Source organism: Homarus americanus, unplaced genomic scaffold, assembly GCF_018991925.1.
Source record: "Homarus americanus isolate GMGI-L3 unplaced genomic scaffold, GMGI_Hamer_2.0 scaffold29478, whole genome shotgun sequence".
In the NCBI taxonomy this organism is placed as follows: domain Eukaryota; kingdom Metazoa; phylum Arthropoda; class Malacostraca; order Decapoda; family Nephropidae; genus Homarus; species Homarus americanus.
Genome location: NW_024747997.1, coordinates 1837589 through 1909677, shown reverse-complemented (window position 1 = coordinate 1909677; position 72089 = coordinate 1837589). Strand labels below are relative to the sequence as shown.

The window sequence follows — 72089 nt, the reverse complement described above, 5'->3', positions numbered from 1 at the left end:
AGTAGTAGTAGTAATAGACTCGTTATAGTAGTAGTAGTAATAGACTTGTAGTGGTAACAGTAGTAGTCATAATAGGACCAGTAGTAGTAGTAGTACCGGTATTCAGTCAGACGTAAACAAACAACATTGCCGCCAACTGACTTTTAACTTTTTGGCGGGAAGGTTCGTTACGTCACACCCTTCCTGCTGGAGTCACTGGTTTATATTTGTTTTAGTTTCTCTTATGTTTTATTATTGGTTTAATTACGTAGATGTGAAGGAGTGGGGGTTGTTTGTTAAGTCAGTTTGTGTGTTTGAAGTTGTTTGTGTGTTTTGTTTGTGTGTATTGGTGTATAATTATTCTTTTTTTCACAAACTCTGGTGCTCGTATCCTCATCAACTCTTAATTATGTATGGATGGATGTACTGTAATGTATGTAATGTGTATGTATGTATATGTTTGTAATGTGTGTATGTATGTATGTGTGTGTGTTTGTATGGATGGATGGATGTATGTATGTATACTGTATATGTGTGGTCTGGGAGAGTATTATTTTGATACATCAGTCGCGCCCACCACGCCTCTTTCCTCCCAAGTGGCGTGTGCGTCTCTACCACGTGCGTGTGTTGATCTCGTGGTGACTGACAGCGTGGGGGAGGGATGGAGGGGGTAGGGTAGCTGGTTAACTCTTCCACCTCCACTACCCTCAGCTCCCCTCCACTCCTCCGCTACCCTCCGCCCCCCTCCACCTCCCCTCCACTACCCACCACCCTCCACTACCTCCGCCCTCTCCACCACCCCCTCTCCCCCTCCACACTCTCCCCCTCCACTACCCCCCTCCCTTATCTTATCATCATCACCCACTAAACACACACACACACACTCCACTACTCCCTCCTTTCCCTTTGCTTTCCCACGACTACCACCATCAACCACCACCACCACCCAGTACCACAATTCTTATCACTAGTATGACCACTACCACCATTTCTCCCCACTATCGTCACCCATCCTATCCTCACCTTCACACACCCTCCACCTCGTCACCACCATCCCCCAACCACCATCCTCCTTCCTCCAACTACCACCACTACCACCCTTCCCAGTATCCCCCTCCCTTTCCCACTACTACTACTACCATCACACCACCACTCACCCTTCTACTATCAGCCCCCCAACTACCAGCACCAGCAACCTTCTTCAACACCTATCGCTATTAGCATCACCCCCCACTACCAGTATCACTTCCCCACAGCATCACTCCCCCCTACTAGCATCACTCCCCCACCCCCCACTCAATAGCATCCCTGACAACACACTGGCCTTTCTCAGTCTTTTCAGTAACGTCAGATGTTAGTGGGCGGCGCTGGTAATGAGCCAGTGTGTTACGCGTTGTTACTAACTGGGGTGGTGGAGGGGTAGAGAGAGGGAGGGCGTGGTGGAGGGGCGGTGGAGGGTAGAGAGTGGAGGGTGGTGGAGGGTAGAGAGAGGGAGGGGCGTGGTGGGAGGGTAGAGAGAGGGGAGGGCGTGGGGAGGGGAGAGTGGGAGGGGTGTGGTGGGAGGGGTAGAGAGAGTGGGAGGGGTGGTGGAGGGTAGAGAGAGGAGGGGTGGGGGAGGGTAGAGAGAGGGGAGGGGCGTGGTGGAGGGTAGAGAGAGAGGGAGGGCGTGGTGGAGGGTAGAGAGAGGGAGGGGCGTGGGGAGGGAGAGAGAGAGTGGGAGGGGCGTGGTGGAGGGTAGAGAGAGGGAGGGGCGGGTGGAGGGTAGAGGAGAGGGAGGGCGTGGTGGAGGGTAGAGAGAGTGGAGGGGCGTGGTGGAGGGTAGAGAGAGTGGAGGGGCGTGGTGGAGGGTAGAGAAAGAGTGGAGGGCGTGGTGGAGGGTAGAGAGGAGGGGCGTGGTGGAGGGTAGAGAGAGTGGAGGGGCGTGGTGGAGGGTAGAGAGAGGGAGAGGTGGTGGAGGGAAAAGGCGGGTGGGGAATGGTCATTTTTACCAGTAAGTTGGGTTAGGTTAAGACGAGTTGAGTTAGATTAAGTTATGTTAAGTTAGGTTAGATTAAGTTGGGTTAGGTTAGGAATGAGTATGTATGTGTGTTAGTTTGTGGAGCAGTAGTTAAGGTGTTCGGTTCAACCAATTACCCGGAGCGAGAGGAAATTGGCAATTAACGGGGATGAATGAGCCTGGTGTTTGGGAGAGAGTAATGAATCGGAATGGGAGGAGAGGGGTGGACGTGAGGAGAGGAGTGGGGAGAGGATGGGAGGAGAGGTGAAAGTGAGGAGGAGGTGTATCCGTGTCAGCTGAGACCCTGAATTCTTAACGCTTCTCTCTCACCCCCTACACCCTCACTTTTCCTCATTCTCCTTCTCCTCCTCCTCACCCCTCCCCACTACCTCCCATCCCCACCCCCCTTCCTTTCCACTTTCACCTCCTCCACCTCACCTTCCCAACTTTACCCTCTTCCCTCCCTCTCCACCCCCTCCCGGGAATTAAAGAGCTGACTTGTATAACATTTGAATTTGAAATCAAGACAGTTCAGGCATCACTGTACACACTTCCCAGGCCGTCAGCACAGTAGTACAGTACGGTAGTCTCTGCTGTGCTGCCATGCCCACCCCTGCCTGTGCTGTGTCTGTAGTGATGAGATATTTTATTTATTTTTTATTTTCTGTTTATCATGTTGCAGATTTTTTTTTTAGATTTTTTTATTGTTGCTTTTTAATTATTTTATGCTTCTGGTTTTTTAGATTGCTGATTTTTTATTGTTTTTCTCATGATTTCTTGTTATTTTTTGTTCTTATTCACTGTGTTTTTGCTCTTGTTCACACTTTTTGTTTATCTTATGTATTTTTGTTCACTTTGTGTTCATCTTGTTCTTGTTCTCGTCTTTGTGTTCATCTTGATGTTGTTGTTCTCGTCTTTGTGTTCATCTTGTTCTTGTTCACTGTATTTTCATCTTGTCCTTGTTATTATTCATCTTGCCTGTTATTATTCATCTTGTCCTTGTTATTATTCATCTTGTTCTGTCTTGTTCATTTTGTTCTTGTCTTGTTCATCTTGTTTTGTCTTCTCACAACAACAAATAATCCTAACCCCTTCCAGTTTATGTTTGTTTATGTATGTGTTTGTTTTGTATGTACCGTATGTGTTTGTGTATGTGTGTATGTGTTTTTCTGTATATGTGTGCGCGTGTTTGTGATTATTGTGCACATGTGTTTGTTTCTGTATGTATGGTTATTGCGCATGTATTTGTGTGTGCGCGCTCGGATATGTACGTACAATACATACACGTATGGTGATTAAGTTAGGTCAGGTTAGATTAAGTTAGGTCAGGTTAGATGAGGTTAGGTCAGGTTAGATTAAGTTAGGTCAGGTTAATATATTCATTTTACTCATAACGAAATTATAAATAAATAAATATCACCGTAACGGGTCACTATAATCTCCTCTTTCAGTATTAATTAACTATCGATCTCGCTATTGGTGAACGAGACCCCAGCGAGACGTTATATTACCTACATGATTATTATTCTCACGCACACACACACACACACACACACACACACACACACACACACACACACACACACACACACACACACACACACACACACACACACACACCAAAAAAAAACCCACTCAATATTATAAAGCATGTAACCTAAGCTGACGTCTGTTAAAGAGAAATCATTAAATATTGATCATTGTGCTTGTTGCTGTGAGGGTGAGATAAGGGGTGGTATAGTAATGTTTTGGCGCCATTTATTGATTCACGTTTGCTTTTGGTGGCGTCTTCCTGGTTTAAATTTTCCCGCCTAACCTTTTCCTCCTCATTCTCCTCTTGATCCTCTAATCACCCCTTCCTGCTGCCCTCACTGCCCCACCACCCTCCGCACCCCGTGACTCTTGTGCTTATGGCGGGAAATGCCTTCAGGTGAGGATTTGGCGGAAAGTTGTATGATGGCGGTGTGGAGGAAAAGATAAATAAAGGGAGGGATGATGGAGGGAATAAGAGGTGTGGAGAGAATAAGTGAGTTAATGGATAAACAAGAAGAGGAAGAAATTATTGTATCCGTGTGTTTCTGTGTCTGTTTTAACTTACACAAATACTAAGATGTTGCAATTGTTTATATTCGGAGGTTTAAAGTTGGTTTTGACAGTATGTAAGTTAGTAGCCTCACTTAAAAGTACCTTCACACACGTCACCATCCCATCTATTGTTGGATAATAAACAACAACTGATTTATGTACTGTACAGCCCTGTAAATGTATTCAACGCATATCATTATGTCTAAATCAAATGTAAGTGTATATTTTCAGCCACTGACTGCAACTACATTAATAAACCGTTTGTTATTATTATCACACACACACACACACACACACACACACACACGTACGTCAGAAAGTGCCTTGCCAACACATGTTATGTTCCCATTAATTAAAACGACTATTTCTATGTATATTACGGCACTGATGCTTGTATGTATATCCATGTATGACTGTGTATTACTTTATTAATGTTTGTGTGTGTGCGTGTGCGTATTCTTTTTCTTGCACTACTTACATAGACATTACTCTCGTATGTGTGTGTGTAAATTATTCTTGTGTGTACAGTATTCATTTGTGTGTGTACATTACTGACGTGTGTACATCATCTCAGGTGAGTCGACAGGCAGGTGTTGGAGCAGAGGACTAGCCTGGGTGAGTGTTAAACTTTTCCTTCATTATAGAAGACTTACTAACTTCCGATAGGCCAGATAAACCACTCCCACATCCTCTCCTGTAATTGGCTAAGGTAACACAGATCGACCAATAAGCATCATTTGAACACACAGTCAAAAATCGACCAATAAGCGACACAATCACACAAGGTCACGAGTTTTGTTGTTGAGATTAAATAATTGTCTTTCATGCCATAATGAAATACTAATTGAATGTAACGCTAAATATCTTCACGTAATAGTTAAGTTAGCGCCGTCACCAGGAGGCAGTAGAGGAGTGTTTGGCTGTCTCACTCAGTATTAAATGACAATAATTCTCTCTATAATTTGTAGTGTAAGAAAAGTGTATTAACGCCAAAGATTAATTACGATAAATATGCCTCATGGCTCACTAGACGAGAATTGTAAATATTGGTAACACTGATTTTGACCAAATTTGAAGATATTGGTAACACTGACTATTACGAACGTGTGTGTGTGTGTGTGTGTGTGTGTGTGTGTGTGTGTACTTATGCACACACAAACATACAGCAGAATATATTCAAATAACTTTAAAGGATATTGTGTTATGTTTTAAAGTTGACTTGTGTTTAGTGTTGAAAATTATATATTCTTTTGTGTTTAATAATTACCCATGTTTAGTGTTTTGAAGATCTTAGCTATGTATAGAAACGAGTTAATGTATGAATAATGTATAATAATGTATACAATGTTAATGGGAAGGTGATTAGTGGATATATAAATACAATGTAATAATACAGTATTTTGTATAAATTATTTTGTGTCGAATATTTTATGAAGATTTGTATATTTAATGATGTTATATTTGAATACTCTGTATAACGAACTATGTAGTGATGGAAGTCCGTTATACCGAGGGTCTGTTAGATATGAACTCCATTAACGGATTATATGGAAGAAGTCCGTTATAAGGAGGTCTAGAAAATTAACAGGTGTTTAATAGAATACAATGAAAGTCTTAATTACAGGTGAGTAGTAGGTTTATCTGTTAATTAATGTAGACAGGTGTAATTGTGAGATATACTGTAATAGGTGTTATTTAAGGAAGAGGTGAGCTAGTGTGTGTGTGTGTGTCTGTCTGTCTGTGTGTGTGTGTGTGTGTGTGTGTGTGTGTGTGTGTGTACTGTTTGTGTTTTTGAATATGACTGTGCGTGCTTATGTACTGTATGTGCAGTAGTAGGTACACGGTTGCAGGTAAACTGTACTACCTGCGGTTAATTACACACACCTTCCTGTACCTACCTGTTAACCACTAATTAGTCTTGTTGTGAGTGGTAATTACTGTATCACTCTTATTGATTACTAAACTATCTTAATTACTAAACCACTCAATTACTTACTAAACTATTTCAATTACCAAACCATAATTACTAAACCCATAATTAATTACTAAACCATTACACTATAAATGCTCTCTAGTGCGGAACATTTCATTAGTGTTATTGTAGGAAGGTTGACTGAGGCGTTTGTGTATTTTATTAATTTAGTTTGCTTTGGGGGAGGGGGAGGAGTGAGGGGGTGGGGAGGGTAGGTAGTTTGATGTGACGGCTAGATGTTTGTTGTATGTGTTTGTTGATGGTATTTATTCTTGTGGTATTTTATTTTGTTTGTTTAATTGCTATTTTTTTTTTTTTTTGAGATTGAGAATAGGAAGGAGATGAGAGGAGAGAGAGTCACTACAGAGGTGGCACTGTTAAGCATCCTGATGTTGTGGGGTAGTAACACGTGGCCTCTCTCCCCCTTCTCCTCCCCCTTCTCCTCCCCCTTCTCCCCACCCCCCATGCACAGTGCCACATACTGTGCTCTGTCTGTCGCTCAGTGTCATATACTCATTTTTGCTCCACCACAACACAGCAACAATAATCACAACAACATCAACAACCATCACCACACAGCAACGCACAACCACAGCACAACCACCACCCAACCACAGCACAACCACCACCCAACCACAGCACAACCTCACACAAAACCACCACAACACAACCCCCACCACCACAACACAACCCCACCACAACCCCACCACAAATCCCCACTACAACCACCACAACACACCACTCACACCACCACAACACCATGACACATACAGTACAGCCTTATACACACATAACAGGTGAGGGACGGAGGTGTAAACAGCTGACTTTGTCTTAATCAGCTGTTAGACGTGTTGGGGGGTTAGGTTAGTTTAGGTGTGGTGGGTTAAGGTTAGGTGTGGCTGGGTTAGTATTAGGTGTGGTTAGGTGTATGGGTTAGTATTAGGTGTGGTTAGGTGTGGCTGGGTTAGTATTAGGTGTGGCTGGGTTAGGTTAGTTGTGGTAAGGGACTTGTCTTTAGCTCCCGTATAGCTGTGGTGCTTGTTAGCCTTGAGAGAGGACACAATGATGGGGGGGTGTTTACAGTACTTCAAGGGTATTAGATTGTGTTGTATTAAACCTTTGAAGACGATGGTTTAACCTTTTGTTGATGGTTTAACCCCTTTGAAGACGATGGTTTAACCCCTTTGAAGACGATGGTTTAACCTTTTAGACTATGGTTTAACCTTTGTTGATGGTTTAACCCTTTGAAGACGATGTTTAACCCCTTTGAAGACGATGGTTTAACCCTTTGAAGACGATGTTTAACCCTTTTGAAGACGATGGTTTAACCCTTTTGTTGATGGTTTAACCCTTTGAGGACGATGGTTTAACCCTTTTGTTAGTTTAACCCTTTGAAGACGATGGTTTAAATCGTCCTCAAAAAGGTTAAACTCTTCCCCAAAGGCTCTAATGACTGTGTTTAAAGAGTTACACCACCATCAAAGGTTCAACAGCATCTTTGAAAGGCATAATCATCGTCCTTAAAGGGTAAAACCATCGTCTTCAAAATGGTAAAACATAATCATCAAAGGGGTTAAACCATCGTCTTCAAGGTTAAACCATCGTCTTCAAGAGGGTTAAACCATCATCCTCAAGGTTAAACCATCGTCCTCAAGGGGTTAAACCACCATCCCCAGGCAGGTTAAACCATCGTCCTCAAGGGGTTAACCATCGTCCCCAAGGGGTTAAACCATCGTCTCCTGCGGGTTAAACCATCGTCTTCAAAATGGTTAAAACATAATCATCAAGGGTTAAAACATCCTCAAAGGGTTAAACCATCGTCTTCAAAGGGGTTAAACCATCATCCTCAAGGTTAAACCATCGTCCTCAAGGGTTAAACCATCGTCTCAAGGGTTAAACCACCATCCTCAAGGGTTAAACCATCGTCCTCAGGCGTTAAACCATCGTCCTCAAGGGGTTAAACCATCGTCCTCAAGCGAGTTAAACCATCGTCCTCAAGGGGTTAAACCATCGTCTCAAGGGCTAAACCATCGTCCTCGGCGTTAAACCATCGTCCTCAAGGGTTAAACCATCGTCCTCAAGGATTAAACCATCGTCCTCAAGGGGTTAAACCATCGTCCTCAAGGGTTTAACCATCGTCCTGGGGTTAAACCATCGTCCTCAAGGGGTTTAACCATCGTCCTCGGGTCTACATAAAACCCTTATCTGTGTAAAACTTCCCGTTGTACCTTCCGGGTTTACATAAGAGTGACGTCACGAGGGTGAGAGAGACGGAAGTACTGCACCTCACTATAGGACGCCTGTATAATGCACCTGTCCTACCTGTGAAGAATTAATTAGTTGTACCTGTGAAGAATTAATTAGGATAAAGGTGTAATTAATTAGTACAGGTGTTAAACAGTGATGGGTGTCAGGTAGTAGTGGTGGTGTCAGGTAGTAGTAGGTGTCAGTAGTAGTGGTGGTGGTGGTGTCAGGTAGTAGCGGTGGTGGTGTCAGGCAGTAGTGGTGATGGTGTCAGGCAGTAGTGGTGGTGTCAGGTAGTAGTGGTGATGGTGTCAGGTAGTAGTAGTGGTGGTGTCAGGTAGTAGTGATGGTATCAGGTAGTAGTGGTGGTGTCAGGTAGTAGTGGTGGTGTCAGGTAGTGGTGGTGTGTCAGGTAGTAGGTGGTGTCAGGTAGTAGTGGTGCAGGTAGTGGTATCAGGTAGTAGTGGTGGTGTCAGGTAGTAGTAGTGGTGGGGCAGTAGTAGTGGTGGTGTTGTAGTGGTGGTGGTGCGGTAGTAGTGATGGTATCAGGTAGTAGTGGTGGTGCGGTAGTAGTGGTGTCAGGTAGTGGGGTGGTGGTGTCAGGTAGTAGTGGTGGTGTCAGGTGGTAGTGGTATCAGGTGTAGTGGTGCTGTGTGCAGTGGTGGTGTCAGGTAGTAGTAGTGGTGTCAGGTAGTAGTGGTGTCAGGTAGTAGTGGTGGTGGTGTCTGTAGTAGTGGTGGTGGTGTCAGGCAGTAGTGGTGTCAGGCAGTAGTGGTGGTGGTGTCAGGTAGTAGTGTGTGGTGTCAGGTAGTAGTGGTGATGGTGTCAGGTAGTAGTAGTGGTGGTGTCAGGTAGTAGTGATGGTATCAGGTAGTAGTGGTGTCGTGTAGTAGTGGTGGTGGTGCTAGTGTGGTGGTGGTGTCAGGTAGTAGTGGTGGTGGTGTCAGGTAGTAGTGGTGGTGGGTGTCAGGTAGTAGTGTGGTGGTGTCAGGTAGTAGTGGTGGTGGTGTCAGGTAGTAGTGGTGGTGGTGTCAGTGGTGATGGTGTCAGTAGTAGTGGTGGTGGTGTCAGGTAGTAGTGGTGGTGTCAGGTAGTGGTGGTGTGTGTAGTGGTGGTGTCAGGTGGTAGTGGTATCAGGTAGTAGTGGTGGTGTCAGGTAGTAGTGGTGGTGTCAGGTAGTAGTAGTGGTGGCTGTGTAGTAGTGGTGTCAGGTAGTAGTGGTTGGTGTCAGGTAGTAGTGGTGTGGTGTCAGGCAGTAGTTGGTGTCAGGTAGTGGTGGTGGTGTCAGGTAGTAGTGGTGGTGGTGTCAGGTAGTAGTGGTGATGGTGTCAGGTAGTAGTAGTGGTGGTGTAGTAGTGATGGTATCAGGTAGTGTGTCAGGTAGTGGTGGTGGTGTCAGTAGGGTGTCAGGTAGTAGTGTGGTGGTGTCAGTAGTAGTGGTGGTGTCAGGTAGTAGTGGTGGTGGTGCTGTGTGGTGGTGTCAGGTAGTAGTGGTGGTGTCAGGTAGTGGTGGTGTGCAGGTAGTAGTGTGGTGTCAGGTAGTGGTGATGGTGTCAGGTAGTAGTGGTGGTGGTGTCAGGTAGTGGTGGGTGTCAGGTAGTAGTGGTGGGTGTCAGGTAGTAGTAGTGGTTGTCAGGTAGTAGTGATGGTATCAGGTGTGGTGGTATCAGGTAGTAGTGGTGGTGTCAGGTAGTAGTGGTGATGGTGTCAGGTAGTAGTGGTGGGCACAGGTAGTGGTGGTGGTATCAGGTAGTAGTGGTGGTATCAGGTAGTAGTGGTGGTGTCAGGTAGTAGTGGTGATGGTGTCAGGTAGTAGTGGGGTGGGGTGTCAGGTAGTAGTGGTGGTGGTGTCAGGTAGTAGTGGTAGTATCTGGCCAACACGGAAGCTGGTCGGAGACTGTCTCACACAGCACTCACTTCCTTGTGTATATGTCCGTGTGTGACTACTGTGTGTTGTGTGTGTGTGTGTTTAGTGAAGGCATGTAGGTATTTGTGTGTGTGTCTCTTCTCCCTGCGCCAATACACACCTGTAATTAAGGTGAGAGGTGTAGAAAGGTGTATAGGACAATGGGTGAACCCGGAAGATAGTGATGATGATGATGATGACCCGGTAGTGCCAAGAGTCAGTGCCTCCAACAGTGCCTGACTACTTCCTCATACTCCTGTTATCTCCACACTCCTCCCTTACCTCCCCCTCACCCCTCACCTCCTGACCTTGGGGGACCCTCGATTGTTATCTCCCCCATGTCATTAACTATCGCTCACTCCCACTGGTTATCGTTCACTTAGTGTTGGTTGAGGCACTGGGGCAGGTGAAGCAGTAGGGAGGGAGCGAACACGGTGACACAAAGCTGGTTTCCTCTTCCTGGGATTTAAGGCCAGTTAGTCTCGTGTTTTGGTGGGGAAGGGGAAAGGGGAAGGGGAGGTAGGAAGGGGGTAATTCATGCTCTGCTGCAGGTGGTTGGAGGCTGGAGTGAGTTGAGGAAGGGGGAGGAGGAGGAGGAGGAGGAAGGGTTAAAGAGGATAGTAATGGCAGGATAGTTTAGGTCTGTATATGTTTTAATTCTCCTACGTCTGGCATCATCCTCTGGTGATTCCTACCCCTTCCCCCCTCCCTACCCTCCTCCCACTCCCCCATCTATCCCGCTATCCCCCCACTCTATCCACTCACGTTGTGTTTAATAGCTGACTCTAAATATAGACAGGTAATTGAAGGTGAAACAGCATAGGTTGTTTATCCTGTGTGTTGGTTCGGGTCTGGCAGTGTGGTGGCGGCGGTGGTGGTGGTGTTGTCGTACTGTAGATTCTGAGCTTGATTACACACACACACGTACATACATACATCCACCTATACACACCCACACACACCTATACACACACCTATACACACACATAAACACCTATACATAAACAGAAACAATGAAATAAATTGAGACAGAGACAGTACAGGTATAGAAAATTAATTTGTTTGTTTTGGTGATGTTGAATGTAGTGTTGAGGCCGCCTGAGGGAGAGGTTGTTGATGGTGACCAGAGTATCATGTTATCCTGGTGTAGGTCCTGGTGTATGTCCTGGTGTATGTCCTGGTGTAGGTCCTGGTGTATCCTGGTGTATCCTGCAGGAGTAGGAGGAAGAGGTGGTAGAGAGAGGAGGTTAGGAGGAGCGATACTTCCTGTTCCTGGTCTTGTTTGTTATTCCTTCCTTCCTTCCTTCCTTCCCTCCCCCAATCCCTCCTTCCAGACATAGATTGATAGATAGATGACAGATAGACAACAGACAGACAGACAGGTGTTGGTATAATGTTCCATGTTTTACAGAGTCATTCAAGGCTTTTGTGCCTTACGACACCTATAGTGATGTCTTTTATCTGTTCATTTTGTTCTCGTATCTGTTCATTTTGTTCTCGTGTCTGTTCATTTTTTCTGGTTTTTGTTGTTGGTGTTCTTGTTGATCGTCTTGTTCTTCCTCCTCCGTTTTCTTTCGTCGTTTCCTCTTCCTTCTCCATTGGTATTGTCTCTCTCCCTTTACAACTCTTGTGTGTACCTGTTAGAGTGTGGAGGCGGGCGTGCGGGCGGGCGTGGGTGGTTGGTTGTGGTGTGGGTGGCAGTGTTCCAGTGCCAACATTAAGGTTATTGTCATCTTCCTGTTGGCGGCTACTGGCACTGACACACACACACACACACACACACACACACACACGGCAACCTTTTAGTGAGTATAAACTCAACCTATCCTATCTTAACCTATCCTATCCTATTCTAACCTAACCTATCCTATTCTAACCTAACCTAACCTATCCTATTCTAACCTAACCTAACCTATCCTATCCTATGCTAACCTGACCTAACCTATAACAATTATATGACTTACATTATATATGACACCTGTAATTATAAGAGCTAAGGTAATTATGTAAACAAAGCAATTAAGTGAATTTTACCTGGATTTGTACCTTGTGATAAGTGTTTTTATTTGTACTATTCAACCATTGTCCTCAAGGGTTAAACCATCGTCATCAAGGCTAAATCATCGTCATCAGCGTTAAATCATCGTCATCAAGGTTAAATCATCAAGGGTTAAATCATCGTCCTCGGGTTAAATCATCGTCCTCAAGGGAGAAATCATCGTCATCAAGGGTTAAATCATCGTCCTAAGGGTTAAATCATCGTCCCTAAGTTAAATCATCGTCATCAAAGGGTTAAATCATCGTCATCAGGTTAAATCATCGTCATCAAGGGTTAAATCATCGTCATCAAAGGTTAAATCATCGTCCTCGCGTTAAATCATCGTCATCAAAGGTTAAATCATCGTCATCAAGGGGTTAAATCATCGTCATCAAAGGTTAAATCATCGTCATCAAAGGGTTAAATCATCGTCATCAAGGTTAAATCATCGTCCTCAAAGGGTTAAAAGGTGGGTGTTTTAGAAGACATTTAAATACAAACCTGATTACTTGTGTGTGTGTGTGTGTGTGTGGTGTGTGTGTGTGTGTGTTTTTATGTAAGTCGCCCAAAACGTGTCTGGATTGACGTGAGGGGTGAGGAAAAGGTAGAGATGGGTAGGGGTTAGAAGGGGAGGGTTGGGGAAGGGGGGAAGGCGGTGAGGGGGGGAGCTGAAAATCCTGAAACACAGGTATTTTCACTATGATGTAAGTCTAGTTAACGACGTCACACCTGTACCTCCAGACCTGTCTTGACACACACACACACACACACACACACCGACACACACACACACACCCACCCCTGACACACACACACCCCACCCCTGACACACACACACACACACACACACCCCTGGACACACACACACACACACACCCCCTGACACACACACACACACACACCCCTGACACACACACACACACACACACCCCTGACACACACACACACACACACACACCCACCCTGACACACACACACACACCCACCCTGACACACACACACCTGACACACACACACACACACACACCCCTGGACACACACCCTGACACACACACACACACACCCTGACACACACACACACACACACACCCCACACACACACACACACACACCCACCCCTGACACACACACCGACACACCGACACACACACCGACACACGACACACACACCGACACACCGACACACACACCGACACACACACACACACCGACACACACACCGACACACACACACCGACACACACACACACGACACACACACACCGACACACACACACACCCCGACACACACCGACACACACACACACCCCGACACACACACACACCCCTGACACACACACCCGACACACCGACACACACACACAACAGACACACACACACACACACACACGGTAGGGTGAGTATAAGATAACACTAAAGACGTTCAAATAATATCCTGCTTGGTTACCTTACGACACACGTCACCCGGATCACAGGAGGTCACCTTACTTTCCTACTTGTGTCTTGACCTTACAACACGTCACTACCTCCGTGTCTTGACCTTACAACACACGTCACCCGGACTGCAGGAGGTCACCTTACTTTCCTACTTGTGTCTTGACCTTACAACACGTCACTACCTCCGTGTCTTGACCCATGACACGTCACTACCTCCGTGTCCACCACCACTGTGTCTTGACCTTACGACACACCACTACCCCCTTGTCTTGACCTTACGACACACCACACTCCCCTTGTCTTGACTTTTACCTCCACACCACTACCCCTTGTTTTGACCTTACCCCACACCACTACCACTGAAGATTAACCTCAGCTTATTTCATTTAAAGATTAACCTAACCTAACCTAAGGTACTCATTAGGGTGATTAAGCTTGAACCTGATTGCTTTATAGGAGAGGAGTTAATTTGGGGTGAGCACACGACACCGCACCGTAGTATCTGGCCTTGACTACTGTTATTGTGGAGTGTCTTGGGGTTACAACACAACACGTAGTATTTCTCTGACCTCTCACCCATGGATTGTGTGTGTGTGGGGTGTGTGTGTGTGTGTGTGTGTGTGTGTGTGTGTGTGTGTGTGTGTGTGTGTGTGTGTAGTGTGTGTGTGTGTGTGTGTGTGTGTGTGTAGTGTGTGTGTGTAGTGTGTGTAGTGTGTGTGTGTGTGTGTGTGTGTGTGTGTGTGTGTGTGTGTGTGTGTGATTCTCGCCTCACTTGACACAGTTTCTGGCACCAGCTTGTACGTGATGTGAGGAGGGCGTTGTTGTCCAGTGTGTGATCATTACCCAGCGTGGCAGGTTATATCCGGGTACAGTACTGGGGTGTGTATGTATGTATGATGTATGTTTACCTGTATATGTACGCAAGCGAGTGGACCCAGGTTCGATCCCCGGCAGGGTGAAGCTATGGGCAAGTTTCTTTACGCCATTTGCCTCTGTCTACCCAGCAGTAATTGGGAACCGGATGTTAATTGATTTATGTTCCGGGGTAATGGTTAGCCAGTGCAGTTGGTGAGTTGTCCGGTCTTCTCGACTATTCCTTTAACATTGGGTCATGCAGCTCGTTAACTCAGGGTGTGGTTAAAGCTGACAGCTTACTACCTTCAAAAAATACGCCTTGTGGCCCTCGCCGTCCATCCCCGATTTCGAGGGCAAACCATTATGTATGTATGTATGTATGTATGTATGTATGTATGTATGTATGTATGTATGTATGTATGTATCGCCTTGTGAGCACCGACTTAACCTGTTGAATGAACAATAATAATCTGCAAAACACTCAACATTATATATGAATTTAACTGCATAACGTAAATACGTCCAGGTGTGTTGTGGTTGTGACGTCATAGAGGGCCTGCCACCATCGTGTTTAGATTCCTACAATAATACACTAACTGGCAACTGAAATACTTGTTTGAATGGTGGTAGTGGTGGTTGTTTGGTATTGATTGATTGATTGATTTTTTGTTTATAAGTAGCATGGTGTAACGAATAAATCACGTGAATTAAATATCTATCCTTAAATCACGGAATAAAATAATTGTTCTTTAAATCACGTGAAATAAGTACCTGGTATAACGCTTAAATATCACGTACTGTATACAAATGATCATGTGAGTAAAGGTAAATAGGGGAAGGGCCAGTAACCTAACCTAACCACCTCCCCTCTCCCCCACCTTATATTCCCCCTCCCTCCTCCCTCCCTCCTCCCCCCTGTCCGCCTTTCTCTTTCCTCACCCTCCCCCCCACACCAACCCTCCTGTTGACGCCACGCTTGAATAACGTCTCAACCCCCCCCACCACCACCACAACACTTCCTTCCCACCACTACTCCCCCACCACTACACTCCCCACCACTACCCCCACCACTACACCCCCCACGCCTCCTCACCACTACACCCCCTCCCACACCCTACTCCTCCCACCACCACACAACACCTCCTCCCCACCACCAACACTTCCTTCCCACCACTACACTCCCATCCCCCGCCACACCACCTCCCCCACCACGCCCCCTCCCCACCCACCTCCCTCACCACACCCTCTGTTCAACACGTGGTCCACATATAATAAAAAATATAATTTAACAATGATTTTGTTCACTGAAAGTCATCACCACTAATATGGTCTCCCAGCTAGTGTGGTGAAAAATATCTCTTAGCTGGTTAGGTAAATATTGTCTCCTAGCAAATGGTTATGACTCCTAGCTGGTGAGGTAACTTGGTCTCCCAGCTAGTGGTAATGAGTCCTAGCTTGTAGCAAATAAGGTTCTGTGATTGTTATTGTTGCTATTATTGTGTGTGTGTGTGTGTTACGTTTCCGAGGAAGATTGTCTCGAGAACAGTCATGGCGCCGTGTGTGTATACGTACGTGTGTGTGTGCACGTACGTACCGTGTGTGTGTGCATACGTACGTGTGTGTACATCCTGCGGCCACCGTCTCCACACTACCAGAGATGTGCCACACTGCCTTTCCTCCTTCCCCCCTCCCTCCTGCTTTCCTCTCCTCCGGTATCAAGTGACTCTTCTTCCGTTTGACCTCTTCTATAAGGTTAGGTTTATTATAGAGAATCAATTTGGCTCTCATTACACGCCACCGCCGCTCAATGACTTATCGACGCATGCGCAATACGGAGTGTTTGTTTACATGCGAGAATTGGCGGGAAAGTCATTTTTTTTTCTGACACGTTTAAATTTTTCGCTGTTTTATTCTATTAAATTAATGTCAAGTCTGTTGTTATAGTGAGATGTTTACAACGAACGAGACTAAATAATTTAAATAACGCCTTAAAAATATTGCAGAAGAACGTATGTCAGTTTTGGCGGGAAAGCTGAAGGGCGGCGTAAGTGTGTGTGTGTGGGATGACGTCAGGACCACGTGGGTGTTAGTGTTCCCCGCCGTACGCAGTAGGAGAGTGGGGGGGAGGAGGAAGCCATGTGCTTTTGGTGGAAACGTAAATAGATGGAGAGAGAGAGGAGCTGATGGTTGGTCACTAATAGAGCTGTAACAGTTTATATTGGTTCATATTATTATACGCAGTTAGGCGCTAACCAGGGATCAGTTAGGGTAGGTCAGGTCAGGTTAGGTTAGGTTAGGAGGTTGGGTGTGTGGGGTGATAGGATGCATGTGTGTGTGTGGAGGGAGGAAGCCAGTTCAGAAGGTGAGGAGAACGCCTATTACATAACTCACCTGGGCTAACTTACATACATACATACATACATACATACATGTGTATTAAATGGCATTCAGTGACTGTTTTAACTATTTGTTAGTTCGGAGTTGGTAATCAAATGAGTTCATATACTCTCACGTACTCATAATTTGGATAATACATCTCAAATACTCATAAATATACTCACAAACACTCGGTCAATACCTCAGACTAGCATACACAACTAATGCACTACAAACTCACATACCTCGATTAATACACTCAAGCTCTCATACACTCGGTCAAAACACTCAAAACTCACATACAATCGATTAATACACTCACAAACTCAAAACTCAGCTAATACACTCACAAACTCACATACACTCGTAATACACTCACAAACACTATTAATGACCTGTGAAGGTGGGACGTGGAGACGGAGTTTATCTACAGTGGAAGGAGCAGTTGTGAAGTGGCATTTCCTGTTGACCTTTAGTGTAGACTCTTTGGAGTGTTGTGGACCTGACCTGTGGCATATAGTGGGGGAGAAGGATAAGAGGGAGAGGGGGGAGGGAGGGAGAGGTAGGGGAGGGGTGAGAAAGGACAGATAATTGAGAAAGCGAGGGAGAGAGAGGAGGAGAGAACAAAAAGGTGAGGGAGAGGAGGAAGGAGGAAGGTAAAGAAAGAAAAATGGGGGAAAAGGAGCACTGGAGGAGAGGGAGGAAGGGGATGGAGATAAGAGAGAGAATGGGGAGGACGAGGAGAAAGAAGGGAATAAACAGAAGGAGAGGGAGAGGATGGGATATCTTTCCTTGTGTATATATTGCGTCCTGGTGTGTGTGTGTGTGTGTGTGTGTGTGTGTGTGTGTGGGTGGGTCGATATGTATGTTGGGAGGAAAGTCTACCTAACACTATCCCTCTTCCTCCTCCTCTCCTCCTCCTCCTCCCTTCCTCCTCCCCTCCTCCTCCTCCTCCTCCTCTGTCTACTTTGTTATTGTCCGTGTGTTTGTTGTATATGTTTCTATGGTCTAATGTGTTTGTGTTTTTGTTCATGTTTGTGATTAATGTTGAAATTGTACACACATACAGCACACACACACACACATGTACATTATATATACACACACACACACGTACATACATATTAACCCCCGCATCACTGGACCTCCGTGGAATTCCTTTGTCTGTCAGCGTCAGAGTCACTTGAATATTCCAGGTTTGTCTGTCTGTCTGTCTGTCACAACCCTTGAATCTCTCTCTCTCTCTCTCTCTCTCTCTCCTGTAGTGACTTGTAAATCCTAGTAATTATGTAACTATTAGATGGAGGAGTTTAGAATTACCTCCCCTTCCCACCTCCCTCCCCACCTCCCTCCCCCCCCCTCCCCGTCATTCACAGAGGTAAATACGTGATGCGTCATAACCTCTCAGGTATATCCTAACTGGCAACTACACACCCTTCCCCAACTACCCCCTTCCTGCTCCAATTCCTCCTCCTTCTCTCCTTCCCTACCTCCCTCCCCTAACCCTCCCCTCCCCACTGTCCCAGTAGTTGTGGTTGTACTGGTTATTGTAATTGTTGCGGTGCCTAGTAGTAGTAGTCGTGGTGAGATTTGTAATGGTGGTGGTAGTTGCGGAAATAGTTGTAGTTTTGGTTATAGTGTTAATTTATACGTCGTGTAGCTTGTCTAACCAAAGAGGAGAGAGAGAGAGAGAGAGAAAGAGGAGTGATAGGTTATCAATCAGCTGTAGAGGTACAGGTGTGTGTGTGTGTGTGTGTCAGTCTGTCTTCTCCCCTTCCTCCTCCCTCCCTTCTCCCTGCCTCCTCCCTCCCTTCCACTGAATTCTAAGTTATTCACGTACAACCTCCCCTATCCACCACCTCCCTTCCTCTCCTCCTCCCCACTCTCTGCGCTTCCCCACCTCCTCCCCCTACGTGACCTTGATTGGGTGTTTTTGACAACACATTTTCAGTTACGTGATTGGTTGATAGGGAGGAGAGGAGGGGAGGACAGGAAGGAAATGACATGGGGGAGGGGAGGAAATAAGACCCTACCCTGTTTTGGGAGGAAATGCTTTACCGTGGGAGGGAGGAGGGGAGGGCGAGGTAGGGAGGGAGGGGTGAGGAGGAGGCGAGGAGGTAGGTAGGTGAGGAGGGAGGTAGGTAGGGAGGGAGGTGGGGGAGGCGAGGTGAGGTAGGGAGGGTGGGGGAGGCGAGGTAGGTAGGGAGGGTGAGGGAGGCGAGGTAGGGCGGGAGGCGCGGGAGGGTGAGGGAGCGTAGGTAGGGGTGGGTGTCAAAGGTTATCATGGTGACTGAAAAAGTGTTGTTGTGGTGATGGTAATTGTTGTTATGTAGTTGTTGTAGTGATGGTGGTTGTAGAAGTGATTGTAAGGTGGTTGTAGTAGTTATTGCATTGAGTGTTGGCTGTGATAATGTTATTGAAGTGTTTGTTATAGATGAATTGTGATTGTTGGTAGTTATTGCACTGATGGTGGTTGTAGATTAACTGATGGTGGTTGTAGTTATTGCACTGATGGGGAGGTTGTTTTTTGGCTGTTGTATTATTGTACCAGGTGTGATGTAAACGTGTACACAGGTCATTAGGGCTTACCTGTACACGGTGTTGACAGTATTATCACCCGCTAGTTTTACTCTTCACTACGCCAACACCTGAAGTAACTATATTAATAATGACCAGATTATTTACGACTCCTGATATCCGGTAAACCAATAACCGAACTAGGGAATTACAAGTTGATATCCGAATCATTAACAGGTAAGGTACGATGACGTCAGATTAAATATAGCCTCTGTAACCCCATATCTTACGAGACTAATGCTGTAACTTTTTATTTACCAAATTAAGAAAATCAACTGTGATTGCCTTCAAAGTAGTTCCTTCTGAGTTGACACACAGCTGCCACAGTTAAAAGACGTTCCGCAGATCATGCTCTGTAAGGCTGTTGAGGAGATCAGTCGTTTCTGCTTTCACCTTTTCTAGCGACAAAATGGTTCTTTGAGCATCAACTTGATCTTGAAGAGGGTATACGTCGCAGGGAGTCAGGTCTGGCGAATAGGGTGGGTGGTCAGGCACAGTGATGTTTTTATTGCCAAAACTGCTTCAGGACAAAGCGTTTTGGCTGGTGCGTTGTTCATCTGACAGCATTTTTGGAACCATTTTCACACAAACCTTTGCCATGTTCAATTCTTCCGTTAGAATGCGTCGAACACTTTTCCTGCCTTTTGAAAATCGTTTGTGCCATTCAAAAACGCTGCACTAGGCATGCAATCTTTCACCGTAAGCCCGGGTCTATTTGAAAAGTTTCCGTCGCGGATTTTTTTAATTTAACGAAACTTGATGCGTGTTTTGCATTCCGACATGTTCCGACCGAGCGTAGAACACTTCAACACGCGTCCACCTGTGGAGTGAAGCGAACCTGTCACATGTACCAAGTTAGAACGTGTTCGTCCCTCCCTTGTTCCGAGTTATAGGGCTCAGTCTCGTTATTTTTGTCTCGGTCCTCCCCACCACGGTTATATCATGAGGTGATTGATATATGGTGATTTATGTAACCTCGGGTATAAGGTGATTGATATAGGTGATTGATATGAGGTGATTGAAATGTGGTGATTGAAATGAGGGATTGATATGAGGTGATTGGTAAGTAGGTGATTGAAATGAGGTGATTGAAATGAGGTGATTGATATGAGGTGATTGATATGAGGTGATTGATATGGAGGATTGATATGAGATTGATATAACTGATAGATATGAGGTGATTGATATTTCGAGGAGGGAGAACAGGTTATGAACTAGAAATTGTTTTACGGAGAATCTTATCTGTTTTGTCTTTACGTGGAATGTACTTACGTGTGTGTGTGTGTGTGTGTGTGTGTGTGTGTGTGTGTGTGTGTGTGTGTGTTAATCGGATGTCCTTCCATTCATCCATCCAGCCATCATCCATCAACTGTCATCCGCTTTTATAAGACAAAACCAGCTATAGCAGGAGAGAGAGAGAGAGAGAGAGAAAAAAAAAAGACCGACCGACCGACCGACTGACCGACCTTGACCGCCTCTAAACAATTACATCAAAACAAGTGTAAACAAAGAGGAATAATGAGATACAGGAAACAGTTGGGAAAACTTGTTATAATGAAGAGGAAATGTGGCTCAAGAGAGTATGATGACCAAACCCTTGAGTATGATGACTAAACCCTTGAGTAGGATGACTTAAACCCTTGAGGATGACTTAAACCTTGAGTAGGACAAACCCTTGAGTATGATGACTTAAACCCTTGAGTAGGATGACTTAAACCTTGAGTAGGATGACTAAACCCTAGATGATGATAAACCGGTATGATGACAAACCCTGGTAGGTGACTTAAACCCTGAGTATGATGACTTAAAACCCTTGAGTATGATGACTTAAACCCTTGATAGGATGACTTAAACCCTGAGTAGGATGATGACTTAAACCCTTGAGTATGATGACTTAAACCCTTGAGTAGGATGACTTAAACCCGAGGTAGGATGACTTAAACCCTGAGTATGATGACTTAAACCCGATAGGATGACTTAAACCCTGAGAGATGACTTAAACCTTGAGTAGGATGACTTAAACCCTTGAGTAGGATGACTTAAACCCTGAGTATGAGACTTAAACCCTTGAGTATGATGACTTAAACCCTGAGTATGATGAAACCGGGACTTAAACCTTGAGTAGATGACAAACCCGAAAGGGATGATCAAACCTGAGTAGGATGACTAAACCCTTGAGGTGAGACAAACCTGAGGTGATGACTTAAACCCTGAGATGATGACTTAAACCTGGTATGAGAAAACCCTGAGGTGATGACTTAAACCCTTGAGTAGGATGACTAAACCGAGTAGGATGACTTAAACCCAGGTGTGATGACAAACCCTTGAGTATGATGACTTAAACCCTATGATGACTTAAACCCGAGTATGATGACTTAAACCCTTGAGTATGATGACTTAAACCCTTGAGTATGATGACAAACCCTTGAGTGTGATGACTTAAACCATGAGTATGATGACTTAAACCCTTGAGTATGATGACTTAAACCCTTGAGTATGATGACTTAAACCCTTGAGTATGATGACTTAAACCTTGAGTGTGATGACTTAAACCCTTGAGTATGATGACTTAAACCCTTGAGTAGGATGACTTAAACCCTTGGTGTGATGACTTAAACCCTTGAGTATGATGACTTAAACCCTTGAGTATGATGACTTAAACCCTTGAGGTGTGATGACTTAAACCCTTGAGTGTGATGACAAACCCTTGAGTATGATGACTTAAACCCTTGAGTATGATGACTTAAACCCTTGGGTTGATAATGATGACAACCCCAGGTATGATGACTTAAACCCTTGAGTATGATGACTTAAACCCTTGAGTGTGATGACTTAAACCTTGAGTATGATGACTTAAACCCTGCTTGAGTATGATGACTTAAACCCTTGAGTATGATGACTTAAACCCTTGAGTGTGATGACTTAAACCCTTGAGTGTGATGACTAAACCCTTGGTGTGATGACTTAAACCCTTGAGTATGATGACTTAAACCCTTGAGTATGATGACTAAACCCTTGAGTGTGATGACTTAAACCCTTGAGTATGATGACAACCCTTGGTATGATGACTTAAACCCTTGAGTATGATGACTTAAACCCTTAGTAGGATGACTTAAACCCTTAGTAGGATGACTTAAACCCTTGAGTAGGATGACTTAAACCCTTAGTAGGATGACTTAAACCCTTAAGTATGATGACAAACCCTTGAGTATGATGACTCAAAACCCTTAGGTAGGATGACTTAAACCCTTGAGTGGGATGACTTAAACCCTTGAGTATGATGACTTAAACCTTGAGTATGATGACTTAAACCCTAGGTATGATGACTTAAACCCTTGGTATGATGACTTAAACCCTTGAGTATGATGACTTAAACCCTTGAGTATATGACTTAAACCCTTGAGTATGATGACTTAAACCTTGAGTAGGATGACTTAAACCCTTGGTGGGATGACTTAAACCCTTGAGTAGGATGACTTAAACCCTTGAGTAGGATGACTTAAACCCTTGAGTAGGATGACTTAAACCCTTGAGGAGGATGACTTAAACCCTTGAGTAGGATGACTTAAACCCTTGAGTAGGATGACTTAAACCCTTGAGTAGGATGACTTAAACCCTAGTGGGATATTAAACCCTTGAGTAGGATGACTTAAACCCTTGAGTAGGATGACTTAAACCCTTGAGTAGGATGACTTAAACCCTTAGTAGGATGACTTAAACCCTTGAGTGGATGACTTAAACCCTTGAGTGGGATGATTAAACCCTTGAGTAGGATGACTTAAACCCTTGAGTGGATGACTTAAACCCTTGAGTAGGATGACTTAAACCCTTGAGTAGGATGACTTAAACCCTTGAGTAGGATGACTTAAACCCTTGAGTATGATGACTTAAACCCTTGAGTAGGATGACTTAAACCCTTGAGTAGGAGGACTTAAACCCTTGAGTATGATGACTTAAACCCTTGAGTGAGCTTAAACCCTTGAGTATGATGACTTAAACCCTTGAGTAGGATGACTTAAACCCTTGAGTATGAGGACTTAAACCCTTGAGTATGATGACTTAAACCCTTGAGTATGACTTAAACCCTTGAGTATGACTTAAACCCTTGAGTATGATGACTTAAACCCTTGAGTATGATGACTTAACCCCTCTTGAGTTTTATCCACATTAAGTCCTCATTGGCCTTGAGTGCGTCAGATGTTTAGTCACAAGTGCGATTCGGTCTTTGGGTGAGGTAATGTAAAGTGTGTGTGTGTGTGTGAAAGAAAGAGAGAGAGAGGTGTGTGTGTTGTATCGTGGGGCAGGACAAGAGTGGCACTATGTGGGCACGTCTGGTACAGTGCCATGATAAGGGGCGGTATTACTACTGATGAGTCTTTTACCGTGTATGTGTGTGTCTGTTTGTCGGGTGTGTGTGTGTTTGTGGGGTGTCTGTGTGTGTGTGTGGGGGGGGTGTGTATCTGTGTGTGTATCGGGCGGTGTTGTTGGCCTGTAAGTGATAGCAGGTCGTGATAGCAAACTACTGCCCTGTGTTATCTTATCTGACCAAGGCGCCTCGCTCTCTCTCAGAACTACTTATGTGACCCGCCGCACCTCAAGGAACTGTCGTGGGGGGTGTCCTGGAGGTCAGTGTGTGTATGCGACCTGTGGGCGGGGTGAAACTATGGGCAAGTTCTTTTACGCCATTTGCCTCTTGTCTACCCAGCAGTAATTGGGAACCTGGATGTTAATTGATTTGTGTTCCGGGGTAATGGTTAGCCAGTGCAGTTGGCGAGTTGTCCGGTCTTCTCGGACACTGCATGACACTGGGTCATGCAGCTCGTTAACTCAGGGTGTGGTTGTTGTGTTGGTGACAGCTTCTACACTCAAAAAATTCACGCCTTGGTGACCCTTGGGCCGGCCATCCTCGATTTCGAGAGGCTTCCATTATTATTATGCATACGTAAGGGAAAGTGTGTGTGTGTGTGTATGTAGGTGTGTACGTATAGGGAAGTATATATGTATGTGTGTGTTTTTGTTGTCAGAGTGACCTCGGATGGTGGTCAGTTGTTGTGACGAGGTTGACTTACGTTGATTAAAACAGAATCAGTCAAGTTGTTTGTGAGGAGTCTGTGTGTGTGTGTGTGTACAAGTAAGAAAAATGTATATATATATATATATATATATATATATATATATATATATATATATATATATATATATATATATATATATATATATATATATATATATATGTGTGTGTCAGGTGGTAGCGGCGAGTCAGGTGTTCAAGTGAATTAATCTCAGTCACGTGTTATCACAACCACAGGTTCAGTAAGTCACGTGTTGTATGGAGAGCTGTGTGTGTATTTAAATCAACTGGTGTTCCTTCCCTCTCTTGTTTACATAAATCAACTGGTGTTCCTTCCCTCTCTTGTTTACATAAATCAGCTGTTGTTCCCCCTCTTTTGTTTACATAAATCAGCTGCTGTTCCCCCTCTTTTGTTTACATAAATCAGCTGTTGTTCCCCCTCTTTTGTTTACATAAATCAGCTGTTGTTCCCCCTCTTTTGTTTACATAAATCAGCTGTTGTTCCCCCTCTTTTGTTTACATAAATCAGCTGTTGTTCCCCTCTTTTGTTTGCATAAATCAGCTGTTGTTCCCCCTCTTTTGTTTACATAACTCAGCTGTTGTCTCTCGCACGTGCTGTAAAGTCTGGCGGCGAGGTCTCACTGTGTTGCCACTTGTTGTCATAAACATGGGTGTTGTTGTGGGTGTAACACTAGGCTGGGTGTTGTCTTTACACCCAGAGGACCCACCACTACCTTCACGGGTGTATGTGGTGTTAATGGTTGCTGTAATTCCTTCCCTTCGTTACTGTTCGGTAATGTTACATGATCTGATTACTGCTGTTTCCTGGTTTAGATAACTGTACTTGTTTATTACCTGTATTAATCTACCTGTACTTGTTTCTTACCTGTATTTGTTGATCTACCTGTATACCTGTGGCTACCTGCACTTGTTTCTTAACCTGTTCTTGTTAATTTACCTGTACTTGTATCTCTAATTGTAACTTTATAACTACCTGTGCGTGTCGCTACCTGTACTTGTATCTAACCTGTTCCTGTAATTTCACTGTCCGAGTCATGACAATTACAGGAAGTTGCGATAAAACCGTGATTAAGAGCAAGAGTTAATGTTACTTGACGATAAGCTCTTTATCAGCGGCTCTGTGAAGGAACACATTAGTGGAGATGGTAACACTGGCTTAAGGGGTCCCACTGTGTGTGGAGATGGTAACACTGTCTAAGGGTCACCTGTGTGTTGAGATGGTAACACTGTCTTTACCTGTGTTTCAAATTACCACCTGACCTGACGGGTGGATGTTAGATGACGAGTGAGAGATACTACAACTACTACTAATAATAATAATAAACGGTTTATTAATAGAGTTGCAGTCAGTGGCTGAAAATATACAAACTTGCATGTGATTTAGACATAATGATATACGTTGAATACATTTACAGGGCTGTATAGTACATAAATCAGGAGTTGTTTATTATTTTAACAGTAGATGGGATAGTGTGTGTGTGTGTGTGTGTGTGTGGGGTTTATAAGGCATAAGAAAATTCGTGTCTTGTATCTGTGTTTGGAAGATTAATATTTGTAATTTATTTTTATCTATGTGTTCTCTCTCAAAACATGCAAGAAGGACTTGTCCTTCAGGAAGTAAATCACAAATGTTTAGTTCATAATGGGAAACAAATATTGAGCCAGATGTGGCACCACTGTTGAGGACGAGGGGAGATGGGCACCACTGTTGAGACGAGGGGAGATGTGGCACCACTGTTGAGGACGAGGGATGGCACCACTGTTGAGACGAGGGGAGATGTGGCACCACTGTTGAGGACGAGGGGAGATGGGCACCACTGTTGAGGACGAGGGGAGATGTGGCACCACTGTTGAGGACGAGGGGGAGATGTGCACCACTGTTGAGGACGAGGAGGAGTGGCACCACTGTTGAGGACGAGGGGAGATGTGCACCACTGTTGAGGACGAGGGGGATGTGGCACCACTGTTGAGGACGAGGGGAGATGTGGCACCACTGTTGAGGACGAGGGGAGATGTGGCACCACTGTTGAGGACGAGGGGAGATGCACCACTTGAGGACGAGGAGATGTGGCACCACTGTTGAGGACGAGGGAGATGTGGCACCATTATGAATCAACATGGCACCACCGTTTGCCTTAACATTACTATGGCGGAAGTGCCTTGTGTCAGGGGATGTGTCAGGGAAGAGAGGGGGATCAGGATGTGAGGGGAGGAGGGTCAGGATGTGTCCAGGCTGTGATAATTATCTCCCGCTGTCAGGCGAATAAAGAATGTCAGAGATCTGCGTCGCCCGTGTCTGTCTGTCTATTTTAGGTATTAAAGATTGTCTGTGTCTGTCTGTGAATGTTAATATTTATTTAGACCTTGTTAATATGTCTAGTATTGTGAAACGTCTCTCTCAGGTATGATCTAGAAGTATGTGTGTGGGGGAGGAGAAGGAAGAGGACAGCCGCGTCAAACTGAAGTAAGAGGGTGTAACAAGTGATGCTGCAACAGCAGGGGCACAGCAGCAAGAGTAGGGGCACAGCAGGAGTAGAGGCAAGCACAGGAGCAGCAGCAGCAGAGGGGGCACAGCAGCAAGAGTAAGGGCAGCAGCAGAGTAGGGAGGCACAGCAGCAGGAGACAGTGCAGGAGTAGGGGCACAGCAGCAGGAGAGGCAGCAGCAGGAGTAGGGAGGCACAGCAGCAAGAGTAGGGGCACAGCAGGAGTAGGGAGGCACAGCAGCAGGAGTAGGGAGGCACAGCAGCAGGAGAAAGGGCACAGCAGCAGGAGTAGGGGGGCACAGCAGCAAGAGTAGGGCACAGCAGCAGGAGAGTACAGCAGCAGGAGAGGGGCACAGCAGCAGGAGGAGGGGGGCACAGCAGCAAGAGTAGGGGCAGCAGCAGGAGTAGGGAGGCACAGCAGCAGGAGTAGGGCACAACAGCAGGAGTAGGGCACAGCAGGATAGGGAGGCACAGCAGGAGGAGTGGGAGGCACAGCAGCAGGAGTAGGGAGGCACAGCAGGAGGATAAGGGTAACATGTCGTCATATCCGTGGCTGGGGCGGGTGTGGTGTGGCGGCTACTGGTGGTGGGTTGAGAATGGCGCGTTGCTGGGACCTCTGCTGTTCTTCCCCGGCTTGTTGAACAGTGAACAGCCGCTGCAGGAGGGGGGGGCTGTACCAAGGTCACATCCAAGCCCCACTTGCCGTGTTCTCCAGCAAGTCCTGTCTTAGTGCACCAGCAGGCAGTAGTAGGGAATATGGCGGGATTGAGGACAACTGTGGTTACGTCACGGCTCTAAGCTCCGCCCCCCACCACCAGTGCCTCGCCGCCAGTCAGGGCTGCCAACCCTCCTCACTTCCCATGTGGCTCCCGCGAGGTAGTCAAGTCAGCCTCATCCGGGTGTGTGTGTGTGTATATGTATATGTATGAGTTTATGCATGTATGTGGTTAATTATATATCTGCATGAATACGGTGTACATACGAGTGCGTTTGTGTGTATATATATATATATATATATATATATATATATATATATATATATATATATATATATATATATAATATATATATAATGTAGATCCAGGATAATGGGAAAGGGAAATATTGTTTTATTCAAGACATCTTCAGAGGCAACTGAAGATGTCTTGAATAAAGACGAAAGCTAAGGTGCCCCGTTGTTTCCCTTTTCCCGTGTAATTTTATCAAGATATATATTTGTGTGTATGCATTACGATAATTGTCTGTTAGTGTTTGTGTATCTGAGTGTGTGTTTCAGTGAGAGATGAGTGTGTTTGTGTGAAAGTGATTGTGACTGTGTCAGTGTGTATGTGTGGTCACTTTAATTAGCACAGGAGTCAAGAATGTGCACGTAGGTCGATATGAAATGAGGTGTGTGCGTGTGAAAGTGGGTGTGTGTACGTATGTGTACTTAATATAAGTGCATGTATGTATGTATGTAGTGACACAGTAACCAGGTGGATTAAGTTGACCTTCATAAGACCTGGCTTGACCTGGGTTCTTGTTAGTGATTCACATAGAAGAGTGGATAGACAGATATCCTCTGTAGGTATGTTGTCTTCTCAGCATACACGGCCATAATCTGTTACCTTGATGACTTAACACACACACAACATACACGGCCATAATCTGTTACCTTGATGACTTAACACATACAACATACACGGCCATAATCTGTTACCTTGATGACTTAACACATACAACATACACGGCCATAATCTGTTACCTTGATGACTTAACACATACAACATACACGGCCATAATCTGTTACCTTGATGACTTAACACACACACAACATACACGGCCATAATCTGTTACCTTGATGACTTTACACACACACACAACATACACGGCCATAATCTGTTACCTTGATGACTTTACACACATACAACATACACGGCCATAATCTGTTACCTTGATGACTTAACACACATACAACATACAAGGCCATAATCTGTTACCTTGATGACTTTACACACACACAACATACAACGGCCATAATCTGTTACCTTGATGACTTTACACACATACAACATACACGGCCATAATCTGTTACCTTGATGACTTAACACACACACAAATATACACGCCATAATCTGTTACCTGATGACTTAACACATACACACAACATACACGGCCATAATCTGTTACCTTGATGACTTAACACACATACAACATACACGGCCATAATCTGTTACCTTGATGACTTAACACACACACAACATACACGGCCATAATCTGTTACCTTGATGACTTTACACACATACAACATACACGCTAATCTGTTACCTTGATGACTTAACACACACACAACATACACGGCCATAATCTGTTACCTTGATGACTTAACACATACACAACATACACACGGCCATAATCTGTTACCTTATGACTTAACACACATACAACATACACGCCATAATCTGTTACCTTGATGACTTAACACACATACAAATATACACGGCCATAATCTGTTACCTTGATGATTTAACACACACATAACATACACGGCCATAATCTGTTACCTTGATGACTTAACACACACATACAACATACACGGCCATAATCTGTTACCTTGATGACTAACACACATACAACATACACGCCCATAATCTGTTACCTTGATGACTTAACACATACACAACATACACGGTCATAATTCTGTTTTGATGACTTAACACATATACAACATACACGGCCATAATCTGTTATTTGATGACTTAACACACACACAACATACACGGCCATAATCTGTTACCTGATGACTTAACACACATACAACATACACGGCCATAATCTGTTACCTTGATGACTTTACACACACACAAAACATACACGGCCATAATCTGTTACCTTGATGACTTTACACACATATACCACGGCCATAATCTGTTACCTTGATGACTTAACAATACAACATACACGGCCATAATCTGTTACCTGATGACTTTACACGCAACATGCACCACACGCAACATGCACCACACGCAACATGCACCACACGCAACATGCACCACACACAACATGCACCACACACACATGCACCACACACAACATGCACCACACACACATACACCACACACAACACACCACACACACAACATACACCACGCAACATGCGCCCAAACATACACCACATACAACATACACCACATACAACATACACCACATACAACTTAAACCGATTGTTCTTCGCAAATTCAATGCCACACAAGAGCCTATCCTGCTTCTAGTTCCTTGTGTGTGTACAAACATACCTTGACACATACATACATACGTAAATACATACATAAATACATTCATATATATAGATCATCAATAGGAACACACACACACACACACACACACACACACACACACACACACACACACACACGAAACGTTCTTATTAAATTAAATCACCGCGTTTTTTATCATTGTGTATCTTTGTATGTGTGTCTAAATGCATGCATGTATGTATGTATGTATGTATGTATGTATGTACGTAATGAAACAGTTTAGTGTGACGCAGGTCTTGGGGGAGGACAGGGGGGGGGTGGCGGAGGGGGAAGGTGTGGGGTTAGTGTTGGGGGAAGAGGAAGGGAAATTTCTGTTCTCCCTTTTCTCCCTTGTTACGTAAGATATTCTGAGCTATATTTACTTCCCATGCTGTTACTACGACTACTACTTTTTTTTAATGGCCTCCAGCCTCCACCAATAGCCACACCTTCGCCATTACCTTAATATCCTAATACATAAGAAGCTCTCCTAACTGTGTTGAGTTAGTTGAGCTGCAGCAATGTCTTCCCGGATGGTAACAGGAAGATGGACGCACGACACACACACGCACACACACACACACACGCACGTAAACACACACGCACGTAACAACACACACACACACTACTTATTACATACATTTGATATATTTTGTTACTTTGTTTTGATCAATATGAGGGGGGGGGGGGAGATGAGGGGAAGGAAAATATTGCACAGTTGATTGTGATTTTCTCGTAGGGGGCCAAGATTGGGAGGCTGGTTGAACTCTCAGACATTTGGGCAGAATTAGGGATTTTGTTGAGAGGGATTGGTAGTAAGAGTGTCAGTGTTTATACATGGTCCGTACCTCAACGCTCGTAATATTATTCATATTAGTGCAAGTCGCTTAGGAATGGATCACGTGGGTTGTGGTTGGTAGCCCTGCAGCGTGACGTCATGACCGAGCCAACCAATGAGTGTTGCGGGGCGGGGCCGAGGGCGTTAGGTTTGTGTATATGTCCAGTGCGATGTGGGAGAAACACTTTTAGTGGGACAACAGCCGCCGAACTGTCCACACGAGAGCACGGTCGTTTAGCGTCAGAATTTAGTCCATGTACAGTGAAATAATGTTAGATTCTGACCTGTACAAGGTACGTCAGTGATCACACCGCCCCCTTGATTACCAACCGCCTGTTCTGTTGAGCTTAGGGTTAAGACTTGGAGTTTGTCAAAGCAACAAGTTGTATCCTCTACGGGCTGAGCTCAACTGCACGTGTTTTGTGATAAGAATTAGTGAAGTTGTGTGGCTATTATAGTGTGTGTGTGTGTGTCTTGACAAGTTTAAATAAATAAACTACCGCCAGAGGGGTGACTCAGGCTACAAGATGTTCCCTGGCATACCCCAAGACGCCAGCCTACTCGAACTACACGCCGACGTAAGATTCTATTACCTGGACTTATTCCTTAGACTGCCTTTCTGTTCTCTTAGTAAGATGTCAGTATTCTGTAGCTGTCATGTCTCCCTCCCTCTTGCTGGTGGAGGCGTCACCCTCATTTTTAACTTTCCGACCATTTTCACTTTCGCGTATCTCTGACAACAACTAAACTTCAACCTACCTCTGTAACGACCCGCGACACATGTATACACCTGTAATATGAACCAGAGCCCTCTTGTGTTACAGTCTGTCACGCTGGTGCTGTTACATACACATACATGCTTGTATCTTACGCCTCTTGTATAACAGTGAGAATCTCCTTGATAGTGGGGTGGGGCGTCCCTAGGGGCATGGGCCCCCTTCAGTAGTGGGCGTCCCTAAAGGTGGTTGTTTGGGCCCCTTCAGTAGGGGCGTCCCAAGGCGGAGTTGTTTGGGCCCCTCAGTGGGGCGTCCCTGTTGTTTGGGCCCCTTCAGTAGTGGGGCGTCCCTAAAGGTTGTTTGGGCCCCTCAGTAGTGGGGTCCCAAAGGCGGGTTGTTCTGGCCCCTTCAGTAGTCCCAAAGGGTTAGTTTTGGCCCCCTTCAGTAGTGGGTTGTTTGGGATGGGGCGTCCCTAAGGCAGGTTGTTTCCCCTTCAGTAGTGGTTGTTTGGGATGGGGCGTCCCAAAGGCGGGTTGTTTGGCCCCCTCCAGTAGTGGGTTGTTTGGGATGGGGCGTCCCTAAAGGCGGGTTGTTTGGGCCCCCTTCAGTAGTTGTTTGGGTTCGCTTGGGCTACATGTTATGGCGAGGGGCCAAGATGTGGTGAGGCGTGACAGACTGTGTACCATTACCTACCTACCTACACTACACCTGACCTGACTCTCAAGGCTTTAATTCATTTATTTTTGGGGTGATTGTGTTCTAATGTCCAACCTTTGTTCACTGTATAACAAGTTCACTGTCTTCAGTTTTGTTCACTGTTCAACTTACTGTGTTCAGCTTTATTCACTGTCCAAATTGTTTCACGGTGTCCAGCTTGTTCATTGTACATGCTTTATTTAATCACTGTGTTCAACTGGTACACTGCACATGCTTTAGTGTTCACAGTGTTCACTCTTTAACGTGTTTACGGTGTTCACCTTGTTCACTGTACTATTTATTCATCGTGTTCAACCTGTTCCCTGTGTTCAACTTGTTCACTTTTCTCAACTTTTAGTCTTGTAGATGTGTGTTCAATTTTTTCACTGGAGTCAACTTTTAGTCTACTGTAGATGTGGTAGTGTTCAAACTTGTTCACTGTAGATGTGATAGTGTTCAAACTTGTTCACTGTAGATGTGGTAGTGTTCAAACTTGTTCACTGTAGATTTGATAGTGTTCAAACTTCACTGTAGATGCGAGTGTTCAATTTGTTCACTATGACTCGTATTAAACGTGACTTGTGTTGAGTGATAAGTACTACCATTGTTGTGTACTGCAGACTGTGTTGCAAAATAGGGTTACTGTAGTACATTGTATTATTATATGTAGACTGAACACTTATAGTCTTTTTCTTGGTGTTCACGTGTGTTGTTCTCGCTACTGTTCTGTTCATTGTGATTTGTTAAGGTAATGGAATGGAAATTTTAATGCACCGATACTGAATGATTTTTAATTTATATAAATCAGTAAATTTTTTTTGACCAGAATTTAATGTGGGTTTTGGTGGTACACTTTACCGATTGATTCGTTTTTTACGCATTTTTGGTATTTGATTGTTGATAGTTTGCTGAATATGTATTTTTGCTTAGTGTTGAGTTGGGTCTGGTTAGTGTAGTGTAGTGTAGGTTAGTGAGGTGTTGGGTTAGTGAGTGTTAGGTTAGTTTAGTGTAGTGTTAGGTTAGAGTTGGGTTAGTGAGTGTTAGGTTAGTTTAGTGTAGTGTTAGGTTAGTGAGGTGTTGGGTTAGTGAGTGTTAGGTTAGTGAGGTGGTGAGTGAGTGTTAGGTTAGTTTAGTGTAGTGTTGTTAGGTTAGTGAGGTGTTGGTTAGTGAGTTAGGGTGTGGGGTTAGTGAGTGTTGGGTTAGTGTAGTGTTGGGTTAGTGTGTAGTGTTAGGTTAGTGAGTGTTGGGTTAGTGAGGTAGGGTTAGTGTAGTGTTGGGTTAGTGTAGTGTTGGGTTAGGTTAGTGAGGTGTTGGGTTAGTGAGGTAGTTAGTGAGTTAGTTTAGTGGTGTTAGGTTAGTGAGGTGTTGGGTTAGTGAGTGTTTAGGTTAGGTTAGTGAGGGGTTAGTGAGGTGTTGGGTTAGTGAGTAGGTTGGTTTAGTAGTGTTAGGTTAGTGAGGTGTGGGTTAGTGAGTGTTGGGTTAGTGAGTGTTAGGTTAGTGGTAGTGTTAGGGTTAGTGGGTGTTGGGTTAGTGAGTGTTAGGTTATTTAGTGTAGTGTTAGTTAGTGGTTGGGTTAGTAGGGTTAGGTTGTTTAGTGTAGTGTTAGGTTAGTGAGGTGTTGTTAGTGTAGAGAGGTTAGTTTAGTGTAGTTAGGTTAGTGAGGTGTTGGGTTAGTGTGAAGTTAGTGAGGTGTTGGGTTAGTGTAGTGTTGGGTTAGTGGTGAGTGTTGGGTTAGTGGTGTTAGGTTAGGTGAGTGTTGAAGAGAGTGTTGGGTTAGTGTAGTGTTGGTTAGTGAGTGTTGGGAGGAGTGTTGTGGTGTTGGGTTAGTGAGTGTTGGGTTAGTGAGTGTTGTTAGTGTAGTGTTAGGTTAGTGAGGTGTTGGGTTAGTGTAGTGTTGGGTTAGTGAGGTGTTGGTTAGTGTAGTGTAGTGTTGGGTTAGGAAGTTAGGTTTAGTTAAGTGATTCATTCCGTGTTGTTTTATTTCTTACTCGTGTGGCTGCCAGTTTGTTATTGTTTATTTTTGGGGATTTGATTTTATCATTCTGTTGTGTGTGTGTGTGTGTGTGTGTGTGTGTGTGTGTGTGTGTGTTTATTTAAGACTGGGTGAAGCAGGTCTGCCACACATGGAGAAAGGGGGTTGTTTGTCTGGGTGACTGTTTTTGTTTCCTGTCTGTCTGTCTGTCTGTCTGTCTGTCTGTCTGGGTGGGTGGTATCCGGCATTGTCTGGTGGTGGCTGCGCGTTGGAGTGGTGGTGGTGGTGGTGTGTCCGTGCACTTGTCTGTCTGTCCTGTTGCTCCTTCCCACACTTGTTCAAATAAACATGGATTACTAACACATTAACGGCCGGCGGCGGGTTGAGAACAGCGTGGTTATGAGCCTTGACGATACTGGAGCTGTGTACCAGTTAAGGGGGTTGACAGTTTATGGGCTTCCAGTTAGGGGTTGATAGTTTTAAGGCCTCCAGTTAGGGGGTTGACAGTTTAGGGTTTATGGGGGTTGAAAGGGGCACTATCGCGTTGTTGTTTAAGAGTTTGAATTAGATTGTTTGTTTACATAATTTAACACACACACAACAGACACACACACACACACACACACACACACACACACACACACCCACACACACACACACACACACACACACACACACACAGAGAGACCGGCCCTGAGCTGGCCTCTTAAACTGTTGGCCACATGTTGCTCCTGTTCCTTGTATCTTGCTGTTCCCTGCTCCTGCTCCCTTCCTGTCTCTTGTTCCTGTTGTTCCTTGTCTATTTTCCTGTTGCCTGTCTTGTGCCTGTTGTTCCCTCTAATTCTCTTGTTGTTCCTGTTGCCTGTCTGCTCCTTGCTCCCCGTGCCCACACACACAGCGCCTCTTGCACCAGGGGAGGGGATTCGAACCCGTGGCCTTGGGAGACGTTAATCACAGGACATGTTGCACCACTGAACAGGAGACCTAATCACCTTAACAGGGTTTTCACCTCTCCCACCTCTCCCTCCCTTCTCCCTCCTCCCTCTCCCTCCCCCTTCCCCTCCTCCCTTCCTCATTCCTTCCTTTCATCCCCCACCCCCCTCTCCCTACCCTCTCCCCCTTGTCCTTGAGTACCGTTCATAAGGAGAGGCTTCAATGGAGGCTTCAGGGCGAGGGAGGCTTCCGTGTGTGTGTGTGTGTGTGTGTGTGTGTGGGGAGGGGGGTTACTTGCTTAACAGTTGTATATCACTGTATTGGTTGTATTTTTTGTATGACTTAGTGTAGTGAGGAGTCTGTTGTATTGTGTATTTGGGTGAGTGTATGATAACATGACCCTGTTGTATCGTGTATGTGGGTGAGTGTATGATAACATGACCCTGTTGTATCGTGTATTTGGGTGAGTGTATGATAACATGACCCTGTTGTATCGTGTATGTGGGTGGTATGATATATCCCTGTTGTATCGTGTATTTGTAAGTGTATGATAACGCCCTGTTGTATCGTGTATTTGGATTAGTGTATGATACATAACCCTGACTGACTGTATTGTGTATGATTGAGTGTATTGACTCAGAGGCTGTATGGTGTATGTTACAGTGTATAAGTTGTATCATCCTTCTGTTGTATAATACGACCTGAAATATCTGTGTAATATTTACAACCTGTGGTAGTACTGTACAATGAAACACCTGTTCAGATGTTGTGTTCCACCTGTTGATTTATTAATGGTACACTCCCTCGAACATCTGTTGTGAAGGAGAGTTTTACTTAACACCTGTTGAGTTAGTGGCAGTGCTCTCAAACACCTGCGATGTGGAACAGTGTTTGGGGGGGGGGTTATACTGTATGGGTGCCTGTAGTGTTGTTATATTGAGTGCCTGTAGTGTTGTTATATTGAGTGCCTGTCGTGTTGTTATATTGAGTGCCTGTAGTGTTGTTATATTGAGTGCCTGTAGTGTTGTTATTAATGGCTGTTGTTTTATATTGAGTGCCTGTAGTGTTGTTATATTGAGTGCCTGTAGTGTTGTTATATTGAGTGCCTGTAGTGTTGTTTATATTGAGTGCCTGTAGTGTTGTTATATTAGTCCTTATTTTATATGTGCCTGTATTTGTTATTTGGGTGCCTGTGGTTTTGTTATATTGGGTGCCTGTAGTGTTGTTATATTGAGTGCCTGTAGTGTTGTTATATTGAGTGCCTGTAGTGTTGTTATATTGAGTGCCTGTAGTGTTGTTATATTGAGTGCCTGTAGTGTTGTTATATTGAGTGCCTGTAGTGTTGTTATATTGAGTGCCTGTAGTGTTGTTATATTAGTGCCTGTAGTATTTGTTATATTGAGTGCCTGTAGTGTTGTTATACTGAGTGCCTGTAGTGTTGTTATACTGAGTGCCTGTAGTGTTGTTATACTGAGTGCCTGTAGTGTTGTTATACTGAGTGCCTGTAGTGTTGTTATACTAGTGCCTGTAGTGTTGTTATACTGAGTGCCTGTAGTGTTGTTATAATGAGTGCCTTAGTGTTGTTATATTGAGTGCCTGTAGTGTTGTTATATTGGGTGCCTGTAGTGTTTTATATTGAGTGCCTGAGTGATGTTATATTGGGTTGTAGTGTTGTTATATTGAGTGCCTGTAGTGTTGTTATATTAGGTGCCTGTAGTGTTGTTATATTGAGTGCCTGTAGTGTTGTTATATTGGGTGCCTGGTGTTGTTATATTGAGTGCCTGTAGTGTTGTTATATTGAGTGCCTGTAGTGTTGTTATATTGAGTGCCTGTAGTGTTGTTATATTGAGTGCCTGTAGTGTTGTTATATTGAGTGCCTGTAGTGTTGTTATATTGAGTGCCTGTAGTGTTGTTATATTGAGTGCCTGTAGTGTTGTTATACTGAGTGCCTGTAGTGTTGTTATACTGAGTGCCTGTAGTGTTGTTATACTGAGTGCCTGTAGTGTTGTTATATTGAGTGCCTTCAGTGTTGTTATATTGAGTGCCTGTAGTGTTATACTGTACTGAGAACAACACACACACGGAACTCGGTCACTACAGCTCGTCTTGTTCATACTGAGAGGAAAATATTAAACGACTATTTATTATTATTATTATTGGTATTATATAATTTTGTTTTGATTTACCAGTTATTATTTTAAGGATTATTAATGTTAGTGTGTGTGTGTGTGTGTGTGTGCGTGAAGAGTGGAGGGGTGGCCGTGGAGGGAGGGAGAGTGACTAAGGCAATTCCCTGTATCATGTTACTCTATTCCCTCCCTCCCTCCCTCCCTCCCTCCCTTCCTCCCTCCCTCCCTTCCATACCTCCTGAGTACAACGACTTTAACTAATAGAGTACGGTAATTTACCCCTTGAGTACAATGCGTTAACCCCTTAGAGTACAGACCGTATCATCATTGTACTTGTTCCATTGTTTCATTAAAAAGAGGACAATTTTATTCTTGCCATTGTTCAGGTGATAAATGAAAGCGTCATATTACCTGTGTGTGTGTGTGTGTGTGTGTGTGTGTGTAGTAGTGATATAGTAATAACAACAAGTGTGGATTAGATGAGCGATTAGCTAAGTAGACTGATTAGTGATTAGATAAGGGTGTAATAGTCTCCAAAGATTATATATATTAGTATAATTTGTAGAACTGATTAGTGTATAATTTGTATAATGGCTGTGGGTGATGGTGGTGAGAATGACTAGTAGCTAAGTGTGTAAATACGTCTTGCACACACACCACACCACACACACACACACACACACCACACACACACCACACACACACACACACACACACCACACACACACACACACACCACACACACACTCTCATATTCTTATTATCAACGACTAACTGATAAAGTAACTTGTGTCCAGTTTGATCGTTAGGCTGTACTTAATTGCCTAGGTCTTTCTGTAATTACCAGCAGGTGACTTCAGTTATCGAGTGACGTAATGCATAGCTAATAAGTTCATCCGTTATTTATCGTTATTTTCCGTTATTTATCGTTATTTTCCGTTATTTTAGTTGTTTTTTAATGATAGGTTATACTTAATTATAGTAAAGTACTTATTATTGTTGTTATTGACTCGTGGTGGTAAACAGTGTGAAAACCGCAAAGGTGATTGGTGGAGCTTTTTGACATGGGAAGAATTTGATTGGTCTACCTGTAAGCCAATCGGGAGTGAAATGATTTGTTTACATTCGGTCGAGGTATTTAATGGTTATTTGAGTTTTTGTTTGTTTTGATTGTTATTGTTTGTGTACCATTATTATTATTGTTGTTTGTTATTGTATTTGAGTCTTGTTTGTTTGTTGTGGTCGTGTTTTATTATTATTATTATAGGTAGGGCAGACAGACGCTCCCTCAATAGCGTTCAGTCTTACCTAAAACCACTTGCCTCCTCCTCCACTCTCACTTCCCTAGACAGAGTGGCCTGGTACCTCACCTACTCCCCCCTCCCTCACCTCCCCTCCCTCTGTATGTGTTTACGTGAGACTGTGCGTGTGTGGGGGACTGCGTGTGACTGTGTATGTGTATATTTATGTGTGTATGTTTGTATACTTGCGTGGAGTGGATCACGTAACACCCCAGAGTGGACTAATTGCCGGGTATGTGGATGAACTACATAACATGGACTACAGAGCCACATAGACTACAGAAATTACAGTACACATACATACAGTGTTATCGAGGTGGAGTACAGTATATGTGGATTTGATTACATATACTAATATGTACTGTGTGTGTGTTTTCTAAAGTATACATAGGTGTATTAAGTGATGTGTGTGTAGGGTGTACCGAGTGTATAGAGAGGTATTTATTGGGTGTAAATTATTATTATTTTTATTGGTAAACAACTTACTCTTGTTTACATACCAGTTGATAAAAGGTTGTTGTTGTTGTTGTTGTTGTTGTGGGTTAATTAAGGTTATGGGGGTGGCAGTTTGTGGTTGTTGTGGTTGAAGATAATTGTGGTGGTGTGAGGAGTGGGATGGGGAGGTGGATGGGGGTTATGGAGGTGTGCGAGGAGGAGGAAGATGGGGGAGGAGGTAAGAGAGAGAGGAGGAAGAGAGAGAGAGAGAGAGAGAGAAGCTTTCTAACCACTGCCCACACATTTTTTTTATTGTCTTCTGGGCTGATGTACCAGCCAGTGCGCGCTCTCTCTCTCTCTCACTGTACGGAATAAGGTTCACATAACTGCTTAAATTATAGACCTTAATTAAATAATAGTCTTCTCTCCCCCTTCTCCCCCTCCCTTTCTCCCCCCTTCCCCCCTCTCCCCCTTCCCTTCCTCCCCCCTCCTCCCCTTCTCCCCAGGGCCTGGCAACATCAGGAAGGCTGTTGTCTGCAACAGCCAGTGTGAAGGTCGTTAGAGGTCGACTGTCGTTAAGTAACCCATTGTGTGTATGTTTGTGTGTGTGTGTGTGTGTTATCCACCACCACCACCAGTCCACTCAGCACTACCAGTCCGCTACCACCATTACCATCACCACCAGCCCACAACCCCACCAGACCACCACCACTACCACAACCCCCACCATCCCACAACCCCACCATCCCACAACCCCACCACTACCACAACCTCCCCACCACTACACAACCCCACCACAACCACAACCCCCACCACTACTACAACCCCCACCACTACCACACAACCCCACCACTACTCCCACCACACTACCACAACCCCCACCACAACTCCCACCATCCCACACAACCTCACCATCCCACAACCACCACCACTACCACAACCACCACCACAGACCACAACCACCACCATCACCACCACAACCACCACCACTCCACTACCACCAATTAGTCCACTCACAAATTAGCTCACTAGTTTAATCCACCACGACTTTCCCCCGGCTGGTGGTCAGTGTCAGACTCTCTCTCTCTCGTGTGTACCATAAATTAACCTGGATTATATTTAGAGAAAGAGAGAGAGAGAGAGAGAGGAAGAGAGAGAGAGAGAGAGAGAGAATGAATGGCAGATTCCTTTACACGACAAAGAACAGTCTGTAATGAAGGTCACCAAGATAAAAGAAAGTTATTTGGTTAATGTCATTGTCGAGAGAGAGACGTATACCATGATTTACCAGGATATGTGAGAGAGAGAGAGAGAGAGAGAGATTTACACTATGATTTACCAGGGGATATGTGGGAGGAGAGAGAGAGACATACCATGATTTACCAGGATATGTGAGAGAGAGAGAGAGAGAGACGTATACCATGATATACCAGGATATGTGAGAGACAGATGGTGTTAACGTGATACTTTGGCTATCATGTGAGAGAGTGAATGTATGGTAGAAAGGGAGAGAGAAACAACATAGAGGGAGAGAGAGAGAGAGAGAGAGAGTTAAGAACCCAGCTCTGTACATAAGCACGCTGGTCACCACTACACTACACTGGCTTGGTGCCCTGATGGTGACTGGTTCTTGGTGATGTGGTCGAGATTACAAGGTGTGGTTGTGGTGGTCTTGGGGATGTGGTCGAGATTACAAGGTGTGGTTGTCTTGGTGATGTGGCCTGATGCTCGTGATCGTCTTGGTGATGTGGTCGAGATTACAAGGTGTGGTTGTCTTGGTGATGTGGCCTGGTGCCTCGTTCATCCTGTATGGTGGGTGGTGAGTCACCATCAGAGGTTCACCATACTCTTGTAAACTCACCATTGTCTTCCTCTCCTCACTGTAAACAATGTCTTGGTGTTGTTTGTCCCCTTTGTTTACTGCCTGTGGTGGTGGTTTGTTTGGTTGTTTGTGGTGGTAGTGGAGAGCCTGTACTTGTTGTGGTGGTGTGGATAGTGGTTGTGGTGGTGGTTGTCATGGTGTGGTAGGTTGGTATTAGTGATTGTGGTTGTCGTGGTGTGGTGTGTGTGGTAGTAGTGGTGGTGTAGTAGTGGTGGTGGTGTGGTTGTCGTGGTGCGGTGTGTGGTAGCAGTGGTGGTGCGGTTGTCATGGTGTGGTGTGTGTGGTGGTGGTGTGGTTGCCTACCGTTGCTTCTGTTCACGTGACCAGATAGTATGTACTAACGTCATCCCTGGCCTTATTATTAAACGTCTGTGTATGTATGTATGTGTATGTATGTATGTATGTATGTATGTGTGTATGTATGTGAGCGAGAGTTAATGACCTAATACTTAATAGTGAAGGGTCATTTCCACACTACGCCCACACATGCATCCTGCCCGTCCGCCCCTGCCGCCCACGTTCACGCCCACACACGCCTTTGTCCTGCACTCCTCTCTCATCCTCAGGGTCACACACACACACACACACACACACACGAACGAGTCTGTATACTATATAATACAGTATACATATGTGTGTGTGTGTGTGTGTGTGTGTGTGTTATCGTGGTTAGGTTGGAGGAATGTGGTGATAACTGGTGGTGGTAGTTGCTGTGTTATCTTGTTATCACTATACCACACAACTGCTGAGCCTGTGATAACAACTCCCCCCCTACCCCTCCCTACCCCTCCTTTCCCCTATCCTTCCCCTCCCTACCACCCCTTCACATGCTCTGTAAGGAGGGGGGGGGCTCGAGGTGGGGAAAGCCAAGGAGTTGAGGCTACGTCCTTCTCCCACCCTCCCCCTCTTATCTCCCCCCACCCCCCTCCCTCCCCCTCCCTCCCCTCCTCACACCCCCTCGTCAGCAACAGGTGAGACGCGTGATTCCTTCCTGGGAACCATTAGGAAGCCCCAGAGACCTTGACACCTGTGCTCAAACCCCTACCCCTACATATTCTCCTCTCCCACCGTCAACCTCACCTCCGTCACCCTCCGTCACCCCTATGGTCTTCCTCCTACCCCCGGATCTCACGAGGCGTACAGTTGTAGAGCAGCAGGTGGGGGTCACCCGTGTTCCCCCCCCCCTCTTATCATTAACTCTCTTAACTCTAAATACTGTTATCGCTTTAATGTTCTTTGTGTGTTTCCTTATAGTGTGTTTGTTTGTTTGTTTTAGTTTGTCTTTGTTTTTCTCGCCATTTTGTTTTGAAAGTGTTTAGTGTTTTGTTTTATTATTATTATCATCGTTAATATTATCACTATATGTATCGTTAATTTACTATAGTTATTATTACCGTGTGTGTGTGTGTGTGTGTGTGTGTGTGTGTGTGTGTGTGTGTGTGTCCTTCTGTGGTAGATAGTGTGTCCCCCCCTCTCCCTCTCTCTCGTCCCAGTGTCAGGTTGCTTGATGTCCTAGTTAATGACGCATTCTATTGTGGTGTCCTATAGATGTCCTTCAAGTGTCACCGTCTTGGGATGGGTGGGGTGGGGGTCCTGAAGGCGTCACGTCACGGTGGCTGCTCTGGTGAATGACACATTTTAATTATGGCGTCCTACTGGCGTCCTACAGGTGTCCTACAGGTGTCCTACAGGTGTCCTACAGGTATTCATTATGGAGCTTTATAGGTGTGAGGAGGGGACAGAAGGGTTTAGGATGCCAGGTAAACAGTGTGTGTGTGTGTGTAGACCCCGTGATCATGTGATATACCTACAGCAGGATACACGGTTTCCTGTAGTCTACACCGAACACACACACACACACACACACACACACACCTAAAGAGCGTTACATTAAGTCACTAATTTACATCCTAAGTAACTTTTCAATGTGTGTGTGCGCGCGCGTGCAGGCCGCCGCCGCTGCTGCGAGAGAAACCTTTAAGAAAGTAGTGCTGCTGGACCCGTTGCTGGTGCTGCTGTGCCCGTTGCTGGTGCTGCTGTACCCGTTGCTGGTGCTGCTGTGCCCGTTGCTGGTGCTGCTGTACCCGTTGCTGGTGCTGCTGTACCCGTTGCTGGTGCTGCTGTGCCCGTTGCTGTTACTAGTGCTGCTGGACCCGTTGCTGGTGCTGCTGTGCCCGTTGCTGGTGCTGCTGTACCCGTTGCTGGTGCTGCTGTGCCCGTTGCTGGTGCTGCTGTACCCGTTGCTGGTGCTGCTGTACCCGTTGCTGGTGCTGCTGTGCCCTGCTGGTGTTGCTGTGCCCGTTGCTGGTGCTGCTGTGCCTGTTGCTGGTGCTGTTGCACCCGTTGCTGGTGCTGCTGTGCCCGTTGCTGGTGTTGCTGCACCCGTTGCTGGTGCTGTTGTGCCTGCTGCTGGTGCTGTTGTACCTGTTGCTGGTGCTGCTATACCTGTTGTTGGTGCTGCTGTACCTCCACCTTGTATTATTTCTACTACACTACTACTTGGCTGCTGTGATTGGTCATTAACTAAAAAAGGTTCTAAGACTCGGTTCAACACAGCGGACGGCAGGTGGTGGCGCAACACCGGAAACACGTGGGTTTGACACACACACACACACACACACACACACACACACACACAGATATATGACATCAATTATTACTGTACACACATACATACATACATATGGTATGTGTTAAGAGTTTAAAAGTTACTTAGGGTATGTATGTATGTATGTATGTTTGGTATAGACTACAGGATACTGGGTATCCTGTGTGAGTGTGTTACATGACCACGGGAGCTACACACACACACACACACACACAGGATGTAGTTTTAAGTGTTGAAAAGTTACTTAGGATGTAAATTTGTGACTTAATACGCCCTAAGTGGCATAGAACATGTGTACAGTACAGCACTTGTGGCGTGAGACAGATTACGTCCACTGTGTGTGTGCGTGTGTGATACAGAAACTTACATCTCTCACTCCACGTTACACAACCTACTGTATGTGTGTACTGTAGTGTTACTGATGTATTATGATAGCGTTAAAAGAATTAATTTTTACATTATTATTATACAGTCGACATATAATCTGGCGCTACATAAACTGGTCCACATTTAATCAGGTCAACGGCTACAAAAACCATCTGTCAGTAAAAATTTAATCACAATGAAAACTGAAATAAAATGTGGATATTGATTGGAACGGCCTTACTGATCCAAGCTCTCCCTCGTTGTGGATAGTGGTAGGTAAGTGACAGGTAGTGGTAGGTGGTGTCTGGTGGAGGCGATTTCTCTTAAGCTTGTGTGTAAGGGAGAGCGAGATGCAACACACACACACACACACACACACACACACACACACACACACTCACTCCTCACACTCTCTCTCTCTCTCTCTCTCTCTCTCAGGGAATGTAATGAATAATTAATAACCTAGGCTCCAGGTAATTAGGGTAGGTAGGCCTAGTGTGACACCTGTTCTGATGGGCCTGCAGTTTTCTGACATCTAACACTGTTGTAGGTTGGGTGCGCGATATGGGCCTAGGATGGTATATAGTAGGCCTATATGGTAACAGATGGGGGGGGGAGGAGGGGTTATGTCCTAGAGGGGAAGTAAGGGGAGGGTTCTGGTCATGTCCTATAGAGGTGGGGTCATGTGTCCTGGAGAAGGTGGGGTCATGTCCTGGAGAGGGGGGGGGGCAGGGGAGAACAATACATGCCCTCACCTTAGACCTGTCACAGCCGGGGGGGTGGTGGTGGATGGGGGGGTTAGGTGTAAGGGTGTGGTTGTTAGCAGAGAGGGAGGGCAATACTCACTGGTTTGCTATACATGTGAGGGGAAGAGAGAGAAACAGTGGTTCTATATAAATGGGGGGTGGGAGTGGCTGCGAGGTGTGTGTGTGTGGGGGGAATCAGTAGTCCATAACTGGCAGGTGAGGGGGGTGAGATAATGGTAAGTAGGAAAGATCTGCATCATAAGTACTGAGAGGAGGAGGGGGGGGGGGCGGTGCACTGGTTCATATAAATGTGTTTTGTCAAGTTTAAGATGATAGTACATTTGTTTGATTGTCTGCCCGTCCGTCTTGTCTGTCTGCCCGTCCGCCCGCCCGCCTGTCTGCCCGTCCGTCCGTCCGTCCGTCCTCTCCATAGAAAGTTTCCATTCATCACCCTGTACTGTCCACGTGATAACTCGAGTTGCATTGGGTAGTTCTTGACCAGAGTTGACCTGTGGGTGACACGCCATCGTTGCCTTGTGCCTATTGAGTGTGGGGGTCATGGAGGTAATTGTGGTTGACCCTTGATGGTGGTGGAGGTAATTGTAGTTGACCCTTGATAGTGGGGGAGGTAATTGTGGTTGACCCTTGATAGTGGTGGGGGTAAGTGCAATTGGTTCGTGATGTTGGTAGTAATTATTGAATTTGAATTGAATTGAAACAGTTTATTTAGCCAGAAAAACCACAGATACTCGTGGTGGTGTTGGTAATTGTGGTTGACCCGTGGTGGTAGTGGTAGCAGCAATTGTGGTTGTGTGGTGGTATGTTGATTATGTGGGTATCACCGACCTTGTGTTCCCGGATGCACACGCCGGGATGAAAGCTGGTGGAGATGCCCCGTAAACCCCCCCCCACCCCTCCCCCACCCCCACTTCTCCCCATTTCCCAACCCCCCTCCCTTCCCTCCACCCCTCCCTCCTCCTCCTCCTCCCTCCTCCCCCACCCCTCCCCCACCCTCCCTCCCCACTGGCTGGCACTTTCCTACCTTCCACCCCAGCCCCTCCCTTGTCTCTCCTATCTCGTACCTCTCTCCCATGTGTGTTTGGGGAGGCACAGCAACACCTTACCTTAACACAGGACTCGTAATCCCTATGTTGCTATACAGGTGTTTGAAGTATTAATTAAGGTTACAGGTGTTTGAAGTATTAATTAAGGTTACAGGTGTTTGAAGTATTTATTAAGGGTACAGGTGTTTGAAGTATTTATTAAGGGTACAGGTGTTTGAAGGGTGGAGACTTGTGGGAATTAAATTAGGTCAGGTATTTACTTATATTTAATAGGATAGGTATTTACTGATGCATTGAAACATTGTAACTGCCGAGAGAGAGAGAGAGGAGGGGGGGGTTGGGTTGTGGGGGCGGGGCAGTAAGGAGGTTGATGGGGTTGCCCCGCGGGGTCAAGAGGTCGGGGCGGGGCGGGATGGACATTAAGGTGGTAGTTGGTTTGTCCGTGTTAGTGGTAAGCAGTGTGTTCCTTTTTTCTTCCTTCTCGCTCTTCTTCTCCCTCTCTCCCTTCCTCCTCTCTTCCTTCCTTCCTCCTCTCCCTTCATTCCTTCCTTCCTCTCCCTTCCTTCCTTCCTCCTCCTCCCTTCCTTCCTTCCTCCTCTCCCTTCATTCCTTCCTTCCTCCTCTCTCCCTTCCTTCCTCCTCTCTCCCTTCCTTCCTCCTCTCTCCCTTCCTTCCTCCTCTCTCCCTTCCTTCCTCCTCTCTCCCTTCCTTCCTTCCTCTTCTCTCCCTTCCTTACCTCCCTCCTCCTCTCTCCCTTCCCTCTTCCTTCCTTCCTTCCTCCTCCTCTCCTTCTCCTTCCTTCCTCCTCTCCTCCCCTTCCTTTATGTTGGAGTCGCGTTTCTTAACTTAACCTAATGTTATATTTGTTTGTTTTTTATCCTATTCTGGCAGAGCAACCCTCATCGACTATGCATTATTTGTGTATATACGTATATTGTTATATATATATATATAAGTAGTGTGGCTGGCATCTATAGCACTCATCCGCCGGGAGGTTAAGTGTTTGTTTGTTTGGCTTTAATAAGTGTTTGTTTTACCTTTGTGTATATTTACCTGGCTGTTGGGGGTTCGACTTCACTCCACCTGGTTTATATTATAGGATCGTGACTACCCGGATATCTCTCTCTCTCTCTCTCTCTCTCTCTCTCTCTCTAAAGCTGGAGCAGGTAGTTAGCTTCATTAGCTTTCTGAACCTGTCCTGCTGTTGACTTACTGGCAGCAGCAGGAACAGCATTAGGGGGAGGCGGCACAGAAGTAGGAGGCACAGCAGCAGCAGGAGGCACAGCAGCAGCAGGAGGCACAGCAGCAGCAGGAGGCACAGCAGCAGCAGGAGGCACAGCAGCAGTAGGAGGCACAGCAGCAGCAGGGCAGTCTTGGGAAAGTTGGACACTCCAGCTCTTCAACTTTCGCTGGGTCACCTGGCGCCACTCTCGCCCCCGACCCCGTGGTCAGGGGGACGGATGTAGCAGGGGTGATTCGGTAGGGGGGGAGGGTCAGGGTGGTTTAATACTGGTGGTGATTGTGGTGGCGGGTGGTTTAATAGTGGTGGTGAGTGTGGTAGCGAACGATGGTGGTAGTGGTGGTGGTGGGTGTCTCGTACTCAAAAGGTATATCTGTGACCATGGTGAGGCCATTATATTCTCTCTCTCTCTCTCTCTCTCTCTCTCTGTCTCAGTCTAGCAACTGTAGCGTGAGGGAGAGAGAAAGTGTAAGGGGGGTTGAATGGAGCGGTACAGGATGGAACAGGGGTGTAAAGGGGGAGGAATGACAACTTAATGGAAGGTCTCTCTCTCTCTCTCTCTCATATGCGTGACAGGTAGGCAAATTCTTGAACGTCACTCAAGGCCGAGGTAACAAGGTAGTTATTGTTGAGGGAGAGAAAGTGTTGGGAGGTGGGAAGGAAGGAGGGAGTGAAGGAAGGAAGGAAGGAAGGTGTTGGTGGTCACTGATACGTAAGGGGCGGCGGAGATAGGAACAGGAAGGTAGTGGATGGTGGTGGTCGTGTGGTCCTAGTGAGTGAGGTGAGGTCGTTGTGTGTGGGTCGTCACGGGGAGAAGGGGAGGTAAGGAGGAAGGAAGGAGTTAATGGGTCGTATTGCCACCCCAATATCCTGCTTGGGGAGAGAGTGTGTGGGAGGGGGAGGAAGAGAGGGAAGTTAGTGTTGGCCTAGTTGTAGGTATGGTAAACATTATCTCACTACCACCATCACATACCACCACCTGCTACCATCACTCCCACGGGCTTCCTGGTATGGTTTTCTCATTACTGGTTTTGATTGGTTAAACCAGTCTCTCTCTCTCTCTCTCTCTCTCTCTCTCTCTCTCTCTCATTAGTGACAGTAGAGTGTGTGAGGAGTAACTTGGTGACTGACTTATGACTCGCCAGCCCTCCCAGTGACTCTCAGGTTACACACGCCAACTACAGCCACCACACCTGCAGTTGTGCCACCCGGCCTTGTGTGTCTGTCAGAGATATAGTGTATCAGTCATTGAATGGTACTGTACTGTGTGTGTATATAGTAAGTGTTGTATACTGTGTGGTGTTGTATAACTAAAGTTGTTGTGTTGTGTTGCAGACTGTGTTGCGTGCCCGGTGGGATGGCCGCGACGTGGACCACAAGGCAGTGGGCGGTCACCTGCCCCTTACCAAGAGGAACTCCACACCAGTCGGAGCCTCCCTGGCCGCCCCGTCAGCCCACGTTCAACTCCTACACGCCCACGCCAAGGCGACTTTGACGCCCATCGAGCCACCCAACATGCACCGTCGACTGGACCGTTCACACTCTGAGCCCGTGAAGGGCGGAGAGGGACGCCAGGCCAACTCATCCCGCTACAAGACGGAGCTCTGCCGACCCTTCGAGGAGAACGGCTTCTGCAAGTACGGTGACAAGTGCCAGTTTGCGCACGGCCACGCTGAGCTGCGCACCCTCTCCCGCCACCCCAAGTACAAGACGGAGCTCTGCCGCACCTTCCACACCATCGGCTTCTGCCCCTACGGTCCCCGCTGTCACTTCATCCATAACGCCGAGGAGAGACGAGGGAACTCAGCTGGCCCTTCCTCTCACCCGCCACTCTCACCTAAGACGTCCCTCAGTGCGGGTCACCCTGCACTCTCTCGGCCACAGATGCTACAGATGGGTGTGGCACCGCTGGGGTCTACTGCTGAGTCTCCTTCACCACCTGCCTCACTCCACGGCTCACCCACCTCCTCCGGTGGATCCTTCTTTGATGACGCCTTCACCCTCTTCCCTGGTGGGTGTGGTCTAGCCGGCGCCAAGGGCTTCCTGGACGGCCTCTCTGTAGGGTTGGGGTCTAGTGGAATGAGCGGAGGCCCCGGGTCTCCTGGCGGGTCATCTTGTGGAGGCCGCGCCCTCAGTGACCTGGACCTGGTCCGGGAGGGAACCCTTCTCTCTCTGGCCGGGCTGGACACTCCGCCCGTCAGTCCCGTCGAGTCCCTGGCAGGAGATCTGGACTCCCTCTCCCTCTCGTCCTCCCACTCCGCCTCTCCCACTCCCGCCACGAGCGCCCTCGACATCTCGCGCTCACTCCGTCTTCCCATCTTCGAGCAGCTGTGTGAGCAAGACTAGACAGTCACCGCTGGCCCTGTGGTCGTTATAGCTCAACTATGGTGGCGGCCACGGGCAGGTCTTGTGGGCGACTGTGTCATGCTGGTGTTCAAGTGGCTCCAGGTGGCCTCTTGACACACTCACCCACGGTTCCCAAGCCCAGGGGCCCCCAGGGATCTGGGCCTAGTCTATTTAAACCGTGGTGAGGTCCTGCACACTGGCCACCGTCAGCCACCCTGGCAGCGAGTAGTAGAGGAAGGTAGCCAAGGCGTGGTGAAGTGACACAGCCGCCCACCGCCCATACCTTGTACAGCGTGGAGTATGTAATGCCCTGAACCCCGCCCCCACCTGCCCACCTCCACCCATGTATTGCTTGTGATATTGGGGTGCCTTTGTGGCGCCCACTACCTTAGAGTTTATTAAGGGCGGGTGTGGCAGGGGGTGGGGGGAGGCGCACCCTCCAACACAGCTCTTGTACAGAACAAAGTACCATTTGAGTATCTTTTTTTTTGTAATTACGAAGGAACTGCTTGTATTTATGTAATTTATTTATTTGAGTGAGGTAGAAAAGAAGTAATTTATGTTTGTACTATACTAAACTACCACTATACCTAGATGCCATATAACAGTTGGTGTTATTATTCAGTTTGCCGCCTCTCATATAATCACCCGATACAGTGAGCGTCGTTAATCCGACACGTCCACTTGTCCGGCCAAAGTAGATCACTCGCAAACTATATATATATATATATATATATATATATATATATATATATATATATATATATATATATATATATATATATATATATATATATATATATATATGTATACATATCTATATATCCAGTTTTATATAAATGTCTATTAACTTATGTGTACCGACTCTATGGTGATGCTTGTAATGGTTGGAGTCCTCGAGGTGCTGCCGGCCGCTGTTGGTGCCGGTCGGATTAACTACGGACCACTGAACCTGTTGCCAACTGTGCTTGTTAAGTCGACCCACACTACCCGCCCGCCCGCCCTCTTGAGTGGCTCTTCACACCCCCGTTGACCCAACCCCATTCTGCTTAGATAATATGACATGCCCAGTTGGCCGGGTCACGTGTGTGTGTGTGGGGAGGGCGAGCGAGGAGTGTGGACAGCTCGGCAGTCACTCACCTAGGAAGCAGCGCTAACTTAACACCCACCAACCAAAGACGGATTTGGTTCCGCCAATGAGAAGAGAGATTGCCTTCATTATTTTTAGTTTTATTTTATGTGAACGAATAGCTATCGGCTTTGAGTTAGAACCGATGCTTTATAATTTCTTAATTAAAAAAAAGTAGCTAAAGTACAGTTACAACTATTCAGTATATTATATAAATATAGTATATAATTTTTTTTTATTTAAAGTATTTTGTTTTTAATTTGTGTGCCAGAGCGGTGTGTACCTAATATAGTTGTGAGGGTAACGATACGGTCTGTCCTCCACACACACAAGACGGCTCTGAGGTCAAGTATTTTCCCACAGTACAGTAGATGGTCTTGTTAAATCTGTCGTGTGTATTACCAGAGATAATATACCTCACTGCTCAATGATTGGCCCGAGAGTCTGCTAATTATTTAATGCTCTAACACTTTTATTATTACTATTACACACCTGAGGTATTGATGTACCTGTTTGTTTTCTTCTTTTTTTTAATAATGACTCACTCACCAGGGCGGTTCTCTCTATATCTATCATTCAATCTATATCACTATCCCCTGGGGGTGTAAGAGAAATCCTTGCATGTTGTCTTGTGGAGGAGACGTAGATGGGTGGGTGGCAGACAGACCGACCGTCATAGACCACACGGCTAAAGGCACCTCTTTTTTTTTTGTCAATTTAGGGGACCGTAAGAAAACCAGGTTGAGAAAGGTCACAACAGCCGAGTAGGTATCCAAAGTGCTTTAGTTTATTCCATTTGTCGTGTACAATGAATGCTCTTTAGTATTTTATTTTTGTATAGTTAATTTAAACAAAAAATACATGATTATTATTTTATTTGTGTGTTGACCTCACTCTTCCTTCTATGATATAAAAGACACTTGCGACGGGAGTGTTGCATGGCCCCTCTTGGTATTATTGTAACTTTCAGAAAAAAATACCCTAAAATATTCCCCAAATACCTTAGAATATCCTCAAAATACCTTAAAATATCCCCAAATACCCTAAAATATTACCCAAATACCCTCAACATTTTGTCTTTTTTTAATATCTTTAAAAAAATGCCAAACTATTTTTTTTTTAATCACTAACCTTAAAAAATTCCAGCTTATTATTATTATTATTATTTGTATAGAGAATTACGAGGGGGATAATGGCCGCCATAGAAGATAAATTCACCATATATAACAGTGGATTGTATGTGTCTTAATGAATAGTTTACCTGTGTGTGTGAATCACCTGATGAGTTAAAAGATACGAGGAATAGTTTTTGGATTGGCAGTTAATAATTTATATCTGTTAATATTAAAGACTTATTAACAGAAAACTGTAATAATGTTGTTAAGTTACCTGTAGTATATGCCGCGGAGTGGATTGATGACGTGTGTGGCCAGAGAGGTTTGTAATATTTATAAACGACTGGTCATCATCCCTACAAGGTGTACGTACCTCTTAACTCTCCTCCCTCACTAGCATTATTTATATTCTAGCTTCTCTTATTTACTTTTCAAGTGCTTTCAAAAGTCTATAAAAAAGTATTATTATTAAGTTTATATTTTATATATTATACAAATTATAGAAAAAAAAATGGTCACGTGGAAAACTTCTTCCCTGTCAATGGGACGCGACAAGTATGGCTGTGAGGGACCTGTCTGTTACAGGCTGTGAGGGACCTGTCTGTTACAGGCTGTGAGGGACCTGTCTGTTACAGGCTGTGAGGGGCCTGTCTGTTACAGGCTGTGAAGGACCTGTCTTGTTACAGGCTGTGAGGGACCTGTCTGTTACAGGCTGTGAGGGACCTGTCCACCTGCCTCAGCCATTACAGAATAACATTTCAAAACCTGACCTGAGTTACCGTGTACATTACAGAGAGAGAGAGAGGGAGAGTTACAGCTATCTACCATCTCCTTTTATTATGTGTAAAACAAAAGAATGTCCATTAAGTTTATATATCAGGAGGTCTCAACATCAATGCCCCCTCCCTTCTCCTCCTCTCATTTTCTTCCTTACTCCTAAAATAATAATAATGTCTATATTTCTAGTTATTTATATTAACAATTTTCACTTTTATTTGCTCTTTGAAGACAATATGTATTTTATTTTTTAAAACCACTTTCAAGAGATACTTTCTGTTGTAAAGGAATATTTATTATTTAATTTGTACTATAGTTTTTTTTTTAATGACCTCGAGTCACCTGTCAACACCTGTCGTTCACCCCACCAGTAGTTCCCACCACCACGACAGATGTGTGTACGCAGCTGTAATAAGCAGAAGATGGGGTTATCTCCAATAGATTATATTAAAACTATTTACTGTAATGCTGCTTTTACCTGCAGTATAAATAAAAAAAAATATTATTATTAATTATTACACGTATTATATGTACCAGAAGAAAACATTAAAAAACTTTTCTAATTTTCTAATGAATATATTATAGTTTTTGTTTTCTGTCCTATGGTGAGTGGTTGTCATGGTGATGGGCTGTGTTTACATGTGGGTGGTAAGATATAAGAATGGTGAAAGTATAAGGGAAAGGCGACAATAGAGGTGATAAGAATGGTGGAAGTATAAGGGAAAGACGACAATAGAGGTGATAAGAAGAAACAGCTGATGAGAATAAACAAAAGAATGATAATGAACAAAGTTGATAAGAATAATCAGAGCTGATAAAAATATGGATACAAATAAGAATGAAGATAAGAATGATGGTAAGAAACAGAGATGAAGAATGATCAAGTAAGGAACAAGAATAAACACAAAGATGACAAAGAAGAAAAATAAAAACATGATTAGAATGATGAATGAGAATAACCAATAATGTTGATGACAAAGAAAACAAGTAAACAAACAAGAGAATGGAAACAGCAAAATAATATTAATAAAAGCAACAAAGTTAAATAATTAAATAAAGATGTCTCAAAAGAAGTAATTAACAGTAAACAAACAATTTAAAGATGAATTATATATAAAAGAAAATATAAGAAACTGAAGAGATGAAAATAACCCAAATAAAGATGAAAACAATGAATTAATAAAATTGTAAACAACCAAGTAAAGGTAAATATATGGACAGGTAAAGTACAGACAGGTGAGGTAAAGAAGTCTGACAGGTAAGGTAGAGAGAGAGTCAGACAGGTGAGGCGGAACAGGTGTGACTAAGGCTGTCCTTGGAGTCTCGTCTAGTGTTGTGTAGCCCTCATGTAACACTCCACTACACACTGTTACATATGTATACCTCCATCTGTATGTGTGTGTACCTCCACCTGTGTGTATGTTTATTTCATGTGTGTGGGTGTGTATACCTCCACCTGTATGAATGCTTATACATCATGTGTGTGTATATCCCCACCTGTGTGTATGCTTAAATATCGTGTGTGTGTGTGTGGATACTTCGTGTGTGTTTACTCCTTGTGTGTATATATACTTAATGTGTTTGTATATCTGTGTACAATATACTCCATGTATGTTCAGAATTAAGAGGGAAAATAAGGAGTCTGCAATAGCCCGGTTGGTCTGTGCATGGCAGCTCCTGTCGAGAGTTACTACCACACTCTATCATCCATGAATCTATCCAGCCTCCTTTTGAAACTTTCCAGTGGAAGGGGGAGGGGTAGGGGTAGGTCAAGACTGTGGAGGGGGGGGCAGGGGTAGGTCAAGACTATGGAGGGGGGGCAGGGGTAGGTCAAGACTATGGAGGGGGGCAGGGGTAGGTCAAGACTGTGGAGGGGGGGCAGGGGTAGGTCAAGACTATGGAGGGGGGAGGTTGTAAGAAATGGCACTGGAGTTTAGATGATGATAATAATGATGATGATGATGTGTGTATACCCCGTATGTGTGTTTATGTATATTTAAACATATATAATCTATGTTTATATGTATATTTATAAAAGATACATTTAATACGTGTTACTGGACCTGATTAAGATATTTTGAAGAACAAGAAGAACGTGAATTTGTTCTGGTATAAAATACAATAATATATATATATAACATTTTAAAGTAACATTTTCAGTAATTTTCGAATGTTTAGTCTAGAATGTTTGATAGTGTTTACACCTACTATATGAACATTTAAGTCTTGTGGTCATAAAAATAAAGGAAAAAGAAAAATAAAGAAAATACAAATAAATATAAAATTAAATAAAAAAGTAAAAATTCAAATTAAAAGCTGAAATAATACAAGGAAATACAACATTAAAATAACCAGTAAAAACAGATAAATAAATAAAATGATAAATGGGGAAAGAAAGAAATAAGAGAATACAGAATAAATTGAATGAACTAATGAAAGCAAAGTAATAACACGGGCGAGGCAGGTGTGTGTGTGTTACTTGGATACACAGGTAATGGGTGTCGTCTGGCCAGGTGTGTGTGAGTAGGATCACCTGAGTTTGGCAGGGTGACGATTCTTCAGGTGGAGCAGGCTGGGGTGACGATTCTTCAGGTGGAGCAGGCTGGGGTGACGATTCTTCAGGTGGAGCAGGCTGGGGTGACGATTCTTCAGGTGGAGCAGGCTGGGGTGACGATTCTTCAGGTGGAGCAGGCTGGGGTGACGATTCTTCAGGTGGAACAGGCTGGGGTGACGATTCTTCAGGTGGAGCAGGCTGGGGTGACGATTCTTCAAGTGGGATTTCTGGGGTGACGATTCTTCAGGTGGAGCAGGCTGGGGTGACGATTCTTCAGGTGGAGCATTTTGGGGTGACGATTCTTCAGGTGGACATTCTGGGGTGACGATTCTTCAGGTGGTCCTTTAAATATAATAAATATCTTGATAAAATTAATAACAATTGCATTTAAACCACAAAATAAATTTACATAAGAAATTAAAAAAAAATCAATATTACTTTAACTTACAATTACTTAGATAAATTAAAAAAACAAAACTACATTACGTTTTTACTTACACAATACTTAACAAATAATAAAGACGTTAATAACTTTACTTAAAATACTTAAGTTAACAAAATATATAAATCACGGTTATATTATTTACTTAAAATTTAATACTATTTTAACTCAGAAATTATACTTATTTCTGAGGAAGATTTACTACGTGTTAATTGGTAAATAAAAAGAATTGTTGACTTGAAAATAAAAGATAATATGGAAAGAATTTAAAGAGAGTTATCTTATTTTGTCACATTTTATTTATCTTTATTTATTTCTCTCTATCTGCTTATCTTTCTATATCAATATATCTATTTTTATAAGTCTATCTCTTTATCTTTCTTTAATTCTCTCTCTCTCTCTCTCTCTCTCTCTCTCTCTCTCTCTCTCTCTCTCTCTCAAAAGACTGTGGGTCACGTGAACATTAACCACTCTGACACCAATTGGAACGATGAGGTCAGGTCAGGTCAGGTCAGGTCGTTAGTTTGGGTTGGGTTAGGAGAGGTTAACTTAGGTTAGGATGGATTTGGTTGGGGTAGGTTAGGTTAAGTTAGGTTAGGTTAAGTTAGGTTAGGATAATTATAATTTAAATATGTATTATTAAATTATTTTTGACAAGTTATACAACATGTGAATTATAGTAAGAAATATGTATGTAAATATTTAATGATGATATAAATGATAAATAAATTATAGGGAAGATATTAATATAATTCAGACATAAAATATTTGAAAAAAAAATTTATTATCTGCGGTGGCCGGCTGGGTGGAGGTGGCTGGCTCCCTGACCGACTGTACCTCCTCCTTCCTCTCCCTTCCCCCTTCTCCCTTCTCCCTCTCCCTCCCTCACTCTCCCTCCCTCACTCTCTCCCTCCCTCCTTACACTCGCCCTAACATATATTATTTTTTGTACTCGTGGTGTTAACAGACTGTGGAAGATGTCCGTAAAATCCCACTTCTTATAACCAAGCACAAGACGCTTAGTTAATGCTCTTACTGTATATACGTAGGTCAGTATTGTGGGGAGGGGACTGTGGGGGTGGGGGGGAGGGCTCTGTGGGGGGGGGGCTGTGAAGTGGGGGCTATCTGTGTGTGGGGGGGGACTCTATGTGCGGGTGGGGAGGGGACTGTGGGGGTGCCGGTGGGGAGGGGACTCTATGTGGGGGTGGGGGCTATCTGTGTGTGGGAGGCTGTGTGTGTGTGTCTCTACGTACATACATACCCACAGTGCTTATAACATACACACATACACCAAACACAAGAGTAGTGGGTGGTGTTTATTAAGGTTTAATGATGCAATATCCTCACCAAGGTCACAATACCCTTTTGGTAACACTGTATAAGAGAACTAATATCGGTAAGTATATTTATGTTTCTCTAAAATATAATGATAATAATACTGTTAATCAAATATATTGTTTTGTGGTATATTTAATGATTTTTTAATTGTCTCAAACACCGTAGTGAGACAAGATATGTAATATAATGTCTCTCACTCTCTATCTCTCTCACTCTCTCACTATATTTTCACTTTCGTAGGTGAGAGAGAATCCGTCTTGGTGAGGCTTGGCAGGAGAGGCCAGACGCGGCAGGAGTGAGTGTAGGACTTGGCACCACCGCTCGACGTGATGTACATTGTAAGTGAAGGATCTTGACTGTCGACTTTTCATCATTAAAATACTATGTTGTTCTTCCTCCTTCCTACCTCCTACTTCACTACCAGGAGGAAGAGGAGTATAGCCACATCTGATGAGTGTTGTAGAGTCGAGGATGAGGTGTTTTGAATTGTGGTAATGGAGATGTTTGAAGAGACAGGAGTTGAAGATTAAGGAAGTGAGGCTGGCGCATGCGCTGTTTGGCTGTGGGTTTGTGGGTTGCTGGTGCGCGAGTCCTTCTCCTCCTGGTTTGGCTTCCTCCTTACTCTTCCTCCTCAATGACCCACCTCACACCACTTGACTCACACACACACACACTCATACACCCACACACACTCACATACACCCACACACACTCATACACCCACACACACTCACATACACCCACACACACTCATACACCCACACACTCACACCCACACACTCACACACTCCCTACAACACAATTATCACCAAACTTGTTCTTGTTCTTCTAACCAAAGTAACAAGATGTGATGTTATTCTGTTCTTTGTTCGTCAGCTTTTTTTTTGTTTACTTTAGAGTTTCTTAACAGTGTTCATATTAATACTTAGTTGTATGTTGTATATCGAGGAAAGTATTATATAGTGTTAAATGGACTGAATCAATGTACGTTTGTATGATGATTTGACTGAATGTGTATGTATGTATGTATGTATGTATAACTATAGGTAAGAGGTGAGGGGATAATGGTAGAGATATTAATGGGTTAAACTAAGGGTAGGAGGGCTAGGGGGTAATGGGAGTGAGGGCATGGTGGTAGCGTGGGCGTGGTGGTGGCAGTGTGGGCATGGTGGCGTGGGCGTGTTATTCTTGCTGAGGGAAGAAAATTGAATGTCTGCGGATATGTTTACATGAGTCAGCTGATTAGGTCAACACGGAGGGCAGGAGGAGACACTCTTTCCCCCTCCACCCCCTCCCCCAGCTTGTTCCACCTGAAGATTAGACACCCCAGCTAGGTGAGGTGTTTAAATTTAGTAAGGAAATGACCTGACCTGACCTCGTGTGTTATCCAGGTGGTGGGAGGTCAGTAATGTAATATATAATGCTAATTAATTACTCTCTCTCTCTCTCTCTCTCTCTCTCTCTAGTGAAAATATACTATGCTGCAACACTTGATAAATACAATTGTTTACGTCAAAGGTAAAAAAAAATTAACCCCAAAACAAAAGTTGGTTTATTTGACTCGGAAAATTAGTATTATTTATTTATTTTTAATTTTATTTTTTATATATTTTTATTTTTTATTTATTTTTATTATTTATTGACTTATTTTTATTTATTTATTTTTTAATATAGTTGTTGAGTGAGTGAGCGTCGGAGCCAGAAGCTGACCAAATGACCATGTAGGAACTAGTTTGACCGTCAAGCATTAAACACAGCATAAGGTAACCAAGCCTCAACTACTTCAGGCTTGTAGGTCAGGTGTGTGTGTGGGGGGTCAAGGTGGGTTTTTTTTAGCAGGTGTGGGTGTAGCAGGAGGGGGGGGAACTATTTTGTGTGTCTACCAGGAATGATATATTTGTCGGTTCAGATGTCACTTTGTCTCCTCCTCACTTTGTTCCTCCTCACTTTGTTCCCTCCTCACATTGTTCCTCTCCTCACTTTGTTCCCCCTCCCTCACTTTGTTCCTCCTCCCTCACTTTGTTCCCTCTCTCATCTTTCCTCCTCACATTGTTCCCTCCCTCACCTGTTCCCTTCACCTGAATGCCACCTCCCTCCCTCCTCCCTCCCTCGCTTCCCACTCCCATCCTCCCATCACTCATCTTTTCCTTCTTACCTTCACCTTCCCTCCCTCTCTCCTCCTCTCACCCCCTCCACCCCCTTCCCTCTCCTCCACCTTTCTTCCTTCTCTGTCCTCACCAACTAATCTCTCCTCCTCCCCCTTTCCTCCCCACCCCTCCCTCCTCCCTCCTACAAGCAACTCCAGGAACCAAACGAGTTCTCGGAAAGACTTAAGATGTCTGGTGTGTGTGTGTGTGTGTGTGTGTGTGATATACAGTACGTTCATGTTTAGATGTCTGTCGGAGATATACTGTCAGATCAGATCCCTTAATACTACCCATTATTCCACTACCACCCACTACCACAATCACCACCACTACCACCATCACTACCACCATCACTATCACCACCACTATCACCACCACTACCACCATCACTATCACCACCATTACCACCACCACTACCACCATCACTACCACCATCACTATCACCACCACGACCACAATCACCACCATTACCACCACCACTACCACGACCACAATCACCACCATTACCACCACCACTACCACCACCACTACCACCATCACTATCACCACCACTATCACCACCACCACCACCATTAACACGTACTCACTTATAACTCCCACAAGAGCCAGGATTAGCGAGAGCCATTAAGTTTAAGTGCTTCTACTTATACATGGCGCCTCACTCACTTATACGAGTGTGTTGGAGCCTTAGTGGGGTAAATTTACTTGGAAGGTTAAAAAGTGTGGTGGGTAAAGTGTGGTGGGTAAAGTGTGGTGGGTAATGTGTGGTGGGTAAAGTGTGGTGGGTAAACTGTGGTGAAGTGTAGGTAAAGTGTGGTGGGTAAAGTGTGTGGTAAGTAATGTGGTAAACTGTGGTGGGTAAAGTGTGGTAGTAATCCTTTCAATATATTAAATAATTATAAATATTTGTAATTTAATTAATCTATCAATTATTTGTTATTTTATTTATATATTTATTTATTGACAAGAAACAAAAGTTTATATTGACTACTGGAGAAATATTTTGGTTATTGCGTCGTGACATTTATTAAACAGTTATTTATCACGTGGCATTTACCATCAGTCTGTACTTATCTTAACTAACATGTACGTGTTTCTTATGTACGTGTCCTTAGTGAGACTCAGGACCGTGTGTAAGAACGGACATAAGAGTTGTTTGTTTGTCATTGATTTTTTCTTCATTTTGTCTTTGTATTTTAGAGTGTTTTTGTTGTTATTGATGCATACACAGAGGTACACATACACAGTGATACACATACACAGAGGTACACATACACAGAGGTACACATACACAGAGGTACACATACACAGAGGTACACATACACAGAGGTACACATACACGTACACTGTTGCCAGAAGGTAGTCATCCATTACAAGTTACATCATAGTTGGAACTGTCTACTCGGTGTCTTTTATTTTAAGGTGACTCATGAAGTGTTATAAAAATAATGCTAATAACGATTCTTTCTCTCCTTTTCTTTTATTTTCCTTCTTATTGTATTTTAATTATAATGAATAAGTTAATTTTATATATATTTTAAGTAGTTTAATATTATGTTTTAGCTTGGGCAGGAAACCAGGAGTGTTACCAACCTCTAACAATAATTATTTATTATATACACACACCATCTTCAGGAATAATAATCCATCAGTAAAATAAGATAATTAAATAAATTTCCTTATGTTTTTATGTTTGTAAATAGTTAAAGAGGCAGAATGGGAAGATGTGGAAATGAACAGACTGTCTGGACGTCTGACTCCTGCAATGGTGGTGTTCAAGGTTATGCGTGTCACTATTCTTATCCTTCTCTTTTATGGCGTTTATTTAACATTGTGGCTACCTCTAAGTTACTACGCCACTAGAGTAAATACTATTACTATTTTCTGACTAATAGTTTGGTAGGTGATAATGATATTAGTGTCTTAGTGAAGGAAATATTCGCTCTAAAGGAAACAGTTCACCGTTAGATAGATATTTTTATTTTTGTTCAATAAAATTTCTTCATTATTTGAATACAAGTTTTATGTAATGGTTGATTTTTTATTAAAGATTGGTTTAAGTTTGTTAATACAATACTAAGTAATGTTTGTTTAACGCTGATTAAACAATAGAAAGTTATGTTACATTTACTTGTGATTAATGTATGTATGTATAGCGAGACATGGATATATAGATAGTTACACAGAGACATATTATTAGTAGTAGTAATTAGCCATAGATAAATTAGTTGATAGATACATACATACATGCAGTACATACATACATACATTAATTCTCAGTCTGTTAGTGAGGATGATACTGAAGGAAAAGAGTTGATGTTATTATGTATTACTATTCAAAAACTAATTCATTGTATTTTAGCTTGATGTTATGATGTATTATTAAGCTTCAACAATAACATATATTTTAGGCACGTATTGCATTTTATGAATTAAGCTTGTATTAAGTAAATTCATTCATTAAATATACAGTTACTATATATATTAAGACTGAATTATTTATATATCTTGCTGGGAATTTCCTCAGATTGAACACTTGATGCTGTGTATCTGGGAAGGCGGGGACCATCTGCCTCACTCCACTCTCTGTAAATAAATCCACCACAAGTAACGTCATTGTCTTTCATCTTTTCTTCAACGTTTACGGAGAATATTGTTATAATAATCGTCTTCTTGGTCGTACTGTAAGGTGTTAGGTCGCCACATGTAATGAGAATATATGGAATTTATACCTATGTGATCAGGATGTGACGTCATTACCCCCATGGCTAACGTCACGAGGCGGGAAATCCTGAAAAAATATCTTTGTTTAATTTTTTTTCAACTCAGAATGTTAAAAGCTTAATTATTTACATCCTCATATGGTAAATGTATTTCTGTTAATTTTAAGTCACTTTGTTGTCAATGTTTGGGTAAGTTGTTTACCAATAACACGGAAAACACTGATTGTGACGTCATGCGAGGTTTACTCTGTTGTGTAATGGTAACCTTACACACACACACACACACACACACACACACACACTCTAAGATTCAAGATGGCGTCGAAAGTGTTCTAAGACTGTACTGTATGAAATGTGTACCTCTCTATCCCGGCTGTAAGGAGGATAGGTTATATATATATATGCCCTTTTGACACTACCAACTTAGTATCGTAAATTAGAAGGTCAGATTTTTATACTTAGGGGAAATTTATACCTTAGGAATCTCTGAGAATATTGCCACTGTGTCGTAACTTAAGTCAAACCAAGTAATTACGGTTTTATTTTTTACACTTAAGAAAAAAAAACTTAACGTTACGAACTTTTCAGTATACAGTGGCAGGTGTTAACGAGTGAGGTTGTCATAACATGGTGGTGGTGTTGCGTCGTTAGATCAGCACACAAGGCTGATGTCTGGTCATAACAAGGTCATGTGAGGTTACCGAGGTCAGTTTGGGTCAAGTGTTAGAATAGGTCAAAATATTTGTATTTTTACCTATCTATCTGTCGATCTATCTATCTATCTTTCTCTATATCTATCTATCTATTCACCCAGCTATTTATCCATCCATCCATCCATCTATCCATCCAGCCATTCATTTGTCTTCACCGTAAATTTGAAGTGTTTAAATTTCACCTAAGTATAAGAAAATACAAAAACAAAAAACAATGATAAAACCCACAGTTTAACAACTTTATTAAACAATAATAAATTTAAAAATAAAAAAAATACAAAAAAATCGGAAAAAGAAAAGCTCAATCGCGGATTTTTTTTCCCGTAAATATTAGTTGAAATTAATTTATGTGATTGGTCGAAATTCTCCCGCGTGTTTTGATGTCGAATTATTGTAATACCACGAGTCATTTTAATCGGCAATTATGTACTTAGGAATTGTAAAAGCGTACTTATTAATGTCTGTTAATTAGTAGAATAATATTTATAAGTAGAAGTTAAACCAATAAGTTTTATAAGTATATTTTCCAAGAGTTAAAAATTCGCCAATGCCTAAAATCTTTTTCGTCGGTGATTCATTGACTTAATAAATATATAAATAACATTATAATCTTTAAAAAAATACAATAAAAGTTTAGTAAAATATTATAATAACTATGATAGTGTATAAATTATAAATGACCATAATCACGTTGTTGTTAATGGTAATAATATTGACCAATCAGAGGACAGTATCGACCTACCCGTGACGTGAGTAAGTAATCCAAGTAAAAATATCGTCGATTTTATCTCATTATCACCACATAACCAAGACCTACGAAGACAATGGTGCCAAGAATGATAAATAAGGTAAGTAAGAATAATTAGAAGTGAATATTATAACAATGAAATGATTATTAGTAAAGGAAAATAGGAAATAATTGGCAGGTGGCAGCGGCGGAGGACTCATGAGGTAATGTTATCAAATAAGAAATATAAGTGGTGGTGGGAATGGTGGTGATAATGGTGGTGATGGTGGTGGTGATGGTGGTAGGTGTTGATGGTGATAATTGTGGTGACGGTGATGGTGGCGGAACTAACCGACACTCGCCGCCATTGACACCCTCACACAATACGTCAATCAACTTCAGTTTCTTTTTTCTTCCTGTTTAGTTATTTTTTTCCTCACTTGTTCATTATTTCTTTTTTTTTCTTTGAGTTGAACGATTAACGTGACGGTAAAAATGTCTCAACAACTGGTAATATTGTATTTAAGTCAGCTGATAGATACATGTTAATTTAGCGAACTAACAAACAATTCATACCAAGAAATTTTTTTTAATCGAAATGAAGTGAAAGTAATGATTTGTAGTTAAATGTTTTGGGGAATTAAATGACAATAATTAAACTTGTTCCGCTCACTCAAGTTGCACCACTGAAGAATGTTAACAATGAAGGGGAGGGGGGGTGAATGCCGGACGGTGGAGGTGTAGCAACATTGGGGGAGGGGGGGACAGGAGGGGGAGACAGGAGGAGGAGGTGATAATGATGAATAGAGAGGAGATAAGACAGAAGAGGTAGAAATGGTGAATGGAGCAGATACTTGATGAAACTGGAGGAGGAAGTGGAGGGGGGAAAAGATGAATGGAGAGGAAATCAGTGGAGGAAACGATGACTGGAAAGAGAGGAGAGGAAATATCAGAAAGAAATGGTGAATGGAGAGAAAGGCAGGAGAAGAGAGGAAACTGAAAAAAAAAATGGTAAATGAACAATATATTAATTATTATAGCTAATGATAGTCGAAATATAACCTAGCAGTCTTAACATAGCCTTAATATACTAACTGCCTTAACATAACTCAATCTGTTTAAGTTAGTCCCCTTTCCTATAAGACCCATATAATATAGCCCTCATAACAGACCACCGCTGTCATATAGAACCTTGTAAGTCTTTGTTCTGAGGCTCTAGATATATATATTATGTCACTCATCTCTATATTATCTCCAGCACTGTACTCGACACCTTCACTCCCTCAACTGTAAAGTCAGGTAGGAACCCGTTTATAGCTGATAAGATTGGTAATACGTCGGGATCGAACCAACGGCATTTAGGAGAGGAACGAGACTTTTCCTCACCGTCTGCCCCCCCCAGTGAAATTTGATATATAGACCTAACAGCCAATAAGAAGCGAGATACATCCACCCTTTCACCCTTCAGCCAATGAGGAGCGAGATTCAGACACTATTGACTTTTTGGCCAAGAGAAAACGAGATATAGACAACCCTTGACCCAACAGCCAATGAGAAGCGAGATTCAGACACCCTTGACCTATCAACCAATGAGAAGCAAGATACAGGCAACCATGAACCAATAACCAATTAAAAAAGAAGCTTGAGGTGACCTAGATCGTCTGACCAATGAAAAACGAGATTCAGGAAGTGAAGATTTAACTTACGTGTTTGTGGAAAGTTTATGTTTGTTTGTTTATTTGTTTTTGTGTTTTTATGATTAATATTCGTATATATTGATTTTTTTTATAATATACTTGTTTTTGTTGTTTTATTTCGTGAGAGAGAGAGAGAGAGAGAGAGAGAGAGAGAGGAGAGAGGAGAGAGAGAGAGAGAGGAGAGAGAGAGAGAGAGAGAGGGAATACTGGCGTGTGAGAGTAAGAGAGAGTTTGAGCCAGGCATCACACAGCCATGGCAGGACAAAGAAACACTCTGTCATTTTGGCGGGAAAGTGGGTCGGTTAGACACCACGTGGTCAACAAGCCCCCTCCTCACACCTCCCTCCTCCCTCACACCCTCCCCTCCTCACACCCCCCTTCATTTTGGAGACAGCGTCAACCTCGCGCTAAGGGTTTTGTCCGCGTTCACCATCCTTCTTGAATACGCAGATTTAACCCGTTGAGTACGATGATGTAACCCTTGAGTACGATGATGTAACCCCTGAGTACGATGATTAACCTTTATACGATGATTAAACCTTGAGTACGATGATGTAACCCTGTACGATTAAGATGTAACCTTGGTGATGATGAACCTGGTACGATGATTAACCTGGTACGATGATTAACGAGAAACGATACGATGATGTAACCTTGAGTACGATGATTAACCCTGGATGCCAGACGAGAAACCTATGTAAGACGATGATTAACCCCTTGAGTACGATGATTAAACCCTTGAGTACGATGATGTAACCCTTTGAGTACGATGATGTAACCCTTGAGTACGATGATGTAACCCTTGAGTACGATGATAAACCCTTGAGTACGATGATGTAACCCTGAGTACAGATAACTGAGAATAACCCTTGAGTACGATGATGTAACCCTTGAGTACGATGATGTAACCCTTGAGTACGATGATGTAACCCTGAGTACGATGATGTAACCCTTGAGCACGATGATAACCCCTGAGTACGATGAGTAACCTTGAGTACGATGATGTAACCCTGAGTACGATGATGTAACCCCTTAGTACGATGATGTAACCTTGAGTACGAGATTAAACCTTGAGTACGATGATGTAACCCTTGAGTACGATGATGTAACCCCTGAGTACGATGATGTAACCCCTGAGTACGATGATAACCCTGAGTACGATGATAACCCTTGAGTACGATGATGTAACCCTGAGTACGATGATTAACCCTTGAGTACGATGATGTAAACCTTTGAGTACGATGATGTAACCCTTGAGTACGATGATGTAACCCTTGAGTACGATGATGTAACCCCTACGATGATGTAACCCTTGAGTAAGATGTAACCCTTTGAGTACGATGATGTAACCCTTTGAGTACGATGATGTAACCCTTGAGTACGATGATGTAAACCTTTGAGTACGATGATGTAACCCCTTGAGTACGATGATGTAACCCTTGAGTACGATGACAACCCTGAGTACGATGATGTAACTTTGAGTACGATGATGTAACCCCTTGAGTACGATGATGTAACCCAGGTACGATGATGTAACCCCTTGAGTACGATAATCTTGACCCCTGGCATACTATAATCTTGACCCTGGCATACTATAATCTTGACCCTGGCACTATAATCTTGACCCCTGGCATACTATAATCTTGACCCCTGGCATACTATAATCTTGACCCTGGCATACTAAATCTACCCCTGGCATACTATAATCTTGACCCCTGGCATACTATAATCTTGACCCTGGCATACTATAATCTTGACCCTGGCATACGATAATCTTGACCCCTGGCATACTATAATCTTTGACCCTAATACTATAATCTTGACCCTGGCATACTATAATCTTGACCTCTGGCATAGTATAATCTTGACCCTGGCATACTATAATCTTGACCCCTGGCATACTATAATCTTGACCCTGGCATACTATAATTCTTGACCCCTGGCATAGTATAATCTTGACCCGCATAGATAATCTTACCCCATAGTATAATCTTGACCCTGGCATAGTATAATCTTGACCCCTGGCATAGTATAATCTTGACCCCTGGCATACTATAATCTTGACCCCTGGCATAGTATAATCTTGACCCCTGGCATACTATAATCTTGACCCTGGTATACTATAATCTTGACCCTGGCATACGATAATCTTGACCCCTGGCATAGTATAATCTTGACCCCTGGCATAGTATAATCTTGACCCCTGGCATAGTATAATCTTGACCCCTGGCATACTATAATCTTGACCCCTGGCATACTATAATCTTGACCCCTGGCATACTATAATCTTGACCCCTGGCATACGATAATGCTTGACCCCTGGCATAGTATAATCTTGACCCCTGGCATAGTATAATCTTGACCCCTGGCATACTATAATCTTGACCCCTGGCATACTATAATCTTGACCCCTGGCATACTATAATCTTGACCCCTGGCATACTGTAATATTGACCCCTGGCATACTGTAATCTTGACCCCTGGCATACTGTAATCTTGACCCCTGGCATAGTATAATCTTGACCCCTGGCATACTATAATCTTGACCCCAGGCATACTATAATCTTGACCCCTGGCATAGTATAATCTTGACGGTAAGAGACGGGGTTAAGAGGGCGGTGTGACGGGCGATGAACGTATCTAGTGAAGGTTGAGTCGCTGTGAAAAAATTACTGTCCAATTTTAAGCACAGTATAGTGAAACCCCCTTATAACGGACACCCCTCTCTCTCTCTATAGTCCGTTAAATGGGGGTTTTCACATCTAACGGACCCTCGATATAACGGATTTTCATATCAATATAGTTAATATGGTGGGATTTTCACATCTAACGGACCCTCGATATAACGGATTTTCATATCAATATAGTTAATATGGTGGGATTTTCACATTTAACGGACCCTCGATATAACGGACTCTCCTCTCCATATAATTCATTAAATAGAGGTTTTCACTGATCGTTGTGTTATCTGTGAGGTATAGTAGTTAAGGTAGTGGGAAGGGATCACCTGTTAATTACCTTTTACCTTGATTATTAATTCACCTGATGGACCGTTTTAGTGTTACCTGGGGGGAGGGTTTGGTTTGGGTGTGGTTACGTTAGGTTGGATTAACTAACCTAAACCTAACCTAACCCCATGGGCCTGACTGACTGCCTATTGGGTACACCACACAGTAAGTCATCTTCCCGTTACACAAGGCACTGTACTAGACCACCTTCACTCCCTCAACTGCAAAGTGAGGTACCAGGGCGCGAACCAACGTCTTTTAGGACAGGATTGCGAGTATTGTATCCGCTCGGCCACTGCAACCCTGAAATAGAGCTAATAGGAGAGAGAGAGAGAGAGAGAGAGAGAAGGGTGATAAAATATACAGTAGGTAGAGAGAGAGAGAGCCCTCCACACTATCATTGACACCATTATCAGAACTGCTAATGGTTCACTGGATAATAACTCCGGGGCTGGCAACTCTCTCTCTCTCTCTCTCAAATACATTTCTCATCCTTATCTATTTCCTCCCCTTCCATTTCCTTTCCGTTGCCCCACAGTCACATAAATGGCTATTATTATCATCATTATTATTATTATTATTATTATTATTATTATTATTATTATTATTATTATCATCATCATCATCATCATCATCATCATCATCATCAATCATATTTATCATTTCCTCCCCGTAACACCACCCTCCTCTCCAGCAAGCAGGTCATCAGGCAGTGGGTAGCGGACAACCCACTTCACCCATCCCTGAGGTAATTGCTCACCACTAACCCCTTCCAGGAAATAGCTGCCGGTACAATCACCTCTATCCTCCCTTCTGTCCTTAAGGGATTATTTCTGGCGATTGTCTTGTGAAGGAAATAAGTGTGTGTGTGTGTGTGTGTGTGTGTGTGTGTGTGTGTGTGTGTGTGTGTGTGTGTGAGTGCACTTGAAGGTTCGACCGGAAGTGACGCTCCCATCTCCCCCCCTCTTCCACCCCCCCCTCCCTCACTTCCGGTCACCACTATCATCATTACAACGTTCTCTGTAGTCTTGTTGACCTCTCTCTGACCTCTGAGACACTGTTGGCATCCCAGTGACCTCTGTTGACATTCCACTGACTTCTGTGACCCTCGACACCTGGTGAGGGAAGGAGGGGTAGGTAGGGTAAGGGAGGGTGGGAGGGTAAGGGAGGGGGGAGGAGGGTAAGGGAGGGGAGGTGAGGGACGGAGGGAGAGGAGAAAAGAGGAGGGTAAGGGAGGGGTGGAGCAGTGAGCTTACCTGATTACTTATATAGTGTGGACAGGTGTGTTGACAGGTATATAGTGTGGACAGGTGTGTTGACAGGTATATAGTGTGGACAGGTGTGTTGACAGGAATATAGTGTGGACAGGTGTGTTGACAGGTATATAGTGTGGACAGGTGTGTTGACAGGTATATAGTGTGGACAGGTGTGTTGACAGGTATATAGTGTGGACAGGTGTATTGACAGGTATACAGTGGACAGGTGTGTTGACAGGTATATAGTGTGGACAGGTGTATTGACAGGTAGTAAGTCTGGACAGGTATACAGTGGACAGGTGTATTGACAGGTATATAGTGGGCAGGTGTATTGACAGGTGTATTGATTTATAGTGTGGACAGGTGTATTGACAGGTATATAGTTGGCAGGTGTATTGACAGGTATACAGTGGACAGATGTATTGACAGGTATACAGTGGACAGGTGTATTTACTTATAGTGTGGACAGGTGTATTGACAGGTATACAGTGGACAGGTGTATTGACAGGTATACAGTGGACAGGTGGCAATTGACAGGTATACAGTGGACGGAATTGTATTGACAGGTATACAGTGGACAGGTGTATTGACAGGTGTGGAGGTAGTACAGACCTTACTGTGTATGTACACCTACCTGTGGCCGTTTCCTGTGTTGGCTGTGGAATGTTGATCGATTCAGCCTTGAACATGTTACTTCGGGGCGTTACTGTGTTACTGGGTGTTACTGGGTGTTACTGGGTGTTATTTGGTGTTACTGGGTGTTATTTGGTGTTATTGGGTGTTATGTGCTGTAACGTGAGGGAATATAATTATTTTCTTATGTACAGCGAAACCTTTATTTAACGGACTAGATCAAGAGGAATGTCCGTTATGTCGAGGGTCCGTTAGATGTGAAACGCCTCTATCTTACGGACTATCCGGTATATGGAGGGAGAAGTCCGTTATATGGAGGGAAAAGTCCGGTATATGGAGGGAGAAGTCCGTTATATGGAGGGAGAAGTCCGTTATATGGAGGTTTTTTTGTAAATATTAAGAGTCATTCAGGGATTTAGTTCAGTTTGCCCTCAGCGTAATGTACTGACTGATGACGTCACTGATCGGCTTATGTATATACAGTAGTTCAATAATAATGTATTGTTATCTTTGAGAGGGGGAGGGGGAGAGGAGGATAGAGGGAGGGAAGGGGGGATAGAGGGAGGGAAGGAGAGTGGAGGGAGGGATAGAGGGAAGGAGGGGCGTCTTCTGAACACTCTTGTGAACTAGGTGGACCCGCCGGTGTGATCTGCAATTGTTAGTTTCCTCTTCAATATGGCCGCCCACCCACACACCCCCCTACCCACATACCCCCCCTACCCACACCCACACACCCTCCTACCCACACCCACACACACCCAACATACGTAAAATACGGTTTACATTCAAATCAAACTCCTCTCTCTCTCTCTCCAACAACTCCTAAGTACAGCTCTGGCCTTGAAATAACGCACCGAATGATAAGATTAATATATTAGTCATTTTAATAAGGTTGGGACAAATGACTACGTGGTAACTGTTCACTTGGTTACTGGGGGAGGCAGGCATCATGTACTGGCCGCTGGTGTTCCGACTCTCGCACGCTGCCCTGACTTAGGCTTCCTTATTCACTTGGGGGTTTTGTTTTATTTAATTTTGTATTATTGTTATTATTTTCATTTTTATTTTTCCTTTAGTTATATCAAGATCTATTTCAAGTGAGTTTTGTCTGTGTTAATTTTGTTTGTTAATACGCTGTTATTATTATTATTATTATTATTATTATTATTATTGTTAATTGTTATTATTGTTGTTATTATTGTTTTTGTATTATTACTAGAGTTATTATTCAACATCACGTGACCCAACCACCAATAAGCACCCGCCAAGTTTGTCACGTGATCAAAAAACCCACCAATACTGAGATCTTGTTTTGGCAGACCAACATAGACCATCGTTGTGAAGGTCAGCGGTCATAGGGTAGAGGTCACCTGTTGTGTGGTGGCCCCCGTCTGTTTGTTTACCTCCACGGGCGAGGAATAACAGACGAGGTGTAGAAATGGCAGGGAAATTACGCTGAGACTCGACCTGTGTGTGTGTGTGTGCCATTTACTTACCCCAATACACTCACCTCCTACAACTACTCCACTACACCCACCTTTGAGGCATCTACACCCACCCGCTACACCCACCCTCTACACCCTCAGCTCGTCCCCTACACCCTCAGCTCGTCCCCTACACTCACCCTCTACACTGTACACACTTGCACTCTTCCGGATGTTTACTAGAGTGAAGGATGAGGCACTTAAGGAACCCCCTCACTACGACTTGACTTGACCACTTACACATGACCTCCCAAGGATGCATACCTGACTTCATATGTGGCCTTAAGTGATCCTGTGGTGTGTGTGTGATAATTTTTACAATGGTTGGGACCGGCCTGTTGTTATAGCGATCAGTTCGTGCTCGTGTGGGCTGGATGCGGTTGTGGTGTCGAACAGCAATTCTCGGACGAGGGATCTCAGGTGGTAGTAGGAGCCGGTGTCGAGGATGGTGCAGACGCTTCTCACCAAATTTGCAGATGAGGCCGTAGTGATCATGATGTATGTGTGTGTGTTTTATACTGTAATGAAATATATGTATGTAATATATGTATGTATATGGTAGTATTGAAAGTGATGATGATGATGATGATGATGATGATAATAATAATAATAATCAACGGTTTTTGAAAAAAAGTTCTGCACCCCGAAGGCTGAAAATATATATTGGACATAAATGACTTATTACATACATTGGTGGTTTAACAAAAGCTTTCATTAGAGAAAGGTAAAGGAACAAACAGTGAACATACAGATTAATGT

The 72089-nt window shown here is 43.9% G+C and overlaps 1 protein-coding gene across 2 annotated transcripts; it reads left to right on the top strand.

Moving 5' to 3' along the window:
- The first annotated feature begins 31334 nt into the window (after nt 1-31334).
- LOC121879959 (mRNA decay activator protein ZFP36L1-like) lies at nt 31335-51592 on the top strand. Of its 2 annotated transcripts, none has more exons than XM_042386808.1 (2): nt 31335-31446; nt 48577-51592. In XM_042386808.1, exons 1-2 carry the CDS (start codon nt 31408-31410, stop codon nt 49585-49587), a joined length of 1050 nt encoding a protein of 349 aa, XP_042242742.1. In that variant the 5' UTR covers nt 31335-31407; the 3' UTR covers nt 49588-51592. The 2 variants fall into 2 exon arrangements, with proteins under 2 accessions (XP_042242742.1, XP_042242741.1); XM_042386807.1 differs by having other exon boundaries at nt 31335-31731.
- Nucleotides 51593-72089: the final 20497 nt, after the last annotated feature.

What these genes read in the sequence shown, in the direction of transcription:
- LOC121879959 (XM_042386807.1), top strand. Translation starts at nt 31,681, where the DNA reads ATGTTCCCTGGCATACCCCAAGACGCCAGCCTACTCGAACTACACGCC. An exon ending in TACTCGAACTACACGCCGAC is followed by an intron (nt 31,732 to 48,576) that starts GTAAGATTCTAT and finishes GTTGTGTTGCAG; the next exon opens with ACTGTGTTGCGTGCCCGGTG.